Raw genomic sequence first — 72,089 nt, 5'->3', positions numbered from 1 at the left:
GGTCGAAACGGGGGTCCTGTTCATCGGGAGGGGTGAGGCGTACCGCAAACCGGGACTCCACGGGATACTGTTCATCTCCACCATCGATACCCTCCAGCCTCCACGGGCTACTATTCATACACCGTCGACCTCCTCCAGCCTCCACCTGCGACTGTTCATCCACGGGCTCCTGTTCATCCAGCCTCCACCACGCGCTACTCCAATGGCTACTGTTCAACCAACCCTCTCCACGGGCTCCTGTTCAACCACCCCTCCACGGGCTACTGTTCATCCAACCCTCCACCGTCTACTGTTAATCCACCCCTCCACGGGGTGGTCCTGTTCATCCAGCCCTCCACGGGGTCTTGTTAATCCAGCTCCAACCGGCTCGTTCGATCGGGGCCCTGTTCATCCAGAGGCAACACCACGGGGTCCTGTTCATCCACCCCCACTGGGAACTGTTCATCCAAACCCCCCCAGCAACGCTCACTGTTCATCCAAACCCCCCCATCCAGAGGCAGCATTGCTCGGCTTCAGTTAGCAGGAGTAGTGAAGGAATCGCTCGATCGGGTTCAGTTAACAGCCATCGATCGATCGCTCGGGTTCAGTAACGTGTAGCCTGCAGTGCAATCGCTCGGGTTCAGTAGGCGAACGCCTCGCTCGATCGGGTTCAGTTAGAGCCCAACTCCTCGCACCCACACGCGTGCGTGTACGAGAGAAACGCACAAACCTCTGTGCATCGCTCGGCCCCGACCACCAACCGTAACTGGGAACACCCCGATATTTTCCTCGCCCTTGCTTCTATCATGGTTTTTTCCATCATGGACGGCCAAAAGAATGTCATGCAGCTGCGTCTCCGGACCGCCCAGGACGAAAAGCCCATTTTCTGTCATGATTTTTTGTCATAGAAGTAGGAGCCCACCACATCTATGATGATACCGGGTTTGTTCACAATTATCGTCATAGAACTGTCATAAGTATGACATAATTTTTTTCGTTCGGCCCAAAATGTCTTTTTTATGTAGTGCCCTCTTCTCGTGCGGGGGCACGCCTCCACGATCCGTAGATTGATCTGGTCTGACCTGCTCTATTTTCCAGGTCCTGACATAGGTCATAAGTGTATTCCTGAGCTATTGTTTCTCTACTTTTACGGCGAGGTGGTGCGGGCTGGTGTTCGGCTTGAGTTGTCATTCTGGCCCGGCCACGTGGTGGTCGGTCAGCTCTGTCAGCCGCATTACGCGCGGGTGGTATGGGCTCTAGCGTCTCATCGTCAAATTGGGGTAGCAGCTTCGCTTCGGGTAACTCTTTGTTGGGCGTTCGAGGCCGTATTCTTCGGCTGCCAGGACATTAGTCCATCTTTCATTGAGCAGATCTTGGTCAGCTTGAAGCTGCTGCTGCTTTTTCTTTAGGCTTCTTGCAGTGGCTATTTGCCGGCGCTTAAAGTGCTCTTGTTTGAGGGGTTCCTCTAGCACAATAAAATCTTCGTCGCCGAGGCTCACGTCGTCCTCGGAGAGTGGGAGATAGTTACTATCATTCGAGTATTCGTTCCCTGCTTGCTCGTCAGGGTCAACTTGCCCGTCCTCCTCATCATCCTTTTCGGATGTTGGATCGATGGAGTCTTCTTGGTCTTCGGCGTTCTCCGGAGTATCATTGTCTCCCATGTCGGTATTGATGTCTTTCCCGCGACGCGATTTAGAGCGGCGCCACTGACGTCGACGCTTTGGTGGTATCTTGTAGCGATCCGACCTCAAACGATCAAATCTCTATGCATAAGTGTCATCCCTGGATCGGTAATGCTGACACACATAGTACTCGAAGGATTTATAACAGAGTGCAATCACACACTTATTACATCAAATGTCTCAAAAGAGAACTTAATACAATAACATGGCTTAAGGCCATCTAAATAAGATAATAGCGGAAGCTTCGAAGATGAATGAGTCCATCAACTCCAACGGCATAGCTGAGTGCACGACAACGACCTAGCGTACCTTACTCCTCGTCTGAAAAGTCTGCAACATAATACGTTGCAGCCTGAAACGGGTTAGCACATGGATTATGCTGGCAAAATAACACTGTAGAGCAAAGAACAAGATAACAGCTATATCTATATGCATATATGGCTGGTCGAGGTTCTATGGTTATCATTTTTGCGTAACGCCAATTTTTCCCGACTACAAAGGAATATATTTTATTTGACTACAAAGTATGTTGAAAAAATTGAGAATTAAAACCCCATCTCAATCCCAAAATTAATAATCAATAACCCAACAAATTAATTAAGTACAGTGACGAGATCATCATAATAATTCAAGAACCAGATACTCAAGATGTCCATAACTGGGGACACGGCTAACCATGATTAGTTTGTACACTCTGTTGAGGTTTGCGCACATTTCCCCCACAAGACTCGATCTCCTCCATTGGATTTATCGCACTACATGGTGGTTGAGAAACGGATGACCGAGACACAGTCTTTCAGAAGCATTAACTCTTTCGACGGGTAAACCGTACCACCTACATCCCCTACATCTGCTAGTTTGTGGCTGCACAACATACTCAACTATGCCAGAGCCCATAATAGCTTGTGGCTGCACACGGAAGTTTCTAGCATGAACAATCTTATGATCCCTTTGAGCCTGGGTGGCGAACCATAGGATGATCACACAGATTCCCCGGGATCTCCTTGGACAACACTGGATTCCTCAGGTGCCCACAAACAATCCACCCAGATGTGTATTAAAGTAGCCACCTTAAATAAACCCTTAGTTCATAATAATCTCTACATCTTGTCGGTGTACAAAAGTAGGGGCTCTCCTTTTGACTCCTTTACTTGTGCACGGGCAGTCGGAGCCGCGCGCGCGGCCACACTTAGCAGAGCAGAGAAGGGAAGCCGGAGCACAAGACAACCAAGGCAACGCCAAGACCACAGACGCAAAGGACAAGAGGCCGAGGTGGACTCCCCCAGCAAGACCCTTGCCGAGACGGCCTCCGCAGCCCTGGCAAGAGCCTTGCCGGGGCAACTTGCCTGAAGCCAACAGAGCGCGCCTCTCTTGAGCCCAAGGGTTCCAACGCCAACAACTACATTGGAACCAAGGCTCGGGAGGCACCTCCATAGTGGCATGAAGATCTTTGTGAAGATCATTAATACACAGGATCAGATGAGAACCAGAAGACGACGATCCTCGGCGAGGACCTTGACGAGGAAATCCACGAGACCCCCGGCAAGCGCCTTGACGGGCCCCCGGCAAGACCCTTGCTGAGGGCATCAGCAGGGCCACAGCTAGGCCCGCGCCTGCCAAGACTCCACTGCGTCCCCGTGCAGCTGCTAGCCCAACCAGCTGGGCAGACACCTGCGTGGCGACGAGCGGCCTCTACACCGACCCAGCAAGCACCTGCGTGGTGGCATGCAGACCTTCGTGAAGGCTCCACCACCGCGCCAGCCCAGCAGCCAGCGAACGTGGCGTTGCGATGCCTCGTCAGCTCGGACGCGTGTCGAAGCCAGGTGAGGCGGCGACAGCTGGGACGAGCTTCCTTGCCGTCCCCGATAAAGCAAGAGGGGCACGTCGGCAGCGCATTAAATGTGTTTGTGCAACGGTGCCAGAGGATAGACTCATCCACTGTACACCTTTCCACCTCCTGTGTGCCACTGTGGAGACCCCTTTTGTCTATAAAAGGAGGCCCGAGGCATCCAGGAGGGGGATTTGGATCTTTTGGCAAGTTACACCATGTAGCTAGTTCAAGAACCCAAGAACACTCAAATACATACACCAAAGCAGGACTAGGGTATTACTCATCTCTGTGGCCCGAACCTGGGTAAACTATCTGTGTGCTTCCTGTCAGACCCGCTGTTTGCACAACCCCGCGCCCACCAACCGTGGAAGGGATCCCAGTGATTCCATAGGTGTCGATTTCCCCCGACATCTTTGGCGCGCCAGGTAGGGGGCGCAGTTGTGGAAACCTGGTCTGATCGGAGCAACGGCTTCATCGTGGTCGTCGTTCCAGTGAAGAAGACGACCAAGCTTGACGGCACCATCTGCAGATGCGGTGGGCGCCCGCGCAATGACAGAAAAGCTAAGTCGTGCGAAACTTGAATCAATTTCTTTTTATATGTAAGGTTATTGTCCTCGAAGGTCCTGCCCTATGAATGGAAAACCTGCACGCAAAGGGGCCCTTCCAGTATTGGCAACGCCCTTGCTCTGTTTCGAGTCCGCTCAACAGCTCAAGCGGCCGCGTCGAGAACGGTAGGGTAGCCTTACGCAATTCTCAACGCTCTCGATTCTGACTCGAGTCTAGCTCGACAGCTCGAGCGGCCGCATTGAGAGCGGTAAGGTGGTTTGCCTGGCAGCAAGCACACCCGGCAGGCCATTGGGGATCCATCCTCAAGGCACCGTGGCCTGGGTTACGCGCCGGCAAGCCTACCCGATCCACGTAGGATGAACATACAAAGGAAGAACGAACGGGAAAATAACATGCATCGTCTCAAAAGTACTACAGAGTTATATAACATCAGTTGCTGCTGCGGTTCTAACTAAAGATAAAAATTGTCTTGGTTGTGGACATGCAGTGGCGATGAGGAATGGGGTGCCTAGTCCCGGCGCTGGCCCTCCACCCTCTAGATTCCGTCGACACGGCTGATGATGGGCTTGATACGCTCCTCGAGCGTTGCGAGATCCGCATCCTCCGGCAAGCTCTCCAGCACGGGGTCGAAGTCAAGGTCGGGGTTCCAGTAGCCACCTTGGTGAGGACCTTGGTCATGGCACCACGACAAAGCTTTCGGGCCTCATCGGCTAGAGAGGCGGCCCTGTTGGAGCGAAACTGCTCCAGGGCCCCGAAAACACCCTCGAAGAATAGGGTCAGCTTGGCGTTGGGACTCACGTTGCGCTTCGGGGTGTACCTCACATTTGGCATCCCCATGGCAGCCAGCTTCGCGGTGATCCTGCTGGCAACGTCTTCGAGGCGGCTGATCCAGCGGTTCTCGCCCTCCACAAAATCCTTGTGGTTGGCGGCTTCGTTCTTCCGCAGCTGCTTCTCGGTCTCCAGATGCTTGGCCAGGGTCCCTTCCCGGGCCTTGGCCTCAGAGAGCGTCTCCTCAAGGCCCTCCAGCTTCAGCTTCAGGTCCTTGATGGACTCATTGGCCATGGAGAGTAGCCCGGCCTTGTTGAGGACTGCGTCCTGCGCGTCGGCCAAGGCGCCTTTGGTCGCGTCCCTCTCCCCCGTCAGCTCCAGGGCCTGCTTCTTCAGCTCGTCCCGCTCCACCTCTAGCTCCTTCACCTTGCCGGCGTGGACCTGAGCCTGGGCGTTGAGCGCCTCCTCGTGCTTCTGCTCCAGCTCCTGGGTCTGCTGCAGGACAAGCTTCTCGACCTCCTCGTCCTTGCCATGGAGTGTCGTAGCGAGTTTCTCCTCGCGAGCGGCAAGGTGCTCCTCATGGGAGTTCAGCACGGCCTGGTGCTGGGACCGAGCGGCCTCGTCCTTGGCGGCCTGATTCTTCGCCGTCTCCTGGGCCTTCTTGATGTCGGCCTGCTTCATGACGAGCTCCACCTTGCACTCGGCCAGCTCATCCTGGGCGGTCTTCAGCTCCTCACAGGCCTGGCAGAACCAAACCCGCGTCTCGACGATGCGTCCCTCAAGGTCCGCCTCTGCCTTGTCCACCGCTGCCATCCTGGACTTGGCCTTGTCCAGGCGGGCGCGGTGGAGCGCCTGGAGCATCCGAAAGCTGGCGCCCATGGCCTGGAGGAGCTGCTCTTCCTGGGAACCGCCGCCGTCGGCCCTCGGCTCATCAACAACTTCAAGCCCGGCGGCGGCAAGCACCTCCTCGTCAAACACCTCTCCCTCGGTGGGCGCCCTTGTGCTCGCCGTCCCTGGGAGGTGGACGAACAGGTCGTCGCTCACCCTTAGATACCTGCCGGAGCCAGAGGCAGGAGAGGAGGAAGGTTGGTCGTCAACCACCTCCTCCTCGGAAGCGGCCTTGCCGGCTTCCCCGGCAGGTCCCTTGCCGGCCTCCTCGGCAGTAGCCTTGCCAGGCTCCCCAGCAGACCCCTTGGCAGCGTCCTCAAAAGCATCCTCGGTGGCCTCCTCGGCGGCGATCTTCTCGGCCTCCGCCGCAGCGTCCTTGGTGACATCCTTGATGACGGTGTCTATGTCCTCCCGGTCCGCTGAGGGAGGATCTGGATGTCGAGAAGGGGATGAGGCGAACACCAAGACCAAGATCCAAGAAGAAGAAAAAGCAGGGATAGGAGGCAAGTGACGTACCCGTGCCAGGCTGGGAAGAAGAGCCCCCCTCCCCGCCAACATCTGGCGTCGAGGCAGAGCCGCCAGCGCCCAAGCTTGCCTCCTCCTCCTCCGTATGCATGGGCTCGGTGCTTGGCGCCCTTGTCGGGGACACCCCTCGGGGCGACGTGGTCGATGGGGGCGGCGTGTTGGGGGTAGCCCTTAGTGGCTCCTCCTGCTGCTATCCTCCTCCTGCCATCACGGCAAGGTCAGCGCCAAGGGATCGTACCCCCAACACACGTTGACGAGGGGTGAGTGATGAGCTTACGCTGGGGGCTGTGCCGGGGGCTGCTGTCCGGGCGGCTCAACACCACCAGCGGTGTACCGGAAGTGCCTGCCGGGGGCTGGCCGCCCGCCGAAGCCCTGGCCCTCTTCACCCTCTGGGCCAGCGTCTCCGCATCCCTGCAAAGATGAAAACAAATCGAGAGAAGCGGCACAGTCTGAGGAGACGGATATGACAAAAAGGAACAAGATACTTACTCATCCTCCACCTCCTCTTCTGCTGCTTTCCTCTTCCTCCTTGGGCTGAGGGACCCAAAGTCGAAGATGACCTCTGCGTCGACATCTTCCGGCGGAGGGGAAGAAGGTGGAGTCTGGCCACGCTTGGACGAAGAAGAGGCAGTTGCTTTCTTCTTTGCCACCGCGGCCTTCACCAACTTCCTTGCCGCCGCGGCCCTTCTCTGGCGCACGGACCCCTCCTGGGTCTGCTGCGGTTGCGCAGCCCTGCCGGGCCGGACCAATCGCCTCCAGGGTGATACCGGCAACGGTGAGGCAGTGAATCCTGGTGGTGGCGACCTTGAGCTTGTCATCCTGGGCGTCGACATCGCCCCACTCGTTCCTGCGAACCGCCGGCGCCTGGCGGACCCGGCAGAATTCCTGTGGGTCCTCCTCCTCAATCCAGCACCACCGGCCTTGCCACTCTTACCACCTCTCCTTCTAATCTCCCTCCTGGTATGTCCCTTTGGACCTTGGGAGCCAAGTGACACAACCGGAGATGGCGCCTCCCTTTTGGATTCGAGGATAAAAACAGTGGCGGAAAAGCGCCGTGTTGGGGAGCACTCCGGCGAAGCCCTCACGGAGATGTGCAAAAAGAGCCATGCACACCACGACATTTGGAGTGAATTCATTGAAGAAATCGGAGAAAGAGGGGCAGAGGCTGCAAGAAAAGTAATCGACGAAGAACGGATACCGATTCGGGGCGGCCTCGGCGCAATTGGCGGGGATGATAGCCGTGGCTGGGTGCACCATCGTCCCCCCCCCCCCCGTCTTGCACCCCCACCGGGGCCTGAAGTAGTCCCGGAGGTGGACAGCGTCGACCGTCAAGAGGAAATAGGCGAGCTACATCCGCCGCGCCGCCAACTCGCTCTCCGGTGACTCCTTCGCACCGGCTTCCTTGGCCACTCCCTTGCCTTCGTTGGTTTTGGGGGCCATGGAGGCCGCGAGAGGCAAAGGACGAAGGACAGCGAAGACGCGGAGGCGGCGAGAAAGGCGAGAGCTTGAGAAGGAAGAAGAAGGGGACGGCGGTTCCAAGATTGAAGAAGACGCAGGGGGTAAATGAGCAGCGCGCCCGCGGTTATTCCTTTTATGGGGAAGGCGCGGGCCGCCTCTTTTCCCATTAACTGCGATTTGACGCATGCGTGCGGGAACTGCCCCACGCATGGCCCCCACGTCACGCACGACCCTCCACGTCACGCATTCAACGCGGGTCGTGGGGAAGCGCCGCAGACGAAAAGGTTACTACGGTAAAAAAATCCGCCCCACCTGCCCGCGCACCGTTCTGGGCCCAGCCCAACAACGCGTCGTGCTTATGTGTGGTACCTCTTGAGCACTGCGTTGGTTTTCCCTTGAAGAGGAAAGGGTGATGCAGTAAAGTAGCGTAAGTATTTCCCTCAGTTTTTGAGAACCAAGGTATCAATCCAGTGGGAGACCACGCGCGAGTCCCATGCACCTACACAAACAAATAAGAACCTCGCAACCAACACGATAAAGGGGTTGTCAATTCCTTCACGGTCACTTACGAGAGTGAGATCTGATAGATATGATAAGATAATATTTTTGGTATTTTTATAATAAAGAGTAAAAGTAAAGATTGCAAAAATAAACGGCGCCAGAAATAGCTTGTTGTCGGGAGATTAATATGATGGAAAATAAACCCGGGGGCCATAGGTTTCACTAGTGGCCTCTCTCAAGAGCATAAGTATTACGGTGGGTAAACGAATTACTGTCGAGCAATTGATAGAATTGAGCATAGTTATGAGAATATCTAGGTATGATCATGTATATAGGCATCACGTCCGTAACAAGTAGACCGACTCCTGCCTGCATCTACTACTATTACTCCACACATCGACCGCTATCCAGCATGCATCTAGAGTATTAAGTTCATAAGAACAGAGTAATGCTTTAAGTAAGAGGACATGATGTCGTAGAGGGATAAACTCATGCAATATGAAATAAACCCCATCTTTTTATCCTCGATGGCAACAATGCAATACGTGTCGTTTCCCCTACTGTCACTGGGATCGAGCACCGCAAGATTGAACCCAAAGCTAAGCACCTGTCCTATTGCAAGAAAGATCAATCTAGTAGGCCAAACCAAACTGATAATTCGAAGAGACTTGCAAAGATAACCAATCATACATAAAAGAATTCAGAGGAGATTCAAATATTGTTCATAGATAAACTTGATCATAAACCCACAATTCATCGGATCTCGACAAACACACCGCAAAAGAAGATTACATCTAATAGATCTCCAAGAAGATCGAGGAGAACATTGTACTGAGATCCAAAAAGAGAGAAGAAGCCATCTAGCTAATAACTATGGACCTGAAGGTCTGAGGTAAACTACTCACACATCATCGGAGAGCCTATGGTGTTGATGTAGAAGCCCTCCGTGATCAATGCCCCCTCCGGCAGAGCGCCGGAAAAGGCCCCAAGATGGGATCTCATGGGTATAGAAGGTTGCAGCGGTGGAAATAGGGTTTTGGCTCCGTATATGATGTTTCCAGGGTTTGTGGGTATATATAGGAGGAAGAAGTACGTCGGTGGAGCAATGAGGGGCCCACGAGGGTGGAGGGCGCGCCCAGGGGGTAGGCGCGCCCCCCTGCCTCGTGCCTTCCTCGTTGATTGCTTTACGTAGACTCCAAGTCCTCTGGATCACGTTTGTTCTGAAAATTACGTTCCCGAAGGTTTCATTCCGTTTGGACTCCGTTTGGACTCCGTTTGATATCCTTTTCCTTCGAAAGACTGAAATAGGCAAAACACAGCAATTTGGGCTGGGCCTCAGGTTAATAGGTTAGTCCCAAAAATAATATAAAAGTGTATAATAAAGCCCAATAAACATCCAAAACAGAATATAATATAGCATGGAACAATCAAAAATTATAGATACGTTGGAGACGTATCAAGCATCCCCAGGCTTAACTCCTGCTCGCCCTCAAGTAGGTAAATGATAAAAACAGAATTTTTGATGTGGAATGCTACTTGGCATAATTTTCAATGTAACCCTCTTAATTGTTGTATGAATATTCAGATCCAAAAGATTCAAGATAAAAGTTTAATATTGACATAAAAGTAATAATACTTCAAGCATACTAACTAAGTAATTATGTCTTCTCAAAATAACATGGCCAAAGAAAGTTCATCCCTACAAAATCATATAGTTTGGTCATGCTCCATCTTTGTCACACAAAATATTCAAATCATGCACAACCCCGGATTCAGCCAAGCAATTGTTTCATACTTTAGAATTTTCAAAGTTTTTCAACTTTCATGCAATACATGAGCGTGAGCCATGGATATAGCACTATGGGTGGAATAGAATATGGTGATGGGGGTTATGTGGAGAAGACAAAAAAAGGAGAAAGTCTCACATTGATGTGGCTAATCAGCGGGCTATGGAGATGCCCATCAATTGATGTTAATGCAAGGAGTAGGGATTTCCATGCAACAGATGCACTAGAGCTATAAATGCATGAAAGCTCAACAAAAGAAACTAAGTGGGTGTGCATCCAACTTGCTTGCTCACGAAGACCTAGGGCATTTGAGGAAGCCCATTGTTGGAATATACAAGCCAAGTTCTATAATGAAAAATTCCCACTAGTATATGAAAGTGACAAAACAAGAGACTATCTATCATAAAGATCATGGTGCTACTTTGAAGCACAAGTACGGAAAAAAGGATAGTAACATTGCCCCTTTTTATTTTCTTTTTTTGGCCTTTCTTTTTTTATTTTGGCCTTTCTCTTTTTTTGGGGACAATGCTCTATGAATGATGATCATCACACTTCTATTCATTTACAACGAAATGATTACAACTCTATATTAGAACAAAGTATGACTCTATATGAATGCTTCCGGCGGTGTACCAGGATGGGCAATGAATCAAGAGTGACATGTATGAATAATATGCATGGTGGCTTTGCCACGAATACGATGTCAACTACATGATCATGCAAGGCAATATGACAATGATGAAACGTGGCATGATAAACGAAATGGTGGAAAGTTGCATGGCAATATATCTCGGAATGGCTATGGAAATGCCATAATAGGTAGGTATGGTGGCTGTTTTGAGGAAGATATAAGGAGGTTTATGTGTGATAGAGTGTATCGTATCATGGGGTTTGGATGCACCGGCGAAGTTTGCACCAACTCTCAAGGTGAGAAAGGGCAATGCACGGTACCGAAGAGGCTAGCAATGATGGAAGGTTAAGAGTGCGTATAATCCATGGACTCAACATTACTCATAAAGAACTCACATACTTTTTGCAAAAATCTACAAGTCATCAAAACCAAGCACTACACGCATGCTCCTAGGGGAAGGGTTGGTAGGAGTTAACCATCGCGCGATCCCGACCTCCACACAAAGGATGACCCTCAAAGAAAACCTCATGTTTCAAATTTGTTACACAACGGTTACCATGCGTGCATGCTACGGGACTTGCAAACTTCAACACAAGTATTTCTCAAATTCACAATTACTCAACTAGAACAACTTTAATATCACTACCTCCATATCTCAAAACAATCATCAAGCATCAAACTTCTCTTAGTATTCCACACACTCATAAGAAAGTTTTTACTAATCTTGAATACCTCGCATAGTAGGACTAATTTCACAATTAAAGCAAATTACCATGCTGTTTTGTAGGACTCTCAAAATGATATAAGTGAAGCATGAGAGAACACTAATTTCTATAAAACAAATCCACCACCGTGCTCTAAAAGATATAAGTGAAGCACTAGAGCAAAAACTATATAGCTCAAAAGATATAAGTGAAGCACATAGAGTATTCTAATAAATTCCGAAACATGTGTGTCTCTCTCAAAAGGTGTGTGCATCAAGGATGATTGTGGTAAACTAAGAAGCAAAGACTCAAATCATACAAGAAGCTCCAAGCAAAACACATATAATGTGGTGAATAAAAATATAGCTCCAAGTAAAGTTACTGATGGACGAAGACGAAAGAGTGGATGCCTTCCCGGGCATCCCCAAGCTTTGGTTTTTGGTGTCCTTAGATTATCTTGGGGTGCCGTGGGCATCCCCAAGCCTAGGATCTTGCCACTCCTTGTTCCATAATCCATCAAATCTTTACCCAAAACTTGAAAAATTCACAACACAAAACTTAACAGAAAATCTCATGAGCTCCGTTAGCGAAAGAAAGCAAAACACCACTTCAAGGTACTGTATTGAACTCATTCTTTATTTATACTGGTGTTAAACTTACTGTATTTCAACTTATCTATGGTTTATAAACTATTTTACTAGCCATAGATTCATCAAAATAAGCAAACCACACACGAAAAGCAGAATCTTTCAAAAACAGAACAGTCTGTAGTAATCTGTAACTACCGCAAACTTCTGTAACTCAAAAAATTCTACCAAAATAGGACATCCTGGAAAATTTGTTTATCGATCTACTGCAATTTGAATCAGTATTTTATCACGTTCTGGTGATTTTAAACAATTGTTTTTGTGAACAGAAAGTTCCTGGAATTTTCAGCAAGATCAAATAACTATCATCCAAGAAGATCCTATAGGTTTCACTTGGCACAAACACTAATTAAAACATAAAAACAAATCTAAACAGAGGCTAGATCAAAGATTTATTACTAAACAGAAGCAAAAAGCAAAAAACTAAAATAAAATTGGGTTGCCTCCCAACAAGCGCTATCGTTTAACGCCCCTAGCTAGGCATTGATAATTTTAACGATGCTCACATAAAAGACAAGAATAGAAGAACAAAGAGAGCATCATAAAACATGTGACAAACACATCTAAGTCTAACATACTTCCTATGCATAGGCATATTATAAGCAAACAAATGTGCAAGGCAAGCAAAAACTATCATATGCAAGGAAGAAGAAAGTGACGATAGCAATCTCAACATGAAGAGAGGTAATTTAGTAACATGAAAATTTCTACAACCATATTTTCCTCTCTCGTAATAATTACATGTAGGATCATAAGAAAATTCAACAATATAGCTATCACAAAACGTATGCTTAGCACGATCGACATGTATGCAAAGTTGACACTCTTCCAAAATAGTGGGATTAACATTAGCTAAAGTCATGAGCTCTCCAAACCCACTTTTATCAAAAACTTCATACGATTGATCATTCTCCAAATATGTGGGATCTAAAGTTGACACTCTTCCAAAACCACTTTCAATATTATTGCAAACATTATTATCAATCTCATATTTATCATGGGGCATAAATAAATTTTCAAGATAAAAAGAAGAATCACCCCAATCATGATCATTGCAACAAATAGTAGTCATAGCAAAACTAGCATCCCCAAGCTTAGGGTTTTGCATATTATTAGCACAATTGACATCAAGAGAATTTATAGTAAAATCATTGCAATCATGCTTTTTATTCAAGGAGCTATCATGAATCTCTTCATCAAGTACTTCATCACAATTTTCAGATTCACAAATTTCAAGCAAAACTTCATAAAGATAATCTAGTGCACAAAACTCACTAGCAATTGGTTCATCATAATTGGATCTCTTAAAAAGATTAGCAAGGGGATGAGGATCCATAACAATAGATTTTTAGCAGGCGAAGATGCAAGCACATAGAAGGCACATGGTAACACGAGAAAATAGAAGGACGAACGGAAGAGGGGCGAATAAAACGGCAAGGGTGAAGTGGGGGAGAGCAAAACGAGAGACAAATGAAAATAATGTAATGCGAGGGATAAGAGTTTGTGATGGGTACTTGGTATGTCTTGACTTGTGCATAGACTCCCCGGCAACGGCGCCAGAAATCCTTCTTGCTACCTCTTGAGCACTGCGTTGGTTTTCCCTTGAAGAGGAAAGGGTGATGCAGTAAAGTAGCCTAAGTATTTCCCTTAGTTTTTGAGAACCAAGGTATCAATCTAGTAGGAGACCATGTGCGAGTTACACGCACCTACACAAACAAATAAGAACCTTGCAACCAACGCGATAAAGGGGTTGTCAATCCCTTCACGGTCACTTACAAGAGTGAGATCTGATAGATATGATAAGATAATATTTTTGGTATTTTTATAATAAAGAGTAAAAGTAAAGATTGCAAAAATAAATGGCGCCAGAAATAGCTTGTTGTCGGGAGATTAATATGATGGAAAATAGACCCGAGGGCCATAGGTTTCACTAGTGGCTTCTCTCAAGAGCATAACTATTACGGTGGGTAAACGAATTACTGTCGAGCAATTGATAGAATTGAGCATAGTTATGAGAATATCTAGGTATGATCATGTACCATAGGCATCACGTCCGTAACAAGTAGACTGACTCCTGCCTGCATCTACTACTATTACTCCACACATCGACCGCTATCCAGCATGCATCTAGAGTATTAAGTTCATAAGAACTGAGTAATGCTTTAAGCAAGATGACATGATGTAGAGGGATAAACTCATGCAATATGATATAAACCCCATCTTTTTATCCTCGATGGCAACAATACAATACGTGTCGTTTCCCCTACTGTCACTAGGATCGAGCACCGCAAGATTGAACCCAAAGCTAAGCACTTCTCCTATTGTAAGAAAGATCAATCTAGTAAGCCAAACCAAACTGATAATTCGAAGGGACTTGCAAAGATAACCAATCATACATAAAAGAATTCGGAGGAGATTCAAATATTGTTCATAGATAAACTTGATCATAAACCCACAATTCATCGGATCTCGACAAGCACACCGCAAAAGAAGATTACATCGAGTAGATCTCCAAGAAGATCGAGGAGAAGATTGTATTGAGATCCAAAAAGAGAGAAGAAGCCATCTAGCTAATAACTATGGACCCGAAGGTCTGAGGTAAACTACTCACACATCATCGGAGAGGCTATGGCACTACAAAAAAAGACACATCCATGACATTTTGGGCAGAACGAAAATGTTTCTGTCATACATATGACACTTCTATGATGATAACTGTGACAAAACTCGGTATCATCATAGATGTGGTGGGCTCCTACTTCTATGACAAAAAATCATGACAGAAAATGGGCTTTTGGTCCTGGGCGGGCTGGAGACGCAGCTGCATGACATTCTTTGGGCCGTCCATGACGGAAAAAACCATGGTAGAAACGAGGGGGGAAATTTCGGGGAGTTCCCAGTTACGGTGGTAGGTCGGGGGCCGAGCGATACGCGTTTCTCTCGTACACGTATGCGCGTGTGTGTGAGGCGTTGGCTCTAACTGAACCCGAGCGAGGCGTTGGGCTCTAACTGAACCCGAGCGATTGCACTGCAGGCTACGCGTTACTGAACCCGAGCGATCGATCGATGGCTGTTAACTGAACCCGATCAAGCGATTCCTTCGCTACTGCTGCTAACTGAAGCCGATCGATCCTTCCTGTGGGATGAACAGTGAGCGTTGCTGGGGGGTTTGGATGAACAGTGAGCGGTGGCGTTGCCTCTGGATGAACAGGACCCCGTGGTGTGGTGGAGGGCTGGATGAACAGTAGATGGTGGAGGGGTGCCCGTGGAGGGGTGGTTGAACAGGACCCCGTGGTGTGGAGGGCTGGTTGAACAGTAGACGGTGGAGGGGTGCCCGTGGAGGGGTGGTTGAACAGGACCCCGTGGTTTGGAGGGCTGGATGAAAAGTAGACGGTGCAGGGGTGGTTGAACAGTAGCCGGTGGAGTTGCGCGCGGTGGAGGCTGGATGAATAGGAGCCCGTGGAGGCTGGAGGAGGTCGACGGTGGAGATGAACAGTATCCCGTGGAGTCCCGTTTTGCGGTACCCCACACCCCTCCCGATGAACAGGACCCCCGTTTGACCGTAGGAGGTCCGTTTCGTCCGTTTTGCGGTACGCCACACCCCTCCCGATCAACAGGACCCCCGTTTCGACCATAGGAGGTCCGTTTCCTCCGTTTTGCGGTACGCCAGACCCGTCCCGATGAACAGGATCCTGTTTCAAACATGGCCGGTCGAACACAAGGACGTTTCCTCCGTTTTGCGGTACGCCAGGCCTTGTTTCCATCGCCTGTTCCGTCCAAGCCCTCCCGATGAACCCGACCACGCATTCCGTTCCGACCCAGCCGGTTGGTTCCCACGTGTTCCGTTGCCTCCCGATGAACACGGCGCATTCCGTTGCCTCCCCATGAACACGACGCATTCCGTTGCCTCCCATGAACACGACGATGACGCTGTTTCTCCATTCCGACCCAGCCATGTACACGAGCCCTGGACGTACGTATGCGCGAGTAGGCGTTCGCGAGACCCCGCCCGTATGTACACATACGTGGCCGTATTTTCTTTCTTGCACCCTGGCCGTTGTACGTACGTGTACATGCTACGTGCGCACCTCTACTACGACACGTGCACGCCTCGACATCGACCAGTATGTACGTACACGTTCGCGACCAGAATGACAACGCTACGTACGCTTCGACCAGGTGGGTCCTGACTGTCAAGCACTTCCGTGCGTACAAAGATGTAGCTTGTGGGTCCCAGCAGTCAGCGGGGCGAATCATTTTGTTTTTTTGCCAGAACGCACTTCCTTGCGTGCGAAGGTGTAGCTGGTGGGTCCCAGCAGTCAGGGGGGAAACGGTTTTTTCACGAAATACGGTGGCCTGTCCGATGGGTCCCCGCTGTCAGGTGGAGGAATAATTATTTTGCACGTAATAAGGAGGCACTTCCTTGCTGCGGCCGTGGACCCAGCTGTGAGCCTCTCCACGTACAGTCCACGTCCGATGGAAGCCTTTTTCCTTGACCACGTTGACCACGCTGCGCCGAGAGCACCAGGGCGGTGGACGACGGCGAGGCCTAGGAAGGGGATGACGCGGAGCCGGGGAAGACGCGGCAGTGGATGCCCATGCGTAGAGGAGTATGAGAGTTCACTGGTTCGCTGCGGTGTGAGGCTGCCATCGCCGCAGAATAACAGGGGTTGTGGGTGAGTAGAGGGATGGCCTGGCCAGCGGTGGGAGTGGTAGGGGGTGGTGAGGCCTCCGCCGCATCGCAGCCGGCCACGTGAGGCAGGAGCACGAGGCACGACCGGTGCTGGTTTGGGCGGCTGGAGCAAGAAGACTAGAGGTTGAAGAAGCACTACGGCCGTTGGATGGACATCGTATGGTCACTGGAGCTAGAATCGTGCATATTGACTAAGTTGACAAAGCCCTCCGTCCCCGTCAACTTAGTAGGCCCACAAGTCAGCCTGCCACTATACTGGGTCCCAGCTAACAGGGGGAGTATTCATTTTTTTGTGCGTAATAAGGAGGCACTTCCTTGCGTGCGAAGATATAGCTGATGGGTCCGAGCTGTCAGCGGCGGTAACGTTTTTCTCGTGAAATACAGAGGCCCTTTCGGTGGGTCCCTGATGTCAGGTGGAGGAATCATTATTTTGTGCATAATAAGGAGGCATTTCCTTGCGTGCGGCCGTGGACCCAGCTGTCGGCCTTTCCACGTACAGTCCACTTCAGATGCATGTCGGTCATTGACCACGTTGACCACGCGACACCGAGAGCTCCAGGGCGGTGGACGACGGCGAGGCCTAGGAAGGGAACGACACGGAGGCAGGGAAGACTCGATAGTTGTTTCCCACGCGGAGGGGAGTACGACTGTACGAGGGTTTACTGGTTCGTCTGCCGTCGCCGGAGAATAACAGCAGGTGTGGGTGAGTAGAGGGATGGCTAGGCCAGCGACGGGAGTACGGTGGGGCGGTGAGACCTGCGCGGCAGCACAGCCGGCCGCGGGGAGGAGGGAGCAGGCAGTCCCGCCGGCGCTTGTTTGATCGGCTGGAGCAGGAAGAGCAGAGATTGAAGAAGCATGACGGCCGTTCGATGGACATCCAACAATCACTGCTTGTGCGTCAACCTTTTTTTTAGGAAAGCCTCAAATCTGTGGAAAATAGCATACACCCCATCTGCCATTATTTCTAATAATTTACAGCCCATTTGCTAATTCTGAAGGTCTTTTTTGGAGCCCATATTCTTTTTGTTAGCATTACAGCCCATATTGTGCCCACGGTTAAAAAACTATACGAAATTTTGCATATTTCGGTGCGGTCCGAACTGTTTTTAATCCCGAAATTTCGACTCACATTCAAACTGATTTTAAAAATAAATGTATATCAATATAAAATCCAACAAATTCTCCACGCATAAAAATTAATGTAATTTAAAATCTCAAAATGAAAAAAAGATATTTGAAACTAATTGCCGGTTTGATGTGTTTTAAAAATGTACAACCCATTTCTCATTACTGATAGGCCATTTTCTCGGCCAGCTGAATGAAGCTCTCCTTGTCTTGAAAGATTTGCAGCCCAACAGGCCTGACAAAGCGACTTACTTGGCAAATCACAAAAAACTAGGCTGTGGACGTGGACCCAGCTGTCAGCCTCGCCACGTACAGTACTCTTCCGATGGAAGTCGGTCGTTGACCACATTGACCACGCCCCACCGAGAGCACCAAGGCGGTGGAGGACGGCGAGGCCTAGGAAGGGGACGACGCGGAGCCGGGGAAGACGCGGCAGTGGATGCCCACGCGGAGAGGAGTACGAGGGTTCACTGGTTCGGCTGCGGCGTGAGGCTGCCGTCGCCGCAGAATAACAGGGGGTGTGGGTGAGTAGAGGGATACCCTGGGCCAGCGGTGGGAGTAGTAGGGGGCGGTGAGGCCTCTGGGCATCACAGCCGGCCACGAGAGGCAGGAGCACGCGGCACGACCGGCGCTTCTTTGGGCGGCTGGAGCAAGAAGACCAGAGGTTGAAGAAGCACAATGGCCGTTGGATGGACATCGTACGGTCACTGGAGCTAGAATCGTTCATATTGACTTAGGTTGACAAAGCCCTCCGTCCTTATCAACTTAGTAGGCCCACAAGTCAGCCACCCACTATGGTGGGTCCCAGCTAGCAGGGGGTATTCATTTTTCGGTGCGTAATAAGGAGGCACTTCCTTGCGTGCGAAGATATAGCTGGTGGGTCCGACCTATCAGCAGGGGAACATTTTTTCCGAGAAATACAGAAGCCCTTCCCACGTACAGTGCACGTACAGTGCGTAATAAGGAGGAACTTTCCTTGCGTGCGACCATGGAACTCGTGGGTCCCAACTGTCAGGCTCTCCATGTGACTCTCGTATGTTGACCACGCCGCGCCGAGCGCACCGAGGCAGTGGACGACGGCGAGGCCCTAGACTGGAACGACCCAGAGATGGGGAAGACACGACAGTGGAGTCGCAGACGGAGAGGAGTGGGAAACTTGACTGGTTCGGGTGCGGGGTGGGCCTACACTCGGCAGAGAATAACAGGAGGTGCGGAGTGGAGGGATGGCCTGGCCGTCGGCGGGGTAGCGTTTCGCTGAGGAGCGCAAAACAACGCCGCTGGATGCCGAAGGCTGGAGCAGGCGGTTCCGGCAGCGCTAGGGGAAGAAGACGAGAGATTGAAGAAGAATGCCGGTCGTTGGATGTAAATCCAACACCTTCTTAGGCTTCGACCTACTGGCCCACATGTCAGCTAGTCCATTTGTTTTTTTAGTCCATTTGGTGGGCTGGGTGAAACAATGATGTAGCATCTATGCAGCCGGTTTAAATCCCATTTGCATTTTTCTCGAAATCCACGGACTTGCTGGGCTGGGTGACTTATGAGGATGCACCCTTTTAATTCGGACTGGGTGTTTTGTCAGAGCCGGATTATCCCAAAATTTTGTTTCGGTTTTCCAGGCACTTTCCATCGCACAGTAGTTCTGTACTATGGCCGCAAAGTCAGCAAAGTGTGCTATGTCACAGCGACTTATGGCGTTAAGAATTCCCTTGTCCATGCAATTATTGCAGAAGAATGAGATTGCGTCTTCCTCACGACAGTCCTTGACCTGGTTCATTACAAGGAGGAATCTGGCCCAATAGTGATGTATTGTTTCCTGGGGCTCTTGTCTAATGTGGGAGAGATCGCTTGTATCTGGGTGGGTGGGCAAATTTGAGTCCGAATCCTGACTCGATCTGAGACCCAGGGGCAGGGGAGTTTCCGATCTTGGAAGTTCGGGCTCCGGGATGTCGCCCGATAGGTCTGGCCCACTGCCTGATTCTAGGCTCAAGGCTTGGGCGATGTCCTTCCGTAAACGGGTATCCAGCTCGGAGAGCTCTGGAATCCGGACATAGTTTGTCCTCAAGATAGAGGAAGAATTGCCGAATTGTTCCTCCACCACCTCTTTCTGATGGGTGACCGGCGGAGAGTCAATCTCCCTTTGGTCGGGTTTAAGCCCAATCCGATCATAGTCCGTAGCAACTCCCAAAGCAGCGATGCGATCCAAGAGCTCATTTAGGGAAGAGAGCTCCATCGGATCCATCTGCTCGGCAAGTTCCGAGCCGACGTGGAGGCTGTTTTCGATGACCCGAGAAGTCATCGTCGGTGCAGCAGCCGAACGGGCAGTCATGACGAAACCGCCTAGTCGGAGAGTTTGGCTGACAGCCAGGGCTCCCCCAGAGGTAACGCTGTCCTTGACAACGAGACGAGGCATCCTTCCTAATGGTGACGGCACAGTGGAACTCTTAATGAAAGCACCAATGTCGGTGTCAAAACCGGCGGATCTCGGGTAGGGGGTCCCGAACTGTGCGTCTAAGGCGGATGGAACAGGAGGCAGGGGACACGATGTTTATCCAGGTTCGGGCCCTCTCTATGGAGGTAATACCCTACTTCCTGCTTGATTGTTCTTGATGATATGAGTAGTACAAGAGTTGATCTACCACGAGATCGTAGAGGCTAAACCCTAGAAGCTAGCCTATGCTATGATTGTTTTTGTCCTACGGACTAAACACTCCGGTTTATATAGACACCGGAGGGGGCTAGGGTTACACAGAGTCGGTTACAAGGGAGGAGATCTTCATATCCGTATCGCCAAGCTTGCCTTCCACACCAAGGAGAGTCCCATCCGGACACGAGACGAAGTCTTAAATCTTGTATCTTCATAGTCCAACTGTCCGACCAAAGGACATAGTCCGGCTGCCCGGATACCACCTAATCCAGGACTCCCTCAGCGTTACTGCTGGAAAGACTTGTGATATGACCACTCACCATAGTCATGAATTACTGGCGCACCGACCGGGGTGATGCCCCCCTTCCGTTCCGCGCTCTAATCTGGTGCATGACACATCGACCCGGATGCTGGCTCTCCCACATGTCGCAGTAGTAAGAAGGAGCAAAGAATGATGCGGTATATACTAGTACTATACTACTCCCTCCGTTCCTAAATATAAGTCTTTGGAGAGATTTCACTATGGACCACATACGGAGAAAAATGAGTGAATCTACACATAAAATGCATCTATATACATCCGTATGTGGTCCATAGTGAAATATCTACGAAGACTTATATTTAGGAACGGAGGGAGTACTACTCAGGTCGGAGGAGTGCGAACCACGGCAGCCCAGTGAACCAGCAGTGTGAACCACGGTAGCCCAGTGAACCAGCAGTATAAAACAATGTGGTGATATGGCCATAAAAAACAATGTGCTACGGTCCACACTGTAGCATGTACAGTAACACTCCTCTTTGTTTGGATCCCTGAGTTAGAGCTAGTTTGGGTTGAAATAGCCTCAAATTATCGAAACAAGAGGGGTTAGTTTGAGCTAGTTTCCTCTAACCCAGCTAAAAAAACTAGCCCGGTGGAGAGGTTCTAATTGGGTTAGTTATCCTCGGGCCCACTAAAAGAAAACTAAAAAAATCTCCCCTGCGCGCACCAGATCGCTCCCCCCCTCTCGCACAACTCCTCTCTATTCCCCATAGGGCCGCTCGCCCTCTCTCTCCTCCGGCCGCCCTCTCCTTCCGGCCTCCACCTCCCTACTCCGGCCGCCCTCTCCCTCCAGCCTTCGAAGGTCGCCCCGCTCCCCCTTCACCAGTCATTTTTGTCCCTCCGTCGTGCGCGGCGCCGGCGCATCAAGCAGGGAGGTCGTGAGTGGGGTGAGTTTGTTCGTTCCTTCTCTGTCTCATGGCCATATCATCGATCTTGCTTGCTCTAGCGCTAATTCTGATTTGGAAAAGTAGATCCTGATCAAACTTGGTATAGATTTGTGGTGCACGCATGGAATTGTTTGATGTTTCTTGAGGAGGTAATAAATCTTTCTAGAGGCCCAAAGATCCAGGTCACCTTTCTAGGTATTTCAATTTCAGGCTTGCATTATTTCTAGAGGCCCAAAGATTCAGTTCACCTTTCTAGGTATTTCAATTTCAGGCTTGCATTATTTCTAGAGGCCCAAAGATTCAGTTCACCTTTCTAGGTATTTCAGTTTCAGGCTTGCATTATCTCTAGAGGCCCAAAGATTCAGTTCACCTTTCTAGGTATTTCACTTTCAGGGTTGCATTATTTCTAGAGGCCCAAAGATTCAGTTCACCTTTCTAGGTATTTCATTTTCAGGCTTGCATTATTTCTAGAGGCCCAAAGATTCAGTTCACCTTTCTAGGTACTTTAGTTCCAGGCTTGCATTATTTCTAGAGGCCCAAAGATTAAGTTCCCAGTCGGCGGCAAGCGGCCCTGCTACCCATGCCGGTGTCGACCTCAACTCGCAAGGGCCGGCGTCGGAGGTGTTCCCGGGGCTTGGGCTCTATAGAGCCTTCCTCCAGAGCGACGATGGGGAGCTCCTCCCTCGGTGTGTGAGGGGCTCCGGGCTCCCTCCCTATCGTGAATGACTTCCGTGATGAGTTAGCTCATTCTTTGTTTCATGAAGTGTTTTTTTATTTTGTGAAGCTTGATTGATGACTTGTATGTTTAGGTGGGATATCTCATTTGTATGGACAAAGTAAAAATTATCATGTTTTGCATGCTTGATTTGTATAGATGGTTCGTTTATGTCAATTGTGAGCGGGAGGAGGCCACAGAAGAGCCAGCCACACCAAGAGGGTGCTTGGATCCAAGGGACTTATTTTAGTCTGACTAAAAATAGTCTCTTTAAGAGGCTAAAGTTCCATGCACCCCAGACTAAAGAGGGGCTAAAACTAGTCTTGAGACTAAAAATTTTTAGTCAGGGGTACCCCTACTAAAATGTGGATTAGTCCTCTCTCTCCTCATTTAACTCCTCTCCTTTAACACAGACAAGTTCTGGATTGGAGGGTTTGGAGGATAATAATTGCTCATTAACGTGATTTTCGTCTCTTTAGTATTTGGATCCAAGCATGGGGGAGGCTAGCAAGTTTTAGTCCCACTACTTTTAGTCATGGAACTAAAACATATCCAAGCACCCTCCAAATCCGGCAGGAAATAGGGTCCAAAGTAGTAAAATGATTGAGATAGAGCATTTATTGTCAATCTAACCCTGCCATCCATACACCTCTTTGGTTTAGAGTTAGTTCAGGGTTAGAATCTAAATCTAACCTCTAACTGAGTTAGAGTTCTCGTCTCGGTTCATCGCCATCATACTTTCCCCATTCCTGTGTTTTCAGTATCCTGCGAATCAAAGAGGCCCTTTTTTTGCGGGAAAAATCAAAGAGGCCCTTAGACTGGTTTCTGTCCGGTCATTTTTTATAAACGTGTTATGTCCAAAATTTAATGAACGTGCTCCGGTTTCCACGAAAATAATTCGTTTTCATGTAGTAATTCATTCATTTATTTATTCTTCTGTGGGGGGTTTGCATGTAATTCGTGAGGTCTGAAATGTAAAGTGCCCCGGCATATGCTCCGAGTCGTGCATGCACTACGACCCAGATGCTCTACGTCCCACATGTCGGCGAATGGGAGCACATGGAAATAGCCTAGGAGTACATATAGGAGGATAAATGTGTGAAATAAGATGTACTGTGAAGTGTAGCCACGGTTCAAAAAGGAGACCTAAAGTATGACAGCTATAGGTCGCACGCACCCAACTAGTGGTACTAGACATACGACTAATTTTTCCCTCAAAAAAAAGAGGCACAAGTGCTCAGTACTCCTATTCTATAAACACGAGTCCCATCAGACAACAGCGTCCGTGCTACAGTTAGCTCTCCTCCCTCGTTTCTCTCTTCTAATTCTAAACTCGGCCGACGCCCGGTGGGCGGGGTGGGTTTCTCAACTGCGGCCCCACCTCACAGTGAAAACGTTACGACTGGAATAAAAATGCCATATACTCCCACCGTTCATAAATATAAGCCTTTTTAGATACTATTTCAAATGGAATACATCATACAGATGTATGTAGACATAGTTTAGACTGTAGATTCACTCATTTTGCTCCGTATGTAGTAGTCACTTGCTGGAATCTTTAGAAAGACTTATATTTGGGAACGGAGGGAGTACTATACTAATAAAACATTAAGGCCACGAGGCGATGCAGTGCTGGTTACAGGAGGCAAGAAGAGATGCATCCATCGACGACGTCCACCTCCTCGACTCAGGGCGCCGGCCCACCGAACGGCGCCTAAGTAGCAACGGCTTTCGTGGCTAGGTCGACGTGCTTCTGAACAATGGCGTCCAAAGATTCCAGCCGCTGGAAGAAGGCCAACGTCTTTCTGTCCTCGCTTGCCTTGTAGTGGCCTATGTAGACGATTTCCTCGTAGACGTGGATGTGCAGGTCGACGGTTTATTGCATGGCGAGGCGCTGCGCGGCGAGCGAGGCCTCAAGGTGCACATTCTTCGTCGCGACCTCGGGCACCTGCAGGGCCACCAGGGCTTGAAAGAGTTTGTCACCATGGAGGCCGATGAGGGTGGCAGGCAATGAGGAGCCTGGGCGCGCGGGCTGGAGCAGTACGGCAAGGTCGTCCACGCGCTTCTTGATGGCGGTGAACTTGCGGACGGAGTTGACCTTCATGTCGTCCATGCGAGAGGTGAAGCCGGCGTTGGCGAGGGCTACGATGCCTGCGGTCGCCAGCACCATCTGGACACGCTGCGCGGTGCCGGGCCGCAGTCCGGCGCCTTGGATGATTTGGTACAGCCGACTGCCGCTCGCGTCCATCGCCTCCATAGGTGCTTGTGGCTTCTGGTCACTTGGTCTTGGATTGGACTGAGCAGTGTTGCGCCGAGACTTGGGGTGGTGGGGCGCCTTTATTATATGAGAGTCCAAACTCTGTTGCATTCACATCGTGCTGGCTCTATTCTGCTTCTCCAATTAATTCCCTCTGCATGTAATTGAGGATGCATCATTGACCGTTCAACGTCTTGGGAACCGCTACCCTCTCCCTCCTTGGCATTCAAGCACCTATGGACCCGTCGACGATGAGGTGCCTATGGTGACTTCGTAAATTTCAAGATGATAGGGGTGAGTGTATGCGGATGTATATGAGCGCTTGCGTCTGTACTGTGTAAAAAAAGTAAATGCGTGTCAAAAATAGACTAGTCAGTATACTCAATATTGTGCACCTCGGAGAGGAAAACGATAGAACTAGTACGTATTTATTTACTGTGCAGATTCACTCATTTTGCTCCATATGTACTCCGTCTCGGTGTAGTCTAGTCACTTGTTGAAATCTCTAGAAGGGCAAATACTCCTTTCTGGTTTACAGGGCTATACTAGCAAGTAGTTGTACGTACTAGTACAATAGTGGGCTCACATAGCAATTTTGTCTCATGCAAGAGCCTGGCTATATGCGTGCTCCAATGTTCACAACTGCAATGTTCGGTTTGCGCTTGGCTCTTTGCCTCTTCGAGAAGACGAATAATGATGTTACTACTACTGCTTCTACAGTGTCAAATCCACTGCTGCATGTCCGTCCACCGCGAGCGGGACAGATAGCTTGTTGTAGAAGTACTACTAAGCAAAAGCCTGTCCTCATTTGTGAGCAATCGCGCGCATGGGTGAGGGAGAAGGCGTGTAGGAAAATCAAGCTTCTCCTCGTTGTACGAGTTGACGCGACACATCATAGCACTGGCCCCACATGCTTGCCTCTAAACTTGGCTGAAAGACCTGCAGTGTACAATATATTTGCTGCAACCTCTAACATTTACCCACCACAAATTAAAATATATGTGGCCGTATGCATCATTCTGATGCAGAAGCCGGGGAGTCCCCCCTTTTCGGAAAAAAGATATTAAAGTATATATTCCTGTCTTGACCAGACGAGCGTGCAAACTATAATCACCAGGGTGTCAGGTAGGGCCAGAAGACTATTTTAATTTTTTTTTAAAACTAGTACATGGCTAACCCACGCTATCACCATATTTCTTGGCTTCCGTGCGACACCTATTCTCTAGTAATCCAGCAGCATGTATCGCTTCTCCCTCCTCGTCTCTATCAAAGTGCAGCGGGCTGGCGTTTCTGCCGTCTATTGAGGTCGGTTAACTATCACATGTTAGCGACATGCCAAGAGCATTCTAAAAAAAATTCCTTTCACGTTAAAAAGAAAAAAAATCCTTTGACGTACGAATTTGCATGTATGCTTTGAGCAACTTGCATGTCCTATACTGCTCCTGTTTCATACTCTAACTTAGCTAGAGGTTAGACTAACTCATGACTAACCCTGAACTAACTGTAGCCAAAGAGGTGTTTGGGTGACAGGGTTAGATTGACAATAAATGCACTTCATGGAGAGAGAAAAGTGATTTTTCAGTGGTCCCAATGAGAACTCTCTCCAGTTAGCACCTCTTGGGTGGGATAGTTTTTTTTGGTGGGTTCGGTGCAACTTGCTCCAATTTAAACCCTCATGCTTGGATACTTTAGGGCTATTTGAGCCCCAACTAGCTCAAACTAACTCTAACCCATGTATCCAAACAGGGCCTATGGCCAGTCTCGACACGGAGCAGTCGCGTGCACCGGGAAGCGGCGCTCTCTCGGCCGTCGCGCCACTTCAAAGCCGGCGCCAGTGAGAGGTCGCCTCCGCTCTGGCCGGGCATTAATGCGGCACTGACGCTCCAGGGCGACGCTGACCGTTTCACGCGGGAAGCGCGCGGTGGCAAGGTAGTATAGGTTTTGAACCATTTCAGGTGTAGTACTGGTAGTTTGCAAAACTACTCAATTATTGCACTCAGTTTCCTAAGAAATTGTGGTAAAAAACGTTACTCCACAGCCCGCTTCCCTTCTCCTTCCTCTTCCACCGCTCGCGCACGTCCGCGGGAAGTGACCGGTCAACCCTTATATAGGAGTGCTAGCACAAAAAGATGCATGCATGACCACTAAATTTCCATATTAAAGCGCCGCTCCGGCGGGAGTATGGCGTATGTTGTTATGTTTGGCCGGCCCATGGCTACCGGGCGACGGCGACCAGAGAAGAGGCGGCGGGAGGGGAATGAATGCAGCTACTATTTGGGTTCGCCTTCCGGCTTAAATAAATGCGCAGCATCACGTGTACCCGCGGGTGCACAAATTGTAACATACGTGTCTGCTTAAGTGGGCGTCACGTAACTGGGGTGTGTGTGTGAGAGAGATACTGAGAGACAGAGTGCGTGTGTGCGACTCTACTCTTCGGACATGTACTCAACCTTTTGCATCGGGGTATAAGTATAATGGTATTTACTTTAGCTAGTGATTTACGTGGCCATGTTAACGTGGTTGTGTCAAAAAAATGTCACTTCCTGCTCGTGATTTGCGTTATATAATTACAAGCAAGATTCTCGTGCATTGCACGGAACATCAATATGCATTTTTTTACAAAACACCTGTTGTGATTGACCCATGCAGGAGTAATCCCATGTGTAAAAACTAATGATATCTCGAGAATTTTATCGGAAAATTGGTATCTCGACAATGTCATCAAAAAAATGAAAGATGAGAGATAAGGCGAGGAGGAGTGGAGCGTGGTGGTGACTGGTGGTCGGAATGGGCGGAGGCATGGGGATGGACGGCGTCGGTAGGCGGCAGCGGCCACCATGCATGCTAGATTGTTCCAGAGACTTGTTCCTTTTTTAATTGCTAAACAATGAGGTTGCGGGAGATAATGATGTGGAGAGAGGTGCGGGTATCTTTTGTAAAATTATCATAGTTTGCTTTCTATCCTCTGATAAAGATCATACGGTCTGTATTACAAGATGGCAGGCACACCATCACCGCCAACTCATTTTTTATAAGGGTACAGAAACTTCGAGACGGCCACATAGCATGGAGCCGACCCCAACGATTTTAAGCTTACAGGCATGGTACACGCTATCCTAGACTACTCTACACATGAAACTGCCACACGAGCGCCCGGCTGCGCTTGGCTCTTCGCCTCATCGGGAAGTCGAACAATGATGGAGTACTACTGCACTGGAGGAGTAGTACAGTACGCTTCTGGCCATCTGACACTGATTGAACTGCTGCATGTCCACCGCGTGTGGGAGGGAGAGCGTGTAGCAAAAGCTTCTCCTAGTCTTGCCAGCCACCACGCTCATGGGCGAGGGAGGGACACTCCTGCCTTGGCGTGTATGACAGGTGTGCCCGACAGGTGTGTGGCCAACCTGTCATACAGCCAAAGGCAGGTGCAGTTAAGTCCGCGAGGGAGAGGATATCAAACATCTCGTTGATGTGCGAGTTGACGCGACACATCAAAGCACTGCACTCGATATATTTCAATAATTTCCGTTTACCGATGCATTAATTACAACGCATGCATGCATGCCATGACTCTCCTTTTGATACTTGCATGTGTTGATTTAATGCACCTTGAAGTAGTATAAAATATGTGACGGTAAAGCTTTGTAATACCCCGGCCCAAGTCGAGATATGGTTGTGCACGAGGAGGGCGAGATCATGCAGACCGAACAGGACCCGACGATAGAGCTCTCAAAGGTCTCGATGGACCTCACCGTGCTCCACTGCCCCTTGTGCCTCCGCCCCTTGACGCCTCCAGTGTATGAGGTTCGAATACACCTTGTCCGTTCGGCTGATTGAGGAAGGTGCAGGTTTCTTGATTGATGTGCTATTAGATTGATTTCTGCAATGCAAGGGAGGGCACCTGGCCTGCGCGGACTGCTGCGTCGAGCGCCCCCGGAACCAGCGGCAATGCCAGAAGTGCGAGCACGGCGGTGGCTTCGACGTGCGGAACACGGCGGTGGACTCCGTCCTTTCGTCGGTGAGGGTGGAGTGCCCGCACGAAGGCTGTGGGCTCTACGTCACTTACCACAAGCTCGCCGATCACGAGAGCGTGCGTCCGCTCGCGCCCTGCAAATGCCTCGTGCCCATCTGCGGCTACGCAGGCCCGCCGCCGATGCCCTACCACCACATCAGCACCGCGCAGCCCATGCCCGTGCACAGGATCTAGTACGGCAAGGTGCTCTAGCTGCAAGTGCCACTGTCGGATCCACAGCTCTTGCTGTTCGTGGAGGAGGACCGCTGTGCGTTTTTCTTGGACGGCGGCGTGCTCGACATCGGCGCGCCTATCGCCGTGTCGGTCGTCTGCATCAGAGCGGGGGCGTCCCCACTGCCGCACTACGTGGCCAAGCTGTGGGCGAACGGCCCGCCGGGGGAGCCCAAAGGCACCACCCACGCCGTCAAGGTGGAAATGGAGGTGACAAGCAGCAAGGATCCCGGAGACGTCGACGTGCAGGAGCAGACCTTCTTGACAGTTCCGCCCAAGCTGCTGGCCGGGGCTAAGCTTGTGTCCCTCCACATTCAGATTGACAAGCTCATGTCCTAAATCTTTCTACAGTGCCTTCTGTTTATCTTAGTAATATGCTAATATAGGGATTACCTTGGTCTACTTTAGCTTAAGAAATGATGGGTTTTGGTGGCGATGCAGCAATTACTTCGACATCAGATCAGTAATTTCCAACAGTCGAACGGATATTTTGTGTCTGTTGGATATAAAGTTCCTTTGGGTAAGAAGTACTACTTGTCATCAAAATGGATAAAAGGAGACGTATGTAGACGTATTTTAGTTCTAGATACGTCCCTTTTTATCCATTTTGATGACAAGCACTCCCTCCGTTCCACAATACATGTCTTCCATTTGTCAAAATATAGATGTATCTAGACATGTTTTAGTATATAGGTACATCCATGATAGATCCAATCGGATGGTTGAGAACACTACAATTCGTAGCTACAGATGTGTGTGTGACTCCCAGATGCAGAGGTCGGGGGTCATCATCCTCCTTTTCGAGAAAAAACAGACGCGTGTGTGAGAGGACGAGTTCGTGCGTGCACCTCTTCTCTTCCTGTATAACATACTACTAAACTCAGAGTATAAGTTTTTGTGAGCAGCACGATGGCGCGTGCGAGAAGTCCGGAGAGATAGGTTTAATGCGTCTGAAAAAAGACTAGCCTAGAGCTCGCCACGCGGCTATTCCTGTCGAACGCCCCATTAACCATAAGATATGTATACGACGGTGCCAGTTATTGCACGTACACAGTAGTACTCCCTCCTTTCCGGTTTATAGGGCTTAATTCAAAAATCTCACCAACCAAGATGGTGAGTGGTGGACTATTTTTTGTAGTTTGCAAAAGCGACTAATTAATGCTCTTGTTTTTCTCAAAAAATTATGTTTATCAATGCATTAATTGCAATGCATGCATGCATAAAGTACATGCATTGGTCAATTTTCTCTTAATACTTGCATGCAATGATTTAATGCACCTTGGAATCTGAACATGTGTTGGGGAACAACCAAATTGAGCCGTACTCCATCCTTTCCGGTTTATAGGGCTCATCTCAAAATTTTAGTTTTCCATTTTATAAGACTCAATTTGTTGTTTCCCAACACATGTTCAGATCCCAAGGTGCATTAAGTCATTGGATGCAAGTATTGAGAGAAAATTGACCAATGTATGTAATTTATGCATGCATGCTTTGCAATTAATGCATTGGTAAACATACTTTTTTGAGGAAAACAAGAGCATTAATTGGGTGCTTTTGCAAACTACAAAAAGTATTCGACCACTCATCTCTACCTTGGTTGGTGAGATTTTTGAATTGAGCCTTATAAACCGGAAAGGACGGGGTATAAAATGGAAAAACTAAAATTTTGAGATAAGCCCTATAAAACCGGAAAGGAGGGAGTAGAAAAAGAAGTACTCCATCCGGGAATAGTGCCGCTCTTCGAAACTAGAACCGTCAATAAATTTTGAGCTTGCATCTCGTCACATTCCAAATTACTCCACGCTATATTGAATTGCAAACCTGTTCACACCGATCACAACCTAAACGGTTTCCCACTTAGGAGCGTATTAGTACCATGCTATATTGAATTGCAAACCTGTTCACACCGATCACAACCTAAACGGTTTCCCACTTAGGAGCGTATTAGTACTCGGTTATAAATACTAGTATGCCAAGATGACTGCACATTCCTCCTCAACTCCTCATCCACAAAAACAAACAAGTCATTCAGCACCCTTCCCTTGCGTCTGCCATGGCCCGCGTGAGTTCTGGGTCGAGAGATTGCCACCAGGGAGAGGCGAGCATGGAAGCGGAAGCACGAGAGATGTCCCGCCTCGCTGAGAGAGTAGCCGACATGTCCCAGCGCGCGGAAGTAGCAGCACGGAGGTCCCGCCGCACCGCTGAAGCAGCACGGAGGTCCCGCCGCGCCGTCGATGCAGCAGACTGGTCTGGCCGTGCCGCGGAAGCAGCAGAGATGTCCCGCCGCGCCACGAATGCAGCAGAGATGTCCCGCCTCGCTGTTATAGGCGCATGCATGCGATCGTCCATAGCCAGATGGATGAGATCTCCGGCTGGGCGAGGTTGCAGGACGACATGAAAGCCTCGTTTGAACAGGCTACCGGCGTCATCCGACAACTAAGGGAGGGCAATGAGAGGCTGCGGGCCGAGCGCGACCTGCTGAGGGAGAAGATAAGGGAGGGCAATGAGAGGCTCCGGCCCGAGCGCGACCTGCTAAGGGAGAAGATCGTCCGAAGTGCAGACCAGCAGGAGGAGACCAGTGCCTTGTTGAAGAGGACCAGCGTCAACGTCAATGTCGGGGTAAACGACCACGGGTAGCCTAAACGACTACCCCTGGTTCTTCAGAAAATTTATCAGGCCTTTGGGCCTTCAAGCACTCCAAGCATTTGGGCCGCCTTCTCCGGCCGGCTACCACTAAAGCCGACTCCCGGAAGGCGACCCAGCCTCACCGACTCCAAGAAGCCGGCCAAGAGAAATGCCGACTCCTAGAAGCCGGCCGAGACCACAACCGCCCCTACATAACGACGACCTGACGGGGCATGGCCACAGTGCGGCCCACGACCCCCGAAGCCCGAGGCAGGCATGGTTACAGGAGGCCGTACGGGAGGGATGTCTCCCGTGCGGCCGGGCACTGTAGCCACGCCAGCTACGACGTCATCCACGACCCACTCCTGCACGGCCCAAGGACTGCGGGCCCCTTCAGCCAGAGGGAGGCATGAAGGCGGCCCGGCCTTTCCTAGTCGGCCAGGAGCATAGCCGGCCTCCAGAAGCCGGTGACTCCCTTCCTCGAAGCAGGAGCCCATTTAAGGAGACAAGACGAGGCGAGGCTACAGTGATAGCCCCCGACGCGGATCACTGTAGCCACGCTTACCTCGACAAAGCCCTCATCATCAGAGGCGCGGCTACAGTAAGCAGCCGCCGACAAGACCCTAGGCGGTGGGGCCGGCCTGCCGACCGAGTAGCCGGCAGCCGGCGGGACCCACCAGCCGGCGGGACCCAGCAGCCGGCGGAGGAGCCGGCAGGCGTAGACTCTGACGGCTGGGGCCAGTTCCCAGTCAGATTACCATTGTACCCCCGGGGGGTAGGCCTATATAAACCCCCCGGAGCACCCATGCAAAGGGTTGGCACCTCTGCATGTTTGGCTTCGAAGCATAGCACACGCACACACACCATAGATAGAGAGAAGCAAGAGCTAGCCTTGTTCTTCTTCTCCCTTGATCCCAACAGCTCTAGGAGCGATTGTAGCTACTCTTTATCGAGCTAGTGATCATGCGGAGACCCCGCAGAGCAGGACTAGGGGTGTTATCTCCTCGGAGAGCCCCATCCTGGGTAAGATTCGCCGGCGTGCATGTCTTCGCCTCATCCCGTTTCCAGGCACCGGCGACGTTTTATTGGCTCCCACAATGATAAGCCATCCTTTGGCATATGTCGCACCAACCACCCGACATTTGGCGCCCACCGTGGGGCCAGGTGCACCGTCGTCCGGAGACCTGTTCTGGACGGGAACTTTCTTCCTTCCCCGCGAGCGCAGCCAGCCTGCTGTGCCCGATGGCGCTTGCCCCGACGCGCTGCAAGTCGTCGGCGACGCCTGCGCAGCGAGCCGCCTCGCCGATCTGCTCGGCGAGACTCGCATCTCCGACGAGCCTGCGTCCGACGCAGGCACCGACTACCCCGAGAGCCGCCTCGTCAGCCTCCTCGACCAACTTCACGTCTCCAGCGAGCCTGCTGCGGACATGGTGTCTGTCGGCTCCACCGACCCGATGCTCATCGACTCCGACACCGCGTCGCTCGGCGCCTACCCCTCCGACGTGGTGGTCTTCGACGACCCACTCCCTCGAGCTGACAGCGGCAGCAGCACTGTCACCGAAGTGCTGGTCATCAGCCACGTCTCCAACTCGGGCGGGAGCGCCCGCGACGCTCAGCATGCAGCAATGCACGACCTCTCCATCCCCCTCCCGGCCGACGCCGACGCCGAGACCCTGGAGGCACGCCGTCTTGCCCTCATCACGGAGAGCAAGAAGATAGCCTCGATGAGACGCCTCACCGAGGCCCACCAGCGCGAGGTCTACCGCGCCGCCTTCGGGACGCCGCCGCCGAGCGGCCCGAGCCGAGCCGGCTTTGTCCAGAAGCGCGGCGCAGCCGTTGCCAGCATGCTGGGCGCAGATCGCCCCGTCTACGCCACCCTGCTCGAGAATCTGCGAGCCGCTCAGGCGGCAGCAGAGGAGCTCAATGGGCTGGGAGCCGATGAGCTCCCCTACATGACAAGACGGATCCAGCAGCTGATCGATGCGGCTGCAGAACGGCACGAAGCCGGCGCCCGAGCTGATAGCCATCCCCCGCGCCGGGAGCACGCCGCGACGTCCCGCTCGCCGACTGCGAGCGGCACGCGCCAGAAGAAAGACAAGGAGCCAGCTGCCAGCCGCAGCCGGACCCGCATCACTATCGAGCGCGACGCGGAAGGCCGCCCTCGGGCGGTTGAACATCAGGGAAACCTGCCTCCTCCCCCGCCTCGAAGAGAAAGACGGCTCACTCCACCGCCTGTCACACATCCGACTCTTGGCGACCGACTCGGCCGCCGAGAAGGAGTCGGCGAGAGCGACGCCCGCCACAGGATCGACCGCCTGGCCCGATCCTTGGCGTTAGAAGAAGAAGACGATGTCGGCCCGCCATGCTTTGGCCCCCGCATCCGCGACAAGCCCTTTCCCAAAGGGTTCTCGCTTCCCAGAGACACGCCCAAGTACAACGGCTCGGTGAAGCCGGAAGATTGGCTCATCGACTACTCCACAGCCGTCAGCATCGCCAACGGCAACCGGCACGTTGCCGTGAAGTACGTCCCCCTGATGCTGCAGGGCACGACGCGCACATGGCTCAATAGCCTCAAGCCGTACAGCATCAACAGCTGGCTGGACTTCACCGAGGTTTTCGTCCGCAACTTCACTAGCACCTACAAGCGGCCTCCCAAGCCTCGCCAGCTCTCCCTCTGCGTCCAAGGGCCCAACGAGTCGACCCGCGACTACCTCACGCGATGGCCGAGCTCCGCAACTCCTGCGAGGGAGTGCATGAGGTCCAGGCCATCGAGTACTTCACTGCCGGGTGCCGAGAGGGCACCCTCCTCAAGCACCGACTCCTCTGCGATGAGCCGGCTACCCTCGATGAGTTGCTGATCACCGCCGACAAGTACGCCACTGCCGACTCCTCCATGAAGACCGAGCTCCGAGTGGACGCCTCGGGGAAGGTAGTCGCTCCGGCTCCCAAGACGCCGGCTGGCGACCCAAACCGGCGCCCCTACCAGAACGACCACAAGCGCAAGGGCCCCATGCCGACTCCCTCCAGTCGGCAGGTGGCCACAGTTGAAGACGAGCAGCCCGAGGAGCGGCCCGCTCCCAAGAAGAAGGGAGGCCGGCCGCCCTGGCAGCCGTCCTTCTCCTACGAACAAGAACTCGATGCCCCCTGCAAGTTCCACAGCGGCGCGAAGCCGTCCAACCATACAACACGGAAATGCCACTGGCTCACCCGCATCACCAAGGGCGAAGGGATGGTGCCGCCTCCGCCTCCCGGCCCGCCGCCTCCAGCTCCCCAGCAGCCGGCGGCCCGGCCGGCAGTCGGCGCCATCCAAGACGAGTTCCCCGAAGCGCACGACGCCTACGTCGTCTTCACGAGTCAAGTCGACGACAAGCGCAGCCGACGCCAGCAACACCAAGAAGTAAACGCAGTTGCCTCTAGCACCGCCGAGTTCATGCATTGGTCGGAAAAGCCCATCAGCTGGAGCCAGGCCGACCACCCAGAGGTGATGCCTTCGCCTGGCTCCTATGCTATGGTCTTGGACGTCACCCTTGCGACGGAGAGGCGAGCTGCCAGATTTTCCCGCGTCCTGATAGACGGCGGAAGCAGTATCAACATACTGTACCGCGACACCATGGACAAGCTGAACATCAAAGCAAAGCAGCTCATGCCGAGCCGCACTGTCTTCCATGGTATCGTACCCGGCCTATCTTGCTCTCCAATCGGCAAGATCAAAATGGATGTTCTCTTCGGAGACAAAGATCACTTCCGCCGGGAAGCAATATGGTTCGAGGTGGTGGACCTGGAGAGCCCCTATCATGCGCTACTTGGCCGACCTGCTTTGGCCAAGTTCATGGCTGTGCCCCACTATGCCTACCTGAAGATGAAGATGCCGAGCTCGAAGGGGATCATCACGGTAGCCGGCGACTACAAGAAGTCCATCGAGTGTGCCATGGCCAGCAGCCGGCTGGCCGAGTCCCTCGTGGTGGCAGAAGAGAAGAAGATGTTGGAACGGGTTGTGGCCATGGCCGGCAGGCAGCCGGCCTTGTCCCCCAACCCCAAGGACTGTGATGCGCAGGGCTCCTTCCAGCCTGCAAAAGAGACGAAGAAGATACCTCTAGACCCGGAGCACCCGGAGAGGTTCGCCGTGATTGGGGCGAACTTGGACAGTAAATAGGAAGGCGAGCTCGCCGACTTCCTCCGTGAGAATCGAGACATCTTTGCATGGTCCCCAAAGGACATGCCGGGTGTCCCGAAGGATTTCGCCGAGCACAAATTACATGTCCGAGCTGATGCGAAGCCGGTCAAGCAACCCCTCCGCCGACTATCAGAAGAGAAGCGAAGAATCGTGGGAGAAGAGATAGCCCGGCTCCTTGCAGCCGGCTTCATCATGGAAGTGTTCTTTCCAGAATGGCTTGCCAATCCAGTTCTGGTTTTGAAGAAGAATAACAAGTGGTGCATGTGTATAGACTACACAAGCTTGAACAAGGCCTGCCCAAAGGATCCGTTTGCTTTGCCACGGATTGACCAAGTGATAGACTCTACAGCCGGATGCGAGCTGTTATGTTTTTTGGATGCATACTCAGGGTATCATCAGATCAAGTTGGACCCAGCTGACCGCCTGAAGACTGCCTTCATCACACCCTTTGGAGCTTTCTGCTACCTGACAATGACATTCGGCTTGAGAAACGCCGGTGCCAATTTTCAGCGTTGCATGCAGAAATGTCTCTTGAAACAACTCGGCAGAAATGCCCACGTCTACGTAGACGACATTGTGGTGAAGACAGAGAAGCGTGGTACCTTGCTGGAAGACCTGAAGGAAACATTCGCCAACTTGCGCCGATTCCAGATCAAGCTCAACCCCGAGAAGTGCGTGTTCGGAGTACCAGCCGGCCAGCTGCTAGGCTTCTTGGTCTCCGAACGCGGCATTGAGTGCAACCCTGTCAAGATCAAGGCCATCGAGAGGATGGAGATACCCACCAAGCTGCGAGATGTGCAGAAGTTCACTGGCTGCTTAGCCTCCCTGAACCGTTTTATCAGCCGACTAGGAGAGAAGGCCCTCCCCCTGTACCGACTCATGAAGAAGTCCACTCACTTTGAGTGGAATGATCAAGCCGACCAAGCCTTCCATGAGTTGAAGAAAATGTTGACCACTCCGCCTGTCCTGGCCGCGCCGACTGAGAAGTTGCCCATGCTCCTCTACATCGCCGCGACAAGCCGAGTCGTCAGCACTGTTGTTGTGGTCCAGCGCCCGGAGGAAGGCCGAGCCCAGCTGGTCCAGAGGTCGGTCTACTATCTCAGCGAAGTACTATTCAGCTCAAAGCAAAACTACCCGCACTACCAGAAGATGTGCTATGGGGTGTACTTCGCTGCCAAGAAATTGAAGCCCTACTTCCAAGAGCACCCCATCACAGTCGTGTGCACTGCCCCGCTCGCCGAGATCATAGGCAGCCGGGATGCATCCGGCCGGGTTGCCAAATGGGCCATTGCCTTGGCGCCCTACACGATCTTCTATCAACCCCGCACCGCCATCAAGTCGCAAGCATTGGCCGACTTCCTCGTCGACTGGGCCGAGACCCAGTAGTTACCACCGGCTCCCGACTCTACCCATTGGCGGATGCACTTTGACGGGTCCAAGATGCGCACCGGCTTGGGAGCCGGCATCGTCCTCACCTCTCCCAAAGGCGACAAGCTCAAGTACACGCTGCAGATCCACTTCGCCGCCTCCAACAACGTGGCCGAGTACGAGGCGCTCGTACATGGGCTCCGGCTAGCCAAAGAGCTCGGCATACGCCGGATCCTGTGCTACGGCGACTCCGACTTAGTGGTCCAGCAATCATCTGGCGATTGGGACGCCAAGGACGCGAACATGGCGAGCTACCGCTTCCTCGTCCAGCAGATGAGCGGATACTTCGAAGGGTGCGAGTTCCTTCACATGCCAAGGGCCGACAATGACCAAGCAGATGCCCTAGCACGGATCGGCTCCACCCGACAAGCCATACCGACTGGCGTCTCCCTCCAACGCCTCCTCAAGCCGTCCATCAAGCCGTCTCCAGAGTCGGACTCCATCTTCGTACCGCCTGCGCCAGAAACAGCCGGATCCAGCTCAAGAAATCCTGCAGGCGGCACGGGGACGTCGACGACTGCCCCGGGGACTGACGTAGTCGAACCCGGCCCAGGGACTTCAGAACCCGGCTCGGGGACTGCAGCAGTCGGCCCGGGGACTGCAATGACACAAGAAGCAGTGGTCGACTCCAATACAACACCCAACCCACCCACCCGAGTCATGGTGGCCACGATAACAGCAGAAGAAGTCACAGCTCCCTCATGGGCCCAGCCCATCCTCAAGTTCCTAGTCAGCAGAGAGCTGCCGACTGATGAGATCGCAGCAAGACTAGTGCAACGACGAGCCGCAGCATACACAATAATCAACAGGGAGCTTGTGAAGCGTAGCGTCACTGGAGTCTTCCAGCGTTGCGTCGAGCCAGGAAAAAGGAGTGGCAATCCTCAAAGACATCCACCAAGGCGAATGCGGCCACCACGCCGCCTCAAGATCCCTCGTGGCCAAGGCTTTCCGCCATGGGTTCTTCTGGCCGACTGCCTTGGAGGATGCTAAAGAAATAGTAAAGAGCTGCAGAGGGTGTCAAGTCTTCAGTTCCAAACAACACCTGCCGGCTTCCGCCCTCAAGACCATTCCCCTCACCTGGCCTTTCGCCGTCTGGGGACTGGACATGGTGGGCCCTTTCAAGACAGCCCGCGGTGGCATGAACACCTGCTCGTTGCGGTGGACAAGTTCACAAAGTGGATCGAAGCCAAGCCCATCAAGAAGCTGAACGGGCCGACTGCCGTGACATTCATCACCGACATCACCACTCGGTATGGCGTGCCGCACAGCATCATCACCGACAAAGGCACGAACTTCGCCAAAGGCGCACTGGCACGTTTCTGCGCGACACAGGGCATCCGACTGGACTTAGCATCCGTTGCCCACCCGCAGTCAAACGGCCAAGTCGAGCGAGCAAATGGACTTATCCTCTTCGGCATCAAGCCCCGACTGGTTGTACCACTAGAGCGATCGGCCGGCTGCTGGCTTGAAGAACTGCCGGCTGTCCTCTGGAGTCTGCGCACTACACCCAACAAGTCAACCGGCTTCACTCCATTCTTCCTCGTGTACGGTGCCGAGGCTGTCATCCCCACAGACATCGAGTTCGACTCGCCTCGGATCACCATGTACACGGAGGAGGAAGCCAAAGAAGCAAGAGAAGACGGCGTCGACCTACTGGAAGAAGGCCGGCTGTTAGCCCTCAGCCGGTCCGCCATCTACCAGCAAGGCCTGCGCCGCTACTACAACCGCAAGGTCAAGCCAAGATCCTTCCAAGAGGGCGACCTTGTGCTCAGGCTGATCCAGCGAACAGCCGGCCAGCACAAGCTCTCGGCCCCTTGGGAAGGCCGCTTCGTCGTCAGCAAGGCACTCGTCAACGACTCCTACTACTTGATCGACGCGCAAAAGCCAAGAGCACGCAAGAGAGACGACTCCGGCAAGGAGTCGGAGCGACCATGGAACACAAACCTCCTAAGACGATTTTACAGCTGAAAAGCAGTATGTATCACGCTACCCCTTTTGTATTAAGTTACAAACCAACAGGCCCCCCGAACAGTACTCGGGGACTGCCTTTTATTTATCTATGGATGACGAGTGTCATATCCATGAATGTCTTATTACATTTTGAATTCTTGTCCGGCATCGGGTCCGACTAGTCGGCCCGGGGACTGGCCGCCTTAAGCTATATTATAAGTTCTTCCCGAAGTCAGCAAAGTAGTGCGCCGGCTCCCCAGTCCTCTCTTGTTGAAAGTCGCAGCTCAAAGAACTGACTGTCCGACTAGCAAGAGAGAAGACAGAAAGGACGCCCACACGAAAACGGCTAAGGAACAACTAACCTAGATAGCAAAAAGACGGCCTCTATATACGCCTGCCGACTGTCACAACAGCCGGCTGGCCAGCTTCCTAAAAAACTTAGCTTAAGTCTGGCAGAGCTAAAAGTACTTCCCCCTCCCCAATCGGCCAGGCACTCCCCGGCTGCAGTTTGTAGAACAACTGTTTGACTAGGGAGACGGCAACCAAGGGAGGGCGGCAAAGGAAAAAAGCAGAAGGACAAAAAGCAAAAGTACAAGGAAAAGCCGATTGCATAACTTATATACATAAAGCCGCCTAAAGGCTGGCAACAGAATTAAGTTTGAATACACCCAGTGGGTGGAATTGCGCAGACTTAACCGAACATTGTTCAAAGTAACAAGACAGGAAAACAAAGAAAGAAGACTAAGGCATGACTTGGAGGCCGAGCTGGTCGGTGAAGGCAGCTCGCCGGCTGAGGGAGTGGTCGCCTAGCTGGTCCCGGCTTGACCGCCTCCCGCGGCAGGAGACGCACTCGCACGCGACGTAGTGCTGGAGGCGCGGTCAGGCTGGCCGGCTTCTCCACCAGCCGGCTCGGCGCCTTCACCCTCCTCCTCCTCCTCCTCCTCACCCTCGTCGCTGGAGTCGATCTCCTCCGCCGAGTCCTCGCCGTACGCCGGGTCCAGCCCGAACCAATCTTCCGGCTGGGCGACTCCATTGTCGTCCACCTCGGGGGCGAAGACGGTGGTGTCGGTGTAGTCGGCGATCGCCGAAGCTCGCCGAATGATGGCCGGCCGCGCCGGCTCGAGCTCCGTGTCGGCTTGCTACCGCCAGGTCGCCAGCTGGTCCAAGTTCAGGCCGGGATACCAGGCCTTGACGAACTCCAGCGCCCGCCCGGCGCCGGAACGAGCCGCTGACGTCTTCCAAGCCTCGAAGCGGCCGACGGCCACCTCCAGCCGGTCGGCGGTCCGGCTGGGAGTGCGCGGGACCACTTGACCGGGCCAGAGGGCGGCCAAGACCTGCGACCCGGCACGCTGAAGCCGGCGGAGCAGCCTGTGAGCCGGCTGGATACGAGCCTAGATCGCCAGGAGCTGCTCCTCCAGCGAGCGGCCGGCGGTCGGCGAGATCTCGAAGCCGGCTTGCCTCTTCGCCTGGCGACGAGCTTCGATGGCCTGGTTGGCAGCTGTTGAGTAGCCAGGGAAGTACTCTGCGTGAAGAAGAAAAGAAAAGAAGAACCCCAAATCAGAAAAACAAGTCGAAGTAGCAGATGGCAAGAGAGGATGAAGGGGCAGACGACTTACCGTCAACCAGATCCTCAATCTGGCCATAGCCGAAGACCAGAGTCTGCCTGGCCTCTGCCCAGCCGGCCGCCTCCGTCTCGAACTCGGCCTGGAGGGTGGCTTCGCGATCCTGCGCAGCCTTCAGCGCAGCCTTGTGGCCTTCCTCCTGGTCGGCCAGCTTCTTGACCAGGCGGTCGCGCTCCTGCACCAAGGCGGCGAGCTCCGCGTCCCTGGCACGAAGAGCAGTCTGGGACTCCCCCAGCTGTGCCCTCAGACTAGCGTTGGCCGCTGCAGAGATAGAAGAACAAGAAGAACGATGAGAAATCATCAAGGAAGATCCGAGCCGACTGCTCAGCAGTCGGCCCGAATCTCGGGGACTACACCCAGTGGGTGCGCTGACGCGCCCCCACATGAGATAAAGATCAAGTTACATACCTCGGGTTTCAGTGAGATCGGCGGTCTTCTGCGTCAGCTCCCGAGCCTGGGAGTTGAAGGCGGCCGCTCGGAGGTTGTGATAGTCCTGCAAGATGGACAGAAGATCGACGTGAGAACGAAAGCAACGATGAGAAATCATCAAGGAAGATCCGAGCCGACTGCTCAGCAGTCGGCCCGAATCTCGGGGACTACACCCAGTGGGTGCGCTGACGCGCCCCCACGAGAGAAATCAAGAAGAAGATGAGAATACTAACCCGGATGGCAGCCCGCGTGGCGAGGAATTCATCGGTGAACTGCCTCAGCGCCGCGGCTTGGCCCTGGAGCCGGGTCCGGACGTCTTGCGCAGCGATGTTCACCACGGCTGTCCCTCCGCCTGGCGTCCACCCTGAGGTAGCGCTGGCCGCCTCCGCGTCTCGGGCCGACGAGCTGGAGCCCACGGCCGGCCATGGCTCCGACGCCGCTTTCTGCGGCTCCGACGCGGCCTTCCCTGCGCGCCGGCTTGGCGGAACCCGGACCGCCACCGCAGCTCCCGCGGCCGGCTCGCCTTCCGCCGACTGTGCGGGCGCAGGCTCAGTCTGGCCGCCTTGGGCCGCCCCAGTTGGAGGAGTCGGCCCCGGCGCCTCCCTCAATAAGATGACATCGTCGCCGCTCCCTCCCAGATCCGCCTGGGAACCACTGGCTCCCCCTGGCGAGGGATCCGCGCCCCCGGGCGCCATGGTGCGCAGGGGGGTGACCATCAAGGCCTCCCCTGCCGCCGCTTCGGCCTCGGCCTCTGCCTGGGCCTTGGCTGCGGCCTCGGCAAGCGCCTTCGCTGCCTCCTCCTCCCGAGCTGCCTGGGCGGTGGCTGCCCTCCCTGCCTCCGCCTCCCGCGCTTCCTGCTCCTCTCGCACCTCCCGCGCGTTCCTTTCCGTCGCCTCCAGGAGGGCGGCGCGGGGATCTACGCGGCGGGTGGTGCTCCCAGAGCCCCCTGGCGACTCGACAACGGAGCCGGCAGCCGCCCGCTCGAGTGACAGTGGAGCTCTGATCAAAGAAAAGAAGACAAAGGTTCAGAAAACCACCCAAGAAAAGAAAGAAGGAGAATACACAGAAAGAGAGAAAGCTTACGCTGACACAGCCTGCGGCTGCTTCACCACTCTGCGGAAGCGAGCCGCCTTCGCGGCCGCCTCTTCCCGCCTGGTGGTCGCCGCCCCACCCCTGGGCTTCTTCGACCGGCTACCGAACATGCCCTGGGTGGCGCGACATTTCTGGCCTCTACCCCGAGCAGGCTGCGCGCCGGAGGAGCCCGCGCCGCGTCCGGAGGCCGGTTGACGGGGCGGGACAGCTTCGGCTTCATCCTCGTCGGGCCAGTCGTCGAAGGTCGCGGAGAACCCGGCGCCGCCTGCTTCGCCGCCGGCTTGTCCGCCGGCCGGCTCGGTGGCATCCTCCATATGGACCGCCCCCAGATCGGGGTCCTCCTGGTCGTGCTCGGTCCGGTCGGGGACGAAGCGGCGCTCCATGTCCGCTCCGCCGGCCGGCCGAAGCAGAGGATTCTGTCAAAAAGCGAGCCGACTGAGTAAGAGTCGGCCCAGAGGAACTCGGCGACAAAGCTGAGAGAGAAAGAGAGAAAAAGAGAAGGGGAGCGTACCGTAGGCGGAGGATTGGCGCGACTATATGGCTCCTTGCCGAATTGCCAGTCGTCGGGAAGCTGGCAGTTGGCGAGGTAGTTCACCATGTCGGCCGCGTCGGCCTACGGCATCTCCTTGGTGCACATCCGGCTCGGATCGATCTGGCCGCTCATCTGACAGATCAGATGAGGCCGTCTCTGGAGCGGGAGGACCCGACGCGTGACGAACGCGGCCAGAAGGTCGGGCCCCGTCAAGCCCTCCGACTGGACCATCACCCGCAGGCGGGCGATGGTGGCGTTCCCTCCCTGCGATAGCGTCACCGCCCGGAAGGACCACTGGGGCAGCCTCCTCGCCGGTGGGCCGGCTACGTAAGCCGGCAGGTTGATGTAGTCGCCCCGGGGAGCGATGTCCCGCACGTAGAAGTATGATTTCTGCCACTTCTTCACCGATTGGATCAGCATGATGACGGGGAAGGGGTTGTCGGCGCCCGATCTCCGCGAGGCGATGAAGGCGCCAGTGTGGGCCGGCACGCCCTTGCTGCGCGTACCCAGCTTCGACTGGAAGAATTCCCCCCAGAGCTCGAGGGTGGGGAGGACGCCGAGATAGCCCTCGCACAGGGTGACGAAGGCCGACAGCAGCACCACCGCGTTGGGGGTGAGGTGGTGCGGCTGGAGCTGATAGTAGTCCAGCCAGGAGCGGAAGAAGGCGCTCACTGGCAGTCCGAAGCCACGCAGGAAGTGCGAGCGGAAGACCACCCGCTCGCCCTCCTGCGGCGCCGGCCTGACCTCCTTCTCCGGCGCGAGGCGGACCTCCACTTTGTCCGCGCTGGGCAGACGCCGGGTGTTGCGGAGGAAGTCGATGTGGTCGTTGTGGACGATGGAGCCATCCCAATCCCCGCCAAGCTGCTCTACGTGGGGAGGCATGGCGGAAGCTAGCACGGCGGCGGAGGAGCGTGCGAAGGAAGAGCGCGGCAGTGAGGCGCTGTCACAGGAACGAGCAAGGCGAGAAGACGAAGGGAGTAGGAGGAGCGTGCGAGGGTCTGCCGCCCTCCACCTCCCCCTACTTATAGCCTCACGCGGCCGAAGAGGCCGGACGTGGGGGGGAGACGTGGGATTAACTGCGCTCACTCCCCATGACTCGCGTTTATTACGCATAAAGTGCGAGCCGAAACTGCCGCACGGAACGTGCGGGCGGTTTCGGGATACAAAGGATGGGCCGGAGCGCGGACGTGGCGGGCCCCCTCCCTGCGGCGACGTCCCGTCACGCGCGTGGGGTGGCAGGCTTTCCGGCCACGTGGCACGCCACGGCCCGAGGCCGGCCCGCGGCCCGGTGCACAAGCCCGCGGGTTCCCGCCTCCCGACTCTAGAAGAATTCGACTAAGGGCGGCGCGCCTGCACCAAGGCCGGCTCCCAGCTGCCGGCTGGTCACGATAGGAAGCTGACCGAGCTTCTCGAACCCCACTCCACCTCGAAGCCCAATCAGCTTCGGGGACTACTGTCGGGGTAAACGACCACGGGTAGCCTAACCGACTACCCCTGGTTCTTCAGAAAATTTATCAGGCCTTTGGGCCTTCAAGCACTCCAAGCATTTGGGCCGCCTTCCCCGGCCGTCTACCACTAAAGCCGACTCCCGGAAGGCGACCCAGCCTCACCGACTCCAAGAAGCCGGCCAAGAGAAATGCTGACTCCTAGAAGCCGGCCGAGACCACAACCACCCCTACATTACGACGACCTGACGGGGCATGGCCACAGTGCGGCCCACGACCCCCGAAGCCCGAGGCTGGCATGGTTACAGGAGGCCGTACGGGAGGGATGTCTCCCGTGCGGCCGGGCACTGTAGCCACGCCAGCTACGACATCATCCACGACCCACTCCTGCACGGCCCAAGGACTGCGGGCCCCTTCAGCTAGAGGGAGGCATGAAGGCGGCCCGGCCTTTCCTAGTCGGCCAGGAGCATAGCCGGCCTCCAGAAGCCGGTGACTCCCTTCCTCGAAGCAGGAGCCCATTTAAGGAGACAAGACGAGGCGAGGCTACAGTGATAGCCCCCGGCGCGGATCACCGTAGCCACGCTTACCTCGACAAAGCCCTCATCATCAGAGGCGCGGCTACAGTAAGCAGCCGCCGACAAGACCCTAGGCGGTGGGGCCGGCCTGCCGACCGAGTAGCCGGCAGCCGGCGGGACCCAGCAGCCGGCGGAGGAGCCGGCAGGCGTAGACACTGACGGCTGGGGCCAGTTCCCAGTCGGATTACCATTGTACCCCCGGGTGTAGGCCTATATAAACCCCCCGGAGCACCCATGCAAAGGGTTGGCACCTCTGCATGTTTGGCTTCCAAGCATAGCACACGCACACACACCATAGATAGAGAGAAGCAAGAGCTAGCCTTGTTCTTCTTCTCCCTTGATCCCAACAGCTCTAGGAGCGATTGTAGCTACTCTTTATCGAGCTAGTGATCATGCGGAGACCCCGCAGAGCAGGACTAGGGGTGTTATCTCCTCGGAGAGCCCCGAACCTGGGTAAGATTCGCCGGCGTGCATGTCTTCGCCTCATCCCGTTTCCAGGCACCGGCGACGTTTTATTGGCTCCCACAATGATAAGCCATCCTTTGGCATATGTCGCACCAACCACCCGACAGTCAAGAAACTTTTGGATGAGAATGTCATGCTCCTCAACGAGCGCCAAAGGCTGGTGGAGGAATCCATGGATGTTCTCAAGCAGCATCTTGAGGACACGAAAGAGCTCATCGCCGCTCGCTGCGGAGACTAGTTCCCGCGGCTTGCAGCAACGCATCAAGAAAGTAGAGATTAGCGAGCCAGATCCTTGTCTTCCTTCTTCTTTTGCCCTTGTGTATTTTGGGCGTAGCCGCATGTGGCCTTTTTAATTATCTTTCTAATTATGTAAGACAATTAATCGTCCTTATCTTTCTGTGGAAGATCAATGTTGCGAGGCTGGAATGAAGAAAACTCTTGTTGTGGCGACCCTGGCGTTGCTGTTCTTCTAGTTGCTACTGGGCTTCCTTCAGTTTCCTGGTTTCTTTTGATGTAATAATCGGTTTAGGATGTGGATTGTGTCGTCGGTTGTGAAATGTTGGGTTCTAGCGCGGATGTTTGGCCTTTGTTGGCCTCTTGGGATGTTGCGATTTCAATCTGGTAGCTTTTAGTCCTTCGTGTTAGGCTGGAGTTGTGCTGAACTTCTTGTGAATTGTGGTGGTTTTCAGTAATGAAAATCGGAAGGGGCAAGCCCTTCTTTGATCAAAAAAAATTAATCGTCCTTATATATTCATCAGTCTTGCTATAAGTCGCAGTAGATGCTATATAGGTCCGTTGGATCTTACATCAAGATCCGTGCTTTCAGATTTTCTTTTTTCTCTCTTAAATCTCAGTCGAGTGAGACATAGCCATGCCATTAAACAGAGGCTCGGGCGCCATTAATGGAGACCTTGGGAGAGAGGTGGATGGCAGATGGAGGTCAAAGGGCTCTCCTCCCGATAAGCACGCGCAGGGGTCTGATCGCACGCCTCTCGTACTCAAATAGCTACCAAGCACGGCGCCTCCTAGCTAATAAAAAATGGGGACACGTGGCGGCACGTAAATGGTACTAGTAAGTAGAACGCCCACGGTTTCAATAATACTTGTGTTTCCGATTGTAACGTGACAACACTTGTTCCAAAATGACTTTGTTGATTGTTAATGTGTGCGCCTTCACAAATCGGACTGCAAACTTACCACAGCATGTTGGTGCCATGTCATGGCACCAAGCCAAGTTTCATTATTTTCATGCGTGTTTTGGATTTACAGGAATTAAAAAACTAAGTTTCTCAATGTTTCCAACCCAGCCACGACGCCCAGAATTTTGAATTTCATTCCCATTTCTTGCATGGAACCTAGAAATTTACCCGAGGACACACATGTGATTTTTCAACCAACTTTGGTGCACTGGAACATGTGCTTGTATTTCAAATTTCAATTATGCACACAAAAGTGACACGTTCCCTCCCAGAACCACGAGCCTTCTTGAGAGAAGCTCCGATTTGCAAGAAGCTTATACCAACATTTGTTCCTATTCGGCCAATTTTTTTACCACGGCATGGTACTACCATGACATGACACCATGCCAAGTTTCATGATTTTAAAACCAAGTTTCTCAATGTTCTCGACCGAGCCACGATGCCCAGATGTTTGAATTTTATTCTCATTTTTTGCATGGGACCTACTCCCTCCTTCCATCTATATAGGGCCTAATGTGTTTTTCAAGACAGCCTTTGACTATTGACAAGATTAATAGCACATGAGATGTATACTATGAAAATTATATTATTGGAAGCTCCTTTGACATACAAATTTGAAGGTATGCTTTGTGTAAGTTGCATGTCATATATTATTGCTCTAACGTTTGGTCAAAATTAGCCTCGAAAAACGCATTGGGACATATATAGATGGAAGGAGGGTGTAGAAATTCACTCGAGGACACAAATGTGATTTTTCAACCAACTTTGGTGCACGGGAGCATGTGCTTGTAGTTCAAATTTGAATTATGCACATTAAATGACCAAAAACTCAATTAATGTGTAAATAAGGCCAAACGAAGGCGGAATAATTCCAAAATTTAACAGGGCACTCATGTAGTTCTATGTTACCTTTGTAAATAAACTCAAGGGGGACAACGTATATCATTTCGCACTCAAAGGTGGCACGTTCCCTCTCAGAACCACGAGCCTTCTTGAGAGAAGCTTCGGTTTGCAAGAAGCTTATACCAAAATATGTTCCTATTCGGCCAATTTTTTTACCACAACATGGTAGTACCATGACATGACATCCATGCCAAGTTTCATGATTTTGAGACGTGTTTTGGATTTACAAGAATTTTAAAACCAAGTTTCTCAATGTTCTCGGGCGAGCCACGATGCCCAGATGTTTTAATTTTATTGTCATTTCTTGCATGGGACCTAGAAATTCACCCGAGGACACCAATGTGATTTTTCAACCAACTTTGTTGCACGAGAGCATGTGCTTGTAGTTCAAATTTGACTTAAGCACATTAAATGGCCAGAAACTCAATTAATGTATAAAAAACGACAAATGATCCCGGAATAATTCCAAAATTTAACAGGGCACTAATGTAGTTCTATGTTGCCTTTGTTAAGAAACGAAAGGGGGGGGCAGTGTATATCGTTTCACACTCAAAGGTGGCACGTTCCCTCTTAGAACCACGAGCTTGCAAATCGGCCCAATTTTTTACCACAACATGTTAGTGCCATGACATGACACCATGCCAAGTTTCATGATTTCCAGGCGAGTTTTGGATTTACATGAATTTAAAAACAAATTTTCTCGATGTTCTCGGCCGAGTCATGACGCCCGGATGTTTGAATTTCATTCTCATTTCTTCCATGGGACCTAGAAATTCAACCAAGGATACACATGTGACTTTTCAACCCACTTTGGTGCACCGGAGCATGTGCATGCAATTCATATTTAGATTATGCACATTAAAAGTCCAGAAACTCAATTAATGTATAAAAATGCCAAATGAACCCGAAATAATTCCAAAATTTAACAGGGCACTCATATAGTTCTATGTTGCCTCTGTAAATAAAATTAGGGGGAGGCAGCGTATATCATTTTGCACACAAAGGTGACACGTTCCCTCTCGGAACCACGAGGCTTGTTGAGAGAATCTCCGGTTTTGCAAGACACTACTAGAAAAAGGCCTACTAATGGCGCACCTAATCTGGCCATTAATGGCGCATTAGTGGTGCGCCATTAGTAGCACGCCATTAGTATATTTTACTAATGGTGCACCACTGGTGCGCCATTAGTATCTGATATACTAATGGCGCACCCCAGATGCGCCATTAGTATATACAACAGTGCGCCATTAGTATGCCTCCCAGGGGGCCATCTATACCCAGGTGCTTTGGCATACTAATGGCGCACAACAAAGGGATGCGCCATTAGTAACTTCGGCATACTAATGGCGCACTGTTTAGTGATGCGCCATTAGTATCCTCTGGCATACTAATGGCGCACTATGATGTGATGCGCCATTAGTATGAATATTAGGTTTTTTTTATTTTTTATTTTCTGTTTTTTGCACAGGTTACAAAATGTATAATTGGACAAAATATAGACAGCACACATCAACAACAGATTCATCGAATACAATAGAAGATTAGTCTCTGAATACAATTCATCATTTTAGTCTCCGAATACAATTCATCATATTAGTCTCCGAAATCAAAAGACCGAACAAAGATAGAACATTACAAGTCTCGAGACCGCGAGTAGCGAGTTTGTCGAAATTAATACTAATCCTAACAAGTCCTACTAATCATCATCATACAACTTCTACTCGTTATTAATAACAAGTCATACGATCATCATCCTGATAGTCATCGAACCAACCCTACTTAATTGTTCTTAGCACATGATCATCAGTATTAGGCAGGACCTAAAATACCCTATTTAAGGTAAAATAGCATAAAACAATATAGACCCTGACTCTCCATTATGGAGAATGGAGATCATCCTGTCTCCAATTCTTGCGCGGCGCTTCCTTTTGCTTCCAAGAACCTCCTTACGACTGTCCATACATTTTTTCCATTCTCTGATTAGCATGTCTCCACTTCTTCTAGAAATCCGGTATGGACAGTTGAGATTTGTAGGATGACCTGGATATAAGTTCAAAACTTGAAGGCTGCCATTCTGATACATCAAATGAGGCACACAATCCTCTGGGATTCTCTGTTGAAAAACATAGTAATAACTTCATAGTTAGCAATGATGTACTAGTTTTAGAAGTATGCAAAAGATGCACGGATGTCGTAATAGTAAGAAATCTTACCAGGGTATCTCCATGGTAGTTACCGTAGTTCAACACGTGCACTAGTGGCACGTATTGACCATAATGTTGAGGAGTTTGATTGTAGATATTGTAATTCTCAAGATCAGTACAAAATCCGACCAGATGATTTTTCTCCTGATAAGTTAACTCGGAGCCATCGGTGTAGTGGGTTTTGTCTACCATTTTCCGCACATTTTTTGAACAATCAAAATAAGCTGTCAATGGAAATAAGTTGTCAACTATTTTGAAATAAACAATATAGATTAGTTAATAATTAACTATGTTTGAGAAACTCACATAGCGGTAGAACTGGAGGCGTATCAACAAGGACCCAAATGTCCATATTGTCTTGGTCGATGCCAGGATCACCAAGATCCATGGTGACAAGCATACCCTCATCAAAACCATACATCTTGCAAAATGCTTCCCAATTTTTGCAACCAAAATGGGTTACGCTCTCAGCATTATACAGATTTACTTCAAAATCCACATCATGATGTGTCCTTAGGTGAATTTTCTTCGTTTCAAAATTTTCATGATCTTCAAAATCCATCCTCTCCAAGACATAGCGTCTTGCATGGCATGGGATAAACTATACTCGAATTGTAAAAGATGAAATTACACGTTGGAATAGTTGAAGTCATGCTTAATTATGAAAAAAACACTTGTCGTCGTTGCGTACCGTTTCAACTTCGAAGGTCTCCTCGAGCTTAATGCTGAAGCGCCGATCATCGTCCAGGTGAGGCCTGTCGCACAGACCTCGACCGTCGTGGCACCAGTCGCACTCCCCCGAGAGACTTTCGTCGTCCGATGACGACATTTCCTATGTTCATAATTCAAAACTACATCATCTCTGTTGGGTCCAATAAGATAATCCACAGTGTGGTGAAAACACGCCCATCCAAATAGAATATGTGGTATGGGCTTTTTTAGTAGGTCATCCTACCAGATTAGGGTTTATCGATGACGAGCAACTGACATTAGTAATAACTATGAGTAGATATCACACTTCTATATGAATAACACAAGAGGCAGTTGATCCTACTTAATTAAGTACTAAGATACCCCGGCCCATGCATTAGTCGGAAGTGCCCCATATGTCCTATTTTTAGCAAAGTCATGCTAAAATTCACGGAAAATTTCAGCATGACCTTTGCTGAAAATAGGACATATGGAGTACCCGAATTTGCCGGAACGGAAGTTAATCGACATTCCGGCAAACTCAAGGGCCTCTCGGGTGGACAAGGCAAAAAAGGCCTCCATCACAACATGGAAAATACATTGGCATGTCAAGAATTGATACATCTTCTTGACCATCTACTACAATTGATACATCCTATCAAGAATGGTACACATCACCATATATTGCAAAGATGTACTGGTCAGCGGCAATTTTAACAAGATGTACTGGACAGGAGCAAATTGAGCAAAAAAATGTACTGGACAGCAGTATATACAGGGGGAGAGGAAGAGGGGTTGGTACCTTAGGAGAGGAGGGTGTGCTTGGCTCTGCCGCCGTGCCTGAGTAGCAAGCACCTATGCCCCTGCCTTGTTCCACTTGTATCCTGCAGATCGAGAGACGATGAGATGAATCAGATCAGTTGCTCATGCTTTTTACAAATTGTAGCTACTGTTTTTTATACCTAAACAAAATTGCCCTAGCTATATTTGCTACTGTTTTTATACCTAATTTTTTGCTACTGTTTTTTAATTTGCTACTGCTTTTTTTTATTTGCTACTGTTTTTATACCTAAAGAAAATTTCCCTAGCTATATTTGCTACTCTTTTTTTATTTGCTACTGTTTTTATACCTAATTTTTTTGCCACTGTTGTTTGGACTACTCCGTCAGCTCCTGTGACTGCCAGAATAAGTGCCGTAACATTTTTGAAGCTAACCTGACTACCCTGGCTGTGTTGTTTTGTTCCATAGTTGCTTTTTGTGTGTAGATTACTACTGGAGTAGTATTGTAACTAAACGTGTTACCGTCTGAGTATTCCACGGATGTTATTTGGGTACTTCTGACTAGATTATAGATTTTTTAGAAACATCTCTATTGCTCTGCTCTTTCTAGAACTTCAACTTTGACGTAACTGAATTATAGCTGTAGCTATGTAACTAAATCTGTTATTTTAGAACACCATTGGTGTTAATTGGGTACTGTCTCCTCGAAAGTGCAGTCGACTTTAGATTTCGGTTGTATTGATTTTCTGAACAATTGGAGAAATGATTCATAGTATTGTTCACTTGCTACATGCATGTTGTGTTATAGACTTATAGTGAGAAGGTGGTAGTCCTATACTCTGCTCAAGTTCTTCTTTCTGGTGCTTGTTTGTCTGACTGGCTCCTACAGCCCTGCTGCACCAGTTTGATGTATCGGTAAAGCAAGTTCAGACTATCTCTGGCCGATGGTAGCCACTTTGCATCTTTCGATGTTTAGGCAGCTTTCTTGCCGGTTGTTGAAAAAATATTTAGGTGGAACAGTTTGGAGCACATACAATTTTGGAGTTTCAGTTTCGTCAGACTATATATGATAATTTTCTGAACAATTGTATTGATTTTGGTTGTATCAAGGGGCAGATCATGCTCATCCTCTTCCTGGTGGTCTTATTCATCATACTCTTCATTCTAGTGTTCTTGACATAGCAACATACTACTCGTATAGCATATAGTGTAAGTTGTGTTCCACATTAAGCATTCAAAGAGGAAGGAGGAGGCCGGAGGGGGAGGGAGGTGGGGCAGTACCTGAGGAGGCGGAGGAGGCCGGAGGGGACAAGGAGGAGGTCGGAGCGGCGCGGACGAGGAGGAGGGCGAGGACGAGGACGACGGGGCGGCGGTGTCGGGAGAGGAGAGGGGAAGGGGATCGAGGGCGACGTCGAGGGGCGAGGACGAGGTCGGGGCAGCGGCGTCGGGAGAGGAGAGGGGAAGGGGCAGCGGCGTCGGGGCGTCGGGGCGGAGACGAGGACGACGGGGCGGCGTCGAGGCGGCGGGGCAGCGGCGTCGGGAGAGGAGAGGGGAAGGGGATCGAGGGCGAGGGCGAGGGAGAGAGAGGGGATAGGTTTGGGCCGGGGATAGGCGAGGGCGAGGGCACAATACTAATGGCGCACCACCCCTCGGTGCGCCATAAGTACATCCATACTAATGGCGCACCTCACCCTGGTGCGCCATTAGTATTTTTTTTTGATTTCTGCTCGAGCCAACAGGTTATCTTCCACCTGACCTGATCCACACCAAGTTCCCTCTAGTAGCTCGACTGGTCAGCAGCCAGTTCTCACACCAGGAGGTCCTGGGTTCGATTCCCAGGCTCCACAAAGTTTTTTATGCATTTAAAATGCTGTTTGATATTTATTTGTGTTTAAATATGTTCAAACTTGTTTAAATCATAACAGTAATATTTTTTTATAAGACAGTAATAATTATTTAAAAAATATCATCAAACAGTAATGCCGGTGGAGCGGGGGAGGGTGCGCGGGGTGCGGGGGGCCGGTGGACCGGGGGGTGCTCGGCGGCGAGGGGGACCGGATCTGGCGAGGTGGGATAGCGATCGAGATGGAGGGGGATCGAGATCGAGTGTCCATGAAATTTAAAAATATTCATGATAGTTCAAAAAGTGCCCATGAAATACAATCGAGAAATGAAGGCTACGATTTAAATACAATCGATCTTAGCTAGCTATCTGTTCACAATCTTCTTGCCCTTCTTTTTCGCAAATGGAGTTCTTCTGTGGAACGGACGTCCTTTAGGTAGGGTGGTCCTGCTTCTTCTTGTGGTGTATGCTGCTACTTCATCATCGTCGTCATGTTCGATTCTCGGGTCGCCGTACTTGTCGAAGTCTTGCTCATTGGCTACTCCATCCATTCCGATGATCTTCCTTTTGCCTCTCCTCACGACAACACGACTGGGCTTTGACGGGTCGGTAATGAAGAAGCATTGGTCCACTTGGGAAGCCAGTACCCATGGCTCATTTTTCGCGGTGACGTTTGCGCCTGCGGTCTTGGATTTGGCTTCGGGTATAACCATGGTGGTGAAATACCGGTCTTCTTTTAGGACGCTCTTGGCCCATCTGACACGGAACATCGGGACCTTCTCTCCAGCGTAGCTCAGCTCCCAGATCTCCTCGATCCTTCCGTAGTATCTGTCCTTGTCGTTACCGGTGTAGGATTCCATCGTTACCCCGGAGTTCTGATAACCATCGCTCTTCATGTCCTTGGCCTCGGTGTAGAATGTGTAGCCGTTGATATCGTACGCCTCATAGGTCATCAGGTTGTGCTCGGCGCCCTGTGACAAGGCGAATATGAGTTGTTCTTCCGCGGAAGAATCCTCATGTAAAGGGTACGACAGAAGCTTCTCATGTCATTCCCTGGTTGTTTCGGTCCTTCGATTAGCATACTCATGTGAATGTACTTCCTCTTCATGCACAACCAGGGGGGAAGGTTGTACATCCACACAAACACAGGCCAGGTGCTATGTGTGCTTCTCTGGCTGCCAAACGGATTGACTCCATCGGTGCTCGCGCCCAGCACGATGTTCCTTGGATCGTTCCCAAATTCTAGGTCTTCGAAGTTCAACGCTTGCCACTGGCTCGCATCCTTAGGGTGACTCAGCATCTTGTCTTTTTTATCTATCTCCGGATCATTTGCGTCATCTTCTCGCTTCTTCTCCTCCCTATCCGCGTGCCAACGCAGGAGCTTTGCTACCTTAGGGTCCGCGAAATACCGCTGCAGACGAGGAGTGATCGGAAAGTACCACACCACTTTTCGAGGAGCTTTCTTCCTCTTCTTGTATCGAGTGACGCCGCACACCGGACATATGGTAGACTCCGCGTGCTCGTCCCGATAAATGATGCAATTGTTCATGCACACATGGTATTTCACGTGCGGTAAATCCAGAGGACACACGATTTTCTTCGCCTCCTCCAAACTGGTCGGGCACTTGTTCCCCTTGGGAAGACGTTCGTGCCAGAATGACATGTTCTCGTCGAATCATGCGTCGGTCATTTTGTGTTTTACCTTCATCTCCAGAGCCATGAGCGTTACTTTCAGGCGGGTATCCTCGGACCTGCATCCTTCATACAATGGAGTAATCGCGTCTAACTCAAGTTGATCCATCTTGGCTTTCTCTCGGGCGGCAGCTCTTGCGTTATCCGTCTGCTTGAGAAGCAGCTCTTGAATATGAGGGTCCTACACCCAGCCCATCGATGGTCCAGCGTCGTCTGCTCCGCCGGCATCATCATCTTCATGATCATGCCTGTCGTCTGCTCTGGCATCTTCCTCATCATCATGTCCTGCATCTTCTACATGATTACTGTGTACAGCATCACCGTCGTGATCATCTCCTGGGGATTCTTCGTCTTCTCGCCCGCCCGAGCCGCGGTGGTTGTCTTGCTGCCCTTCCTCATTTCTTGCCCGGCCCCCATGGACGACTTCGTAGTCATCTTCATCACCTTGCCACCGATAGCCATCCATGAATTGAATGAATCTATGGTGGAAATGAGGTGAAAAAGAGGAGGCACCCGAGACAAGGAGGAGGTGGAGAGAATGAAGTGGGGAGAAAGTGAGTGTGGGTAGGAGAGGGCTGTCCAAAATATCTTGTTGCTGCCCACTTACTAATGTCCCAGGGTGCGCCATTAGTATGTTTGGACAGGCGCAATAGTTAAAAAAAAATTCTGATACTAATGGCGCACCCTGGGCCTGGTGCGCCATTACTAGTTACAACTAGTAATGGCGCACTGTGTCTGGATGCGCCATTAGTATGTTTGGACAGGCGCACTAGTTAAAAAAAATTATACTAATGGCGCACCCTGGGACAGGTGCGTCATTACTAGTTACAACTAGTAATGGCGCACTGTGTCTGGATGCGCCATTAGTATGTTTGGACAGGCGCACTAGTTAAAAAAAATTTGATACTAATGGCGCACCCTGGGCCAGGTGCGCCATTACTAGTTACAACTAGTAATGGCGCACTGTGTCTGGATGCGCCATTAGTATGTTTGGACAGGCGCACTAGTTAAAAAAAATTGATACTAATGGCGCACCCTGCGCCTGGTGCGCCATTAGTAGTTTCAACTCTAATGGCGTATCAGAAGGTGGTGCGCCATTAGTATATACTAATGGCGCACCGCTTGTCTGGTGCGCCATTAGTGTCAATCCCATCTATAGCCCTTTTTCTAGTAGTGAGAGGCTTATACCAAAACTTGTCCCAATTCGGCCAAAAATTATATGTATGAAAACAGGGTTTAGATTATCCCAAACATCTCCCTACTTAGACCAGTAATGTACTATGATTTGAATTCAACATAAAATGGATACAAATATTTGAATTGGAGAGCGTATGGTACATGTAGTTCATAGTGAAATATGATTACTGCTATATGTATGTTTTTTGTTATCAAGATAATATTTAAATTATTGTATAACTTGACAACAATCGTATTCAAATAAGGAAAATTGATTCAAATTTAGTCCATATGGTAGACAACAATATATATGTTCACATGGTAGAGTAAAATGTTCATATATGATGGAAGATCAAAATGCACGACTACATCAATTATAAACCGCAAGGTCACCTAACGATATATTCGAATTCAACATAACGTGGATTCAAAAATTGAAATTCGAGATCACGGCATCTGTAATCATATAAAAGGGACATTACTCTTTCTTTGGTGGGAATTGATTTGTTTTTTGTTGTTGTTGAGGGAAGTGCGAATCGATTTGGTACTATGCAGGGTAATCTTGTTCTCCCAATTTTTTTTACATTTTTCTTGTAGTTTTTTCAATGGCATCTATAGAAATATAGTAAAAGGGGGCATGACTCTCTTGTGTCTTGTATCAATTGTTTTTTTACACGTTACATTTGTTCTGCCGAACAAGGAATCCGCACCTTGTTATCCCGAAATTTTCAAGCTCAAGTATCTTTTGTCTCACCTGCTTTGAAACTCCCGCTTCTTCAACCCACGCCGCGCCTTGTTATCCCGAAATTTGGACGTGCACGAGAACTCCCTCCTCATCCAAAATCGCTCCCGCAGCCCAGACATGCGAAATCCCCCTTCTACCCCTCAGCCGGAAATGAAGCTCCACGTCGCGGTGTCAAAACCGGTGGGGGTACGCTGGTAACTTACCCTACATTTCGGACAAGCGCGTACCTAAGCTTGGCTCCCCCCTCCCCTTCGCCCCCATTCGTACATCGAGGCCGCCAAAACCCGCGAAACCCCACGCTCCTCCGTCGGCCTCCCGACTGCCGCCCAGCCGGAGACTCTTCCCCGACTATGTCGTCCACTGCAACAGCTCGCCATCCCTCATTCACCACACCGGATGAGGATCCGTTGTCGATCTCGTCGTCCCGCCGGATCAGTCGCCCTGTCCTCCACCTCCAAGGAGCTGCCCCGACGTTTGCCTTGTCTATCGCGCCACCTCAATCCCCACAGCGCCGTCTTGGTCCCCACCGGAACCGTAGCACCCTCACCAATTCCTCCGATGAAGCCGAGGCCAACTCGGCGCCACCAAGGAGGTTCTGCACTCACCGCTGCATTTTATCTTTTATTCGATCTCACGGGGCTGCCGGTGCTCGATACCGAGCAGACATGGTGTGTCTCCATCGACGGCGCCGTCGCCGGCCACATCATCCACGGCGTCTCTCCCCCATGTCGTTGTTTCCTTGACGGCGACTTCCACAACGGCACTAGCTGCAGCTGCTCCGGCTCTTGCTCGCGCTGCGGCTCTGTTCTTGCTGTCGGTCGCGATGCTGCACTGCTCCTGCTTTCGTTCGTGCTGCTGCTCTACCCTTGCTCCCGCTTGCGCTGCTGCTGCTGCTGCATGACCTCCGGCAGCTACAGGAGTTGCTGCTTTAGCACTCGCTCGCGGTGCTACTACACGACTTGCTCTCTGCTAGTGCGTTCCCTACTCGAGCATCTGCTGATTTTGATCACTGCTTCTCTGCTACTAGTGCTCGAACGCCCTAAACATCTATTGCAATGCTCTGTTACTAGTTCAATCAGTTTCGACAGTAAAGTTCAGTTTCGACTGTGAAGTTCATTTTCTTCAGTTAAGTTCAGAGTGAACAGTACTTACAGCATCTGTCGGAGCGGCGGTGGCGCGGCTGATGCGTTTTACATCTAGCACTTTTTGGTGATGTATTTTACATCATCTATTGCAGATGATATTAGGGTCCCACTCCAGATTAACATTGTCTGTATTGTCATGCTTCAGCCTCGTCGCCGTACACCTTAGCGAAGCTGCTCCAACGATGGAACCGTCCATCACAGCGGAGCAGTACCCTCGGCGCCGTTTCCAGAGGCCTCAGATCTTCTTCCCCGCCTCCGATAGTCACACCAGCATCATCACCATCCTCCACGTCCAACCCAATGATGCTGAGGTCCACAAGGCTATGCCAAAGAGGTTGTACACTCGTCGCATCACTTTGTTTCTTCATTCGTCTGTTCTTCCAATTCATGTGAGCCAAACACCCAGGTTGACCGAAATCCTATGTTTCCAAATGCTCTGTTTTGCACATGCATTCCTATCCTATTCCTGTGTTTTTCCTGTCCCTGCGTTTATAGAATCCTCCAATTCTAAGGAGCCCTTATAGATTTACTTCATTTTCAGATAGGCGTCAAAGAAAACTCTGTGTGTTATGTCCTGCTCCTGCCGTGCCGTCATCCACCCCACCTGAGGTGCACCATCGACAGAAGCGTTCACTGCAGCAGAGATCCCCCTGCAGACTTCCTTTCGCCGCCTTATATCATCTTCCCCGTTGCCGGCAGCGACGCCAACTGCATTACCATCATCGAGTGAGCAGATGAACCTGAGGACTACACAGTTCCGGAAGAGAGGTCGCAGTCTTTCGTGTTTGCTTACGTTATACATCGGTTATTATTACCTGCTACTTTATCGTTCAATCTTGAGTTTTGAATTGCCCATGGGTCTCATATCGAGCCAGCAACGAATAGTATCTGTCTACTATCTGGTTCATCTGGGGTCTTCTATGTGGTTCATGTTGGGTGGGCAACAAACAATAGATGATCCATTGTCTATCTTTTTAAACTGAAGCTATAATCTACCTGCTATCATTAGTTTTGGATCCATCCACTCGTTTGCTACCATCAGTCTTGATTTTTGCATGCACCCCTTAGGCCTTACAAAATCTAAATATTTTTATTATTATGCATGTCAGATATTGTACACAATTGTACTGAACATGTAGAGAAAAGAGAAGCCGTTGCGTGCGAATATAATGTCATGCAGACGCCGCTCCCTGGTGGGGGAAGTGCCCCCCCACCTGTATTTCCAGATTGTATTCTAGAGGAAGATAACTGTTCAGATGGAGATTCAGAAGGAGCCGACCACGCCAGTTTACCACCTGAGGTGTTTGCTCTAACCTGGCATGCTGATGTTGGTCATATCTTGCATATGGTGCCTTGCATTGCTTACATTATACATCTTATATGTCATCAGCTTAGTTTAGATTTGCTTTATGTGAATGCCACCTGTTTGGTTTCTATATCATACTCCCACCATTCCTAAATATTTGTCTTTTGAGAGATGTCAACAAGTGACTACATACGGAACAAAATGAGTGAATCTACACTCTAAAATATGTCTATATACATCCGTATGTGGTAGTCCATTTAAAATCTCTAAAAAGACAAATATTTAGGAACGGAGGGAGTATATGGGAATTATGCAATGCCATCTTCTTTAGCCAGGCATCATATACGTGAATCATGCAATGCCATCCTGTTTAGCCAGTCATCGTATATGTGAATTGTATCGTGCCATATTTTTTTCCATAATGTATTCCATTTATCAACAATGTTTATACGTTCATCTACTCTTCCTGTGCATCAGCCATTTGAGTCGGTCATGGGAAAATTTGGAGTGAAAACAAGGTCTTCTGAGCAGTCAGTGCTACCTGTCGATGCAGATTTCTTGCTAGTTACAAATAGCCCCTCAGAGGAGGATTCAGAGAGAGATGACCAGTCGTATTCCCCCCCCCCCGAGGTGCATGCTCTAACTTGGCTGGGTTATATTGCTCATATCATGCATATGGTGTCTTGCATTGCCATGCCATCTGCTTAGGTTAGACATGCTTTGTGTGAATGCCTCCTGTGTGGTTTCTATATCAGATATGTGAATTATGCAATACCATGTTTTTCAACCAGTTATCATATATGTGAATTATGCACCGCCATGGAGCCAGGCATCATATATGTGAATTATCTCATGCCATCTTTTTTTTTCAATACGTATTCCATTTGTCGACAATCTGTGTATATTGAACTACTCTTCATATGTATCAGCCATTTGAGCCGGTTATGGAAAAAACTGGAGTGAAAACAAGGTCTTCAGAGCAGGCAATGGTACCTGTTGAAGCATATATCTCAATGGTTACAGGGAGCTCCTCGGAGGAGGATTCATAGACAGATGACCAGTCCTATATCCCACCTGAGGTGTATGCTCTAAGTTGCAATGTTTATATTTCTCATATGATGCATATGGTGTCTTGCATTGCTTAGTTTAGACATCATATGCACAATATTGAATTCTATGTGCTTAGTTTAGAGATCATACATGCGAGTGCCAGCTGCTTAGTATATGAATCAATTATGTCAATTATATCATGCCATCCTGTATACTTAGACAACATGTATGTGAATTATTTCATCCCAACCTATTTTAGAAAGACATCATATAGTATTGTCATGTCATCCTGTTTAGGTACTCATCATATGTTGAATTATGCCATTATATCCTGTTAAGTTATCCATCATATATCTGAAACTGTGTCGTGCTATCCTGTTTAGTTAGGCAACATATATGTGAAATTGTGTCATGCTGTCCTGTTTGGTTAGACAACATATATGTGAATTACCACATCTGTCTATCATACAATGTCTGTACGTTCAATTTCTTTTCTTGTTTATCAGCCATTTGAATTGGAGGGGGTGATGGCAGTATCTAAGGGAGAAAAAACCCGTTCTTCACAAAAAACGTGCTACCCGTCGATGCAGATAGAACCATGGTTGTACTGGCCCACAAACTAGCCCCACCACACATAATCGAGACTCTTCCAGATTGCAAACTTACACCGTTGGGCAGAGAACCAGCTACAACCCATCTAACCGCAACCCCAGCGGATAATAACCCACTTATAGTTGACAAAGCACCATGTCCACCACAGAGTACCCCCACACGAGCAGTTTGTAAAGCTACTGTAGTGCCCAAAGCACGAAGACCACCACAGCTAACCCAAACTCCACGTTTAAAGCAGAAGAGCAACTGTTCTCAGGTCAGATTCCGTAGCTATGGTCCATACTCCTTTGCTGTTGCATCACTGTATTTACTCATACCAACTACTTTCGAATTTGAAGGATCCAATTGAAACTCCAATGGCGCAACTGGTATGTTTTAAACCTATTTCTTTAACTGGATTGCTGTTCTAACTTCTTGCTCTATGTTGATTTCAATTTAAGTTGTATAAATAGTTATGTTCTCATGTGATGCACATTACAAGTGCTGCCAATGTTGTGTAGTTTCTCACACTTATATTCTGTCTATGCTGCTGTGTCTTAAAAATATATGAGTTGAACTTTGTCTCTATCTTGATTAGGGAACATAAACTAGAATGATATGGACAACACAGTGACCATAGTACATAGATATATGTTTGTTTCATGCTATTATCCTGTCCACCTTACTACTGAACCGGTTTACCAAAATGAGTTTCGTATAATACAAGCTAAACATGTGATGTGTTTGCTTGTTTCTCTTGTAGTATGCAAACAGAATATTGGAGAAGAGCACCCCACTATGCAATGGTAGAGAAAGTAATGCAGATAAGGTTCAAGATAGTGAGAAAACCCTGTTGGTCTCCAAGAAACATGATAAAAACGATCTTGTAGACAGTGAGAAAACCCCACAGTCCTGCGTTGATGTAGTGTTCGAGTTACTAGCCAGTACCGCTGGCACAAGCTCTTCGAACTCGCTGCCTGAATCACTTCGTTTCTTCAGTCTTTGCTACAAGCTGAAAGGCATCAGTCAGCTGTGCTGCGGCAAGAAGCTGAAGGACTGAGGAAGTCCCTGCAGAATTCAGATGCGTACTTTCTTGTGCAACAGCAAGCGCTGGAGGATTTAAGCGCCAAACAAGAGAAAGTTAATAAGCTTGCTAAGCATCTTGCCAGCATTATGGGTACCCAGGATATTGTTTCTTTAACTCTTCTGAAGTGCTTTCAGTTCTGGACTTGTTTTGCTGCGGCGTTTATATGCTGCTTTGTTCCATATATTTGCACTGGTGGCGAACTTTGATGCCCAGTGGATGTAATATGTGTAGTAGCCCTGATAGCCTAGCATAAGTTGCTTGCTTATTTATTTACTTGTTGTCTTGTTTATTTGTTTGCTTGTAGTCAGTGCAGTTCTTTTTCCGCGGTTTGCTAGTGGCTGCAATAACCTATTTTTTAAAACTAGGCCACAATAACCATGGGCTAATATTTACTGTAGTGACACTGGGCCTCCTACGGGCCGTAGAAACAGTGGGCCTTCTACGGGCCGTAGAAACAGTGGGCCTTCTACGGGCCGTAGAAACATTAGGCCTTCTACAGGATGTAGAAACAATGGGCCTTCTACGGGCCGTAGAAACAATGGGCCTTCTATGGGTCGTATCATCAATGGGCCTTATACGGGCCGTATGATCGATTGGCCAAACATGGACCAATAACAGGCCGCATTATGGCCGTAAACGGGCTAGAGTTGGAATCGCCCGTTCATGGGCCGACCATAACGCGCCATCGTTAATAGGTCGTATTCGATGACGCTATGAAAACGGCCCTACGTATTAACGGAGCACAAACGGGCCGACTGTAACCACGAGCTGAATTTGGCCCACAAGCAGAAAATGACAGTAACGGGCCGTAAGAAAACGAATGCTGGAAATGAGCCCAAGAATAAATGGGCTCTGAGAAGGCCGAAAGATAACATGGGCTGGAAACGGCCCAACGAAATAACGGGCCGTTAATGGGAATAAAGTGATACACTGTTCATTACGGGCCAGTTTCACCACGGGCCGTTAATGGGTGTAAAGTGATACACTGTTCATTACGGGCCAGTTTCACCACGGGCCGTTAATAGGCCAAGAGTTACATAGGGCCTCATATGGGCCGAAAGACGTCATGGGCCATACATGGGCCAGAAGTGAAAACAGGCTGGAATCATATTGGATGGCCCAGATGACGCTACTGGGCCTAATTCCGATAGGGCGTAACGGGCCTTGGGTTAGCGGGCTGTAAATGGGCTATATGCGAACATGCCGTTAACAGGCTTTCCATGGGCCGGCCCGCCACCTTTTGACCAAGTCAAACGGGCCGGCCTTTTCACAGGAATGGGCCTCTGTTGGGCCGTGCCACGTGTCGACGTATAATAGGCGCCTTCTGTCCAATGAGTGGATGACATCTGTCCCAACAATGAGCCGACACGTGTTTCCTCCAGCCAATGATGATTTTACACGTGGAAAATCCCCATTGGTCGGGGCTGTGAACGGGTTATCGGATCCAAAACCCGACCCGATAGCTTAACGGCGTTCCGTTAGGGTGGATGCCACGTGTCGGTCACCCTTGAAGAAAGCACTTCTGTGACGCGCGATTTATCGTCATGGAAGTGGACACTTCCGTGATGATAATTTTGGTAATGTCATGGAACACTTCTATGACAGCACAGGTATGACTATCTTGATTCTGTCATAAATTTGTCATGGATGTACATGCATGACAAAAAACGCGACCTACTGTGACAAACACGTATCATCACGGACGTGTATTTTTTTTCTAGTGTGGTGTTGATGTAGAAGCCCTCCGTGATCAATGCCCCCTCTGGTGGAGCGCCGGAAAAGGCCCCAAGATGGGATCTCACGGGTATAGAAGGTTGCGGCGGTGGAAATAGGGTTTTGGCTCCGTATATGATGTTTCCAAGGTATATGGGTATATATAGGAGGAAGAAGTACGTAGGTGGAGCAACGAGGGAACCACGAGGGTGGAGGGCACACCCAGGGGGGTAGGCGCGCCCCCTGCCTCGTGCCTTCCTGGTTGATTGCTTTACGTAGACTCCAAGTCCTCTGGATCATGTTTTTTCCGGAAATCACGTTCCCGAAGGTTTCATTCCGTTTGGACTCCGTTTGATATCCTTTTCCTTGGAAACACTGGAATAGGCAAAAAATAGCAATTTGGGCTGGGCCTCCGGTTAATAGGTTAGTCCAAAAAATAATATAAAAGTGTATAATAAAGCCCAATAAACATCCAAAACAGAATATAATATAGCATGGAACAATCAAAAATTATAGATACGTTGGAGATGTATCAATGTGCGGCCCAGGCCCGGGGGCTCCTGTCGGTGTACAAAAGTAGGGGCTCTCCTTTTGACCCCTTTACTTGTGCACGGGCAGTCGGAGCCACGCGCGCAGCCACTCTTAGCAGAGCAGACAAGGGAAGCCGGAGAACAAGACAACCACGGCAACGCCAAGACAAGAGACGCAAAGGGCAAGAGGGCGAGGTGGACTCCCCCGGCAAGACCCTTGCCGGGACGGCCTCCCCAGCCCCGGCAAGAGCCTTGCCAGGGAAACTTGCCTGACGCCAACACAGCGCGCCTCCCTTGAGTCCAAGGGTTCCAATGCCAACAACTACATTGGAACCAAGGCTCGAGAGGCACCTCCGTAGTGGCAAGCAGATCTTCGTGAAGATCATTAATACACAAGATCAGATGAGAACCGGAAGACGACGATCCTCGGCGAGGTGCTTGACGAGGAATTCCACGAGACCCCCGGCAAGCGCCTAGCCGGGGACGACCACGGTGCCACGGCAAGACAATTGCCGGGCCCCCGGCAACACCCTTGCCGAGCGCATCAGCGGGGCCACAGCCAGGCCCGCGCCTGCCAAGACTCCACCGCCGTCCCCGTGCAGCTGCTAGCCCAACCAGCTGGGCAGACACCTGTGTGGCGATGAGCAGCCTCTACACCGACCGAGCAAGCACCTGCATGGTGGCATGCAGACCTTCGTGAAGGCTCCACCACCGCGCCAGCCCAGCAGCCAGCCAATGTGGCATCGTGACGCCTCGTCAGCTCGGACGCGTGTCGAAGCCAGGTGAGGCGGCGACAACTGGGACGAGCTTCCTTGCCGTCCCCGATAAAGTGAGAGGGGCACGTCGGCAGCGCATTAAATGTGTTTTGTCCAACAGTGCCCCTTTTGTCTATAAAAGGAGGCCCGAGGCGTCGAGGAGGGGGATTCGGATCTTTTGGGCAAGTTACACTCCGTAGCTAGTTCAAGAACCCAAGAACACTCAAATACATACACCAAAGCAGGACTAGGGTATTACGCATCTCTCGGGCCCGAACCTGGGTAAACGATCTGTGTCCTTCCTGTCAGACCCGCTCTTTGCACAACCCCGCACCCGCCAACCGTAGAAGGGATCCCAGTGATTCCATAGGTGTCGATTTCCCCCGACACATCTGTCATGAATCACCCAAACCAAACCACGTCTACGAGCATAGCATAGTAGTATAAGCATAACGTAGAAGTAACTCCCAGTGTTTGAATAAAAAGGACAATTGGTTCTACCATCATCAAGTACTTCCCAATACCCACATGTTATCAATCCTACTCATGCAATGTTTGAGGGTTGAAACTAATGCATAAAAACTTGGTAATAAGGGATATGATCAAAGTGTTACTTGCCTTGCTGACGATCGGAAAACCCTACTGACTCGTAGTAGCACGCTTCGCACTCCAGAAATTCTATCGCAAACAAACCATAGAATACATAAGCACTCAAGCGTAGATGCAAGGGTAAAACTCGAATAAAAAGATCCAAACTGAAAGTTCAACTGAAGAGCTTCGATATGCAAAAGGAATCAATTGAATCGGAGCTACAAAACTCAAACTACGATCAAAAGAAGTTCGAAATCGAATCTGCTTGAAGCCAAATTTTAATTTTTCAAAACCATGTTCCAGTTGATTAACGGGAAAGAGGGGTTCGAGACAAATATTTTGGCGTTGGTTTCACTGGATTTGGACAAAACGGTTAAAAAGTTGCGAGGGTTTGAAGATCAGGGGCTAATCTATGATAAAAATAATCGCGGATAGGTCCCTGGCAGAGACAAACGAACGGTCACTAACGAAGAAAAACAGACGAATGTGTTCGCGAACACAGACGTTCGGGTTAACGTTCGCTAAATAGAAACCGTAAAAAAATAAAAACCGATCTAAAACAAAACCAAAAAAAAGACGGCAGTTCGGCGGTTTTACCGGTTCAACAAGAAAACCGGCGGTTCGGGCAACGGCGAGATCCGGCGAGTCCGGTGAGCGGCGACGTGGGGTGAAGGCGGCGAGGGCGTGAGGTGCAGCAGCGGCGGCGCACGGTAGCGGCGCTAGCAGGTGGCGGCGGCAAGAAGCGCGGCGGCGCGGGCTTGCGGCGGCGGTGGGCGGCTGCGGGCTTGCAAGGTGGAGGAGAGGCGGCAGCTCCGGCGCCTTATAAAGGCCCGGGCGGCGCGGCTTGGGGAGGGGGCCAGCGCGGGGTGGAGTCCGGCTCGGTCTCCTCCTCGGCGTCTGTGCCACGCACGGCAGCGGCGGGAGGAAGGCGGCACACGGGAGTCGGCCGGCTGCGTTTCGGCCTAGCCGGTCCGGGAATTTATTTTTTTTAAATCTGCCGAAGAAAAATCCTAATAAAATATGAAAAATTTCTAAAAATGGCAGAAACAATTTTCACCGCCTAAATAAAATATTTAGAACGAAGTGAATATTTTTCTGGCCTAAGATGCAATTTTCAAACATGCACATTTTACTAATTCAAATAAAATAACAAACAAAAATCCAAATAAAATATATATTTGATTTTAAATTTTTTCGTTCAATATTCCTCTATTTTTGAAGAAGTCATATTATCTTCTCTCTTTTATCTTTAATATTAGAAATATTTGGAGAGAAAAATATTAAAACCAAATTGATCCTCTTTTCAAATTTGAGAAAAATTCAAATATGAAAATAAATGAAATCCCCAACTCTCTCCATGGGTCCTTGAGTTGCTTAGGATCTCTGGGATCACCACCAAAATGCAAATAAAATATGACATGCATATGATGACCTATCTATAACATCCAAATTGAAAATTGGGATGTTACAAACCTACCCCCCTTAAGATAAATCTCGCCCTTGAGATTCGGGTTAGCTAGAAAATAGGTGTGAGTGTTCTTTCCGTAGGTCTTCTTCTCGTTCCCTGGTGGCTTCATCTTCGGTATGGTGGCTCCACTGAACTTTGCAAAACTTGATAACCTTGCTGCGCATAACTCGGCTGGCAAACTGGAGAATCTTGACGGGTTTCTTCTCATAGGTCAGATCACTCTCCAACTGAATTGCGTCCAGGGGCACTGTATCTCTTAAAGGAATATCGGCCATCTCAGCATGGCACTTCTTCAACTGGGAAACGTGAAACATATCATGCACTCCTGACAATCCTTTGGGTAACTCCAACTTGTAGGCCACTTCTCCCATACGCTCCAAAACTCGGTATGGTCCTACAAATCTCGGGGCTAACTTTCCCTTAACTCCAAATCGTTTAACTCCTCGGAGAGGTGACACACGAAGATATGCTCAGTCTCCGATTTTATAGACTACCTCCTTGCGTTTTGTATTCGCATAACTCTTCTGCGTGGACTGAGCTACCTTTAGTCTATCTCGAATCAACTTGACCTTCTCTTCAGATTCTTTGATTAAATCTGGTCCAAACAACTGACGGTCACCAACTTCATCCCACATTAACGGTGTCCTGCACCTTCTTCCATAGAAATCTTTGAAAGGTGCCATCTTCAAACTAGCCTAATAACTGTTGTTGTATGAGAACTCTGTGTAAGGCAAATTATCATCCCAACTAGATCCATATTCTACCGCACAAGCTCTCAACATGTCCTCCAAAATCCGATTGACTCTCTCTATCTGTCCATCTTTCTGCGGATGAAAAGTTGTACTAAACTCTAGCCTGGTACCAAAGTCTGGTGCAGCTGATTCCAAAACTTTGAAGTAAACTGTGTCCCTCTATCTGATACGATGGTCCTCGAAACTCCGTGCAGACATACGATCCTGGTCATATATATCTTGGCCAACTTCGCACTCGTGTAAGTGGTTTTCACTGGGATAAAGTGAGCCACTTTGGTCAAGCGATCGACTATTACCCAGATGGAATCATATCCCGATTTGGTCCTGGGTAATCCGGTAATGAAATCCATGCCAAGTTTATCCCACTTCCATTCGGGTATCGGCATAGGCTGTAATAATCCTCCTGGCTTCTGATGTTCTGCCTTCACTCTCTGACATACATCACATACGGTACATACTCGGCAATATCCTTCTTCATACCTGTCCACCAGAAACGTCCCTTTAAATCCAAATACATCTTGGTGTTTCCAGGGTGAATCGAATATGGTGAGTCACGTGCTTCCTGAAGTATTAACTTCCTGATCTCTGCATTATTTGGCACATAAACACGATCCTCAAACCATAAAGTTCCGTGCTCATCCTCACGAAAAACTTTGGCTTTTCCCTTGCTCATCTTCTCCTTTATCTCAGCAATCTCCTTGTCATCCTTTTGAGCTTCTCGAATCTTTCCCAATAATGTAGACTGAACCTCCATTGCTGCAACAAAACCTCTTGGAACTATGTCCAAATGAAGTTCCTTGAGATCGTCAACTAACTCCTGCGGTAATCCTCCGCTTACGAGGGTATTGACATAATTCTTCCGGCTCAAAGCTTCTAGTACAACATGGGCCTTTCCTGGATGATAATTTAACTTCATATCATAATCCTTTATAAGCTCCAACCATCTCCTCTGCCTGAGATTGAGCTCCTTCTACGTGAAAATGTACTTCAAACTCTTATGATCCGTGTACACATCACAACGGTTTCCAAAAAGAAAATGTATCCAGGTCTTGAGCGCATGTACTACGGCTGCTAACTCCAAATCTTGTGTGGCATAATTCAACTCATGAGGTCGAAGCTGTCGTGAGGCATAAGAAACAACTCTTCCGTCTTGCATAAGTACTCCTCCAAGTCCTTGGCGAGAAGCATCGCAATACACTTGGAAATCCTTGCGTATGACCGGAAGGATTAGTACTGGGGCCGTAACTAATCGCTTGTTCAACTCCTGAAAACTGGCCTCACATTCTTCGGTCCACTTAAACTTGGTGTCCTTCTTCAATAACTCTATCATGGGATTCACAATTTTGGAAAAATTCTCAATGAATCTCCGGTAATATCCCGTGAGGCCAAGAAAACTGCGGATCTCCCCTACTAAGGTGGGTGCCAACCAATCAGTGACTGACTGCACCTTGGTAGGGTCTATTGCTATACCTTCTCCTGATATAACATGTCCAAGGAATCCAACTTCCTTCAACCAAAACTCACATTTGCTGAACTTGGCATATAGCTGATGTTGCCTGAGCTTCTCGAGAACTAAACGCAAATGCTCCTTGTGCTCCTCTTCATTCCTTGAGTATACCAAAATATTATCAATGAACACCAGAACAAACTTATCCAAGAACTCCATGAACACCTTATTCATCATACTCATGAAATAGGCAGGGACATTAGTCAATCCAAATGACATAACCGTGTGCTCATACAGCCCGTACCTTGTGGTAGAAGTTGTCTTAGGTATATCCTGTTCACGGATCTTCAGCTTGTGGTATCCTGATCAAAGATCGATCATGGAAACTACTTTAGCTCCTTGCAGCCAGTCAAACAAATCGTTGATCATCCGTAGTGGGTACTTGTTCTTTATCATTACTTCATTCAATACACGATAATCAACAACCATTCTCAAAGATCCATCCTTCTTCTCAACCAAGAGCACTGGGGCTCCCCACGGTGATGAACTTGGTCGAATGTAACCTTTCTCAAATAACTCCTTAATCTGTTTCTTAATTTCCTCCAGATCATTTGCGGGCATCCGGTATGGCCTCTTTGATATTGGTCCGGTGCCTGGCAACAGCTCTATCAAAAACTCTATGTCTCGATCTGGAGGCATGCCTGGTAATGCCTCTGGAAATACATCCGGGTAATCCTTCACAACAGGCACTTCCTCATGAACAACTCCTGAAATGGAATTCAGTTGGGTTCTCCTTGGCGCATGCCTGGATACATACTTGATCCTCTTTCCCTCCGGGGTGGTGAGAAGTGTCGACTTACTAGCACAGTCAATGTTTCCTCCATACTTTGATAGCCAATCCATGCCTAGTATTATATCCAATCCTTGTGACTCCAAAATTATTAGGTCTGAGGGGAAAACATGGCTACCAATGGTTAAGGGTAATCGATCACACCATCGGCTGGCCATATACTCTACTCCTGGCGAGCTTACTAACATTGGTGACCTAAGGGCTAGGGTTGGCAACCTAAACTTGTTCACAAATCCCCTTGATATGTATGAATGCGATGCACCAGTATCGAAAAGAAGAAGAGCGGTAAACGACTTAACCAAAAACTTACCAATCACTACGTCAGGCTGATCTTCAACTTCCTCCAGGTTGATGTGGTTCACCTGACCTCTAGTGAAGGGATTGGGCTTCTTCCCAGAGCTTCCATTTCCATTGCCATTATTCAACTCATAAAAATCGTTGGCGTAGTGCCCAGTCTTCCCGCACTTGTAATAGGTGACATGAATCACATCTTTCTTAGCGGGTGTTGCTGGGTTGGAACGGTTCTGGTTGCTGCTTGCTCCATTCCCATTTCCATTCTTGGGGCCACTGTGGCTATGTGAACTTCCTGCATTGTGAGTGTGGCCTCCATGGTTATGGTGGGTGTGTCCTCCCGAGTTCGAGGTAAAACGAGGCTTCTGCTGAGCTCCAGAATTATACTTCGCTTGTCCATACTTCCTTTTGCGGCTCTCTATCTGCTGTTGCTTCCCTTCAATCATAAGAGCCCTGTCTACCAACTCCTGGTAGTTAGCAAATGTTGCTACCATCAACTACATACTCAGCTCAGCATTCAGCCCTTCCATAAACTTCTCCTGCTTCGCGGCATCTGTGGCCACATCATCCGGGGCATAGCGAGGTAACTTACTAAACTCATCCACATACTGCCCCACAGTATGATTTCCTTGGCGTAAGTTGCGAAACTCACGCTTCTTCATGCTCATAGCTCCAGTTGAGACATGTGCAGTACGGAAATATTGCTGAAACTGATCCCAAGTGACATTGGCTATATGAAAAGTGGCTGTATAATTCTCCCACAATGAGGCTGCGGGTCCATCCAGTTGGTGTGCGGTGAAGCGCACCTTCTCAGCATCTGTGCAACCTGTGGTGGTCATCTCCCTTCCAATCCTGCAGAGCCATTCATCAGCAACAATCGGCTCGGTGCTACTGGAAACCACCGGCGGATTCAACCTCAGAAAACGGGCTAAGTTATCAACTGGAGGTGGGGCGGCGGGTTGTTGTTGTTATTGTTGTTGTTGTTGTTGCCTTGGTTCTGAACTAGTAGCTGCATCAAGGCATTCTGCTGTCGGATCAACTGAGTGAGCTCTGGTGGGAAGACAAATCCGGGGTCACGTCTCGGAGGCATCTAATGGGTTTAGAGGGGAGAGATTAGAATAGAATGAGGTCTAAATAGAAAATCACTACCCATATGCACATGAGACAAACACATTCATATCACACCACTCAATTCAAAGAAGGGCATACAAACGATCTGACTACAGTTACAAAATACTCAGACTAATACTATATACATGGGGGAATGCTACTAATAATATGGTGGTCGACTAGAAATTTTGATCGGTGGAAGACTCCATGATATCCGCTCCAGCTTCGTCTTCGTAATCATCACTACTGTCGAGGTCGGAGTCGGTGTCGTCGATGATGATATAGTCTTCAGAACGGATGTCCTCCTCAGGTGCGGGATCTCCCATGAATACTCCTAGCTTCTTCTTCAGGTCTTCATTCTTCTCCTGTAACACTACAATTTCCTCCTCATATCCATCGTGTGTAGAGTTGAGTTCCTCTTCAAGCTGCATGTTCCTAGTCATCTCCTTCTTCAGATCTATCATGCTGGCACACATTTGGTTCTCCTGGCGGTGAATGTGCTGGTTTAACTCCTGGATGAAGGATGCAATGGACTTGTCCCTCCTGGTGTTGATCATCTCCCATTGCTCATCTCGGCGCCCACATATCTGGTAGATGGTGTCCTTAAGATCCTTATTGTATACTTCACCGATGCGTCCCTTGGCGATGTGAGCTGCCATGCTCTTTCCTAGACTCCAGGTTGGTGCATCAAAGGAAAACTCTACGGGTTTAGTAACTGGTGCGAATGTCCTTCCTGGAACATGAACTCAAATCATCAAACGCTCCTCTTCTGGTAAAGTGGCGGTGTAGGTCCCGGTGAAGCTTGGTATTCTGATGTTCAGGTACCTAGTGACTTCCTTCAAGTGTCGTCCAAAAGGTGTGTCATCATCCGGTTGAGCAAACTTGTTCCATGGGTCCGCCATCTATAGAGTGGAAAATGGAGGAGAGTCAGAAATGAGTAGAGAAGAGTGACCTATGGCTTATCTTACTGGTCGCATCCTAC

The sequence above is a fragment of the Triticum aestivum genome, chromosome 6D (genome assembly GCF_018294505.1).
Source record: "Triticum aestivum cultivar Chinese Spring chromosome 6D, IWGSC CS RefSeq v2.1, whole genome shotgun sequence".
Taxonomy (NCBI): Eukaryota; Viridiplantae; Streptophyta; class Magnoliopsida; order Poales; family Poaceae; genus Triticum; species Triticum aestivum.
The sequence above is the reverse complement of the archived record's forward strand: the minus strand, read 5'-3'. Positions refer to the sequence as shown.